At 44.2% G+C, this 69,454-nt stretch overlaps 1 protein-coding gene, 11 non-coding genes and 1 pseudogene across 13 annotated transcripts; 4 read left to right on the forward strand and 9 right to left on the reverse strand.

Annotated features, from left to right (window-relative positions):
- Positions 1-3,608: 3,608 nt before the first annotated feature.
- trnac-gca (transfer RNA cysteine (anticodon GCA)) lies at positions 3,609-3,680 on the reverse strand. The gene has a single exon. It is a non-coding gene; the product is annotated as a tRNA-Cys (tRNA).
- An 8,527-nt stretch (positions 3,681-12,207) lies between these two features.
- trnac-gca (transfer RNA cysteine (anticodon GCA)) lies at positions 12,208-12,279 on the forward strand. The gene has a single exon. It is a non-coding gene; the product is annotated as a tRNA-Cys (tRNA).
- A 5,077-nt stretch (positions 12,280-17,356) lies between these two features.
- trnac-gca (transfer RNA cysteine (anticodon GCA)) lies at positions 17,357-17,428 on the reverse strand. The gene has a single exon. It is a non-coding gene; the product is annotated as a tRNA-Cys (tRNA).
- Positions 17,429-19,485: 2,057 nt separating this feature from the next.
- trnac-gca (transfer RNA cysteine (anticodon GCA)) lies at positions 19,486-19,557 on the reverse strand. The gene has a single exon. It is a non-coding gene; the product is annotated as a tRNA-Cys (tRNA).
- A 956-nt stretch (positions 19,558-20,513) lies between these two features.
- On the reverse strand, positions 20,514-20,585 carry trnay-aua (transfer RNA tyrosine (anticodon AUA)). The gene has a single exon. It is a non-coding gene; the product is annotated as a tRNA-Tyr (tRNA).
- A 4,910-nt stretch (positions 20,586-25,495) lies between these two features.
- Positions 25,496-25,567, reverse strand: trnac-gca (transfer RNA cysteine (anticodon GCA)). Its single transcript has one exon. It is a non-coding gene; the product is annotated as a tRNA-Cys (tRNA).
- Positions 25,568-26,194: 627 nt separating this feature from the next.
- On the reverse strand, positions 26,195-26,266 carry trnac-gca (transfer RNA cysteine (anticodon GCA)). Its single transcript has one exon. It is a non-coding gene; the product is annotated as a tRNA-Cys (tRNA).
- A 2,486-nt stretch (positions 26,267-28,752) lies between these two features.
- On the reverse strand, positions 28,753-28,824 carry trnac-gca (transfer RNA cysteine (anticodon GCA)). Its single transcript has one exon. It is a non-coding gene; the product is annotated as a tRNA-Cys (tRNA).
- Positions 28,825-31,426: 2,602 nt separating this feature from the next.
- trnac-gca (transfer RNA cysteine (anticodon GCA)) lies at positions 31,427-31,498 on the reverse strand. The gene has a single exon. It is a non-coding gene; the product is annotated as a tRNA-Cys (tRNA).
- A 4,383-nt stretch (positions 31,499-35,881) lies between these two features.
- Positions 35,882-35,953, reverse strand: trnac-gca (transfer RNA cysteine (anticodon GCA)). The gene has a single exon. It is a non-coding gene; the product is annotated as a tRNA-Cys (tRNA).
- Positions 35,954-37,859: 1,906 nt separating this feature from the next.
- On the forward strand, positions 37,860-37,931 carry trnac-gca (transfer RNA cysteine (anticodon GCA)). Its single transcript has one exon. It is a non-coding gene; the product is annotated as a tRNA-Cys (tRNA).
- Positions 37,932-39,328: 1,397 nt separating this feature from the next.
- On the forward strand, positions 39,329-45,198 carry swi5 (SWI5 homologous recombination repair protein). Of its 2 annotated transcripts, none has more exons than XM_067968793.1 (5): positions 39,329-39,503; positions 41,313-41,361; positions 41,645-41,760; positions 43,271-43,365; positions 44,094-45,198. In XM_067968793.1, exons 1-5 carry the CDS (start codon positions 39,370-39,372, stop codon positions 44,156-44,158), a joined length of 459 nt encoding a protein of 152 aa, XP_067824894.1. In that variant the 5' UTR covers positions 39,329-39,369; the 3' UTR covers positions 44,159-45,198. The 2 variants fall into 2 exon arrangements, with proteins under 2 accessions (XP_067824894.1, XP_067824895.1); XM_067968794.1 differs by having other exon boundaries at positions 44,097-45,198.
- An 11,586-nt stretch (positions 45,199-56,784) lies between these two features.
- Positions 56,785-56,954, forward strand: LOC137300272 (U2 spliceosomal RNA; annotated as a pseudogene).
- Positions 56,955-69,454: the final 12,500 nt, after the last annotated feature.

A 69,454-nucleotide genomic window follows, 5' to 3' on the forward strand; every position in this document is an offset into this window, starting at 1 on the left:
GCACGTAGAACTTGGCAGTCTAATCGAAGTCCTTGGGGTAAATTTTCACCTTCACCGCAAAGGCAGTAATCTAGTGGCGAAGATCACTTGGCCGTTATAGAATCTACCCAATGGAACGAAAATCAGACAGGTTCTCTATCGGGCGTTTGATCCGCTCTGCCAGTTTACTGCTCGTATGGTGAAGATAAGAATCAACCCTGTAGTTTCGCAGACCCGGGTCTAACAATGTTAAGGAATGATGTGGAGATGCCGGTGATGGACTGGGGTTGAAAATGTAAACAATCTTACAACACCAAGTTATAGTCCAACAATTTTATTTGATAAATCACAAGCTTTCAGAGGCTTCCTCCTTCGTCAGGTGAATGTGACTTTTCCCTGACTCCGCACTTACTTAAAAGCTGTTCATCTCTTAACATCTTCCAGTTCTGATGAAAGGTCATCGACCTGAAACGTTAACTCTGTATCTCTCTCCACAGATGCTGCCTGACCTGCTGAGTGTTTCCAGCATTTTCAGTGAACATTCACCTGACGAAGGAGGAAGCCTCCGAAAGCTTGTGATTTTCAAATAAAATTGTTGGACTATAACTTGGTGTTGTAAGATTGTTTACAAATGTTAAGGAAGGCAAAGGAAAGAAGAATCGATCTTGGATGAATAATCCGGTCATAGAGATGAAAACAAAGCAGAAATATCTGTTGACAAGAGCTGACAAACCTCATCAATCAGAGGGTGCGATACGGCCTGACAAAGCATGTTGACTTGGCACCATGATTGGCAGCCGAGCGTTCGACCAAGGCCCCGTAACTCGCTCATACCCTCCAGTTTGCTCATCCACGAAACAGAGAAGAGACATTCAGAGCAAAATGAAAATTGTACAAGAAATACAAGTTGCACAAGTCGGAAATGAAAATGGATCAAACCCCAGGTACCAGCAGCAGCTCTTGCACACCGCAAGGGAGAGTGATTTCTATTGAAAGGAAAGTCAATACAGTGGAGATCAGAAGCATGACTTTTGAGGGCTGTTGTCGATAAGGTCTTTAGTGTCCAAAAAACATTTAATCTAATGGGTTCATCTGAATTGGAAACAGGAAAGGAATTGATTTTCTGTCAAATCCTCAGCACATTTTCATACTGTGGGCAATATTTTCCTTTATTTACAGAAATTGACTTCAATAGAAATGAAAATGGGGAGATGTAAAACGGAGAGATGTAAAACGGGCTGCCGACTCGCTATCACCCGGTTTACACTATCGCACAAAGCCAAGATCTACCCCTGTGTGAGTGTGTGAATGTTAGTGTGAGTGTGAGTGCATGTGACAATGTGTGTGTGAAAGTGCGTGATTATGTGTGAATGTCAGTGTGAGAATGTGTGTGTGTGTGTGTCTCAAACTCTACCCAGTATATTTATAATTTTACATTCTTTATTACTTTTCAAAGTAATTATTTGGCAACTGAAAGGAAAGAATCAATTTCATCTCCGTAACTCAGTTGTACAGGAGATTGACAGTGGCTGCAGTTGGTGAGTAATTTCAATCACATTATATCATCTCACTTGCAAAGGTGGGAGAGATGGATTTAGACTGACGACCACTTGAGCAGCAGTCAAATGTTCCGCAACTCAGCAATAGCATGTCAATGCCTGAATCAGCAGGGAGTTGTCAGCTCCCTGGACTGAAAGAATAATGGCAGAATAAAATAAGTTTTATAAGCATGAAACCTTCCATGGTTTAATTCTGGAGATGCCAGAAACTGTTATATTTCCAGATGGTTCATTTCGATACATTTTCTGCAGCTGATATCCCGGCAGATCTTTGAAGGTTTACTCCAGGCAGACTTTATTTTCGGTGAGTTTGCGCGAGTCCAGTTGAGAATTGCTGGAGCTGAGGAGGGGGGCACTTTGCATTTGGTTGTTAGCCTTTCTCCCCAGGTCTAGCACGATTGGATGCAAGGGGTCATTTTCTGATTTGGTGCTCCCCCCCCCCTGTGAACCTTACCCACCCAAGAACCCATATCAGAAACTCCAGAATGCACAGCACATGTCGAAGGTTTCTGATGTGCTCTTTCTAGGAGGTGGTGTGGTATCAGGAACGCAAAGACAGAAAATTTCCCCTGTAAAATAAAGCTCCCTCTACTCTGCGCCAACACTGCATCTCTGTCCCAGCCTCAGAAGACTGCCCTCTACTGCACTAGTATGACATTTTCCCCATTTTCTACATCAGCCATTCTCTGAGCCTTCCAAGTTAGTGTCAGTTCTGTGTTGCGGCCCATTAAGAACTGGAGGGACTGTCCAAACTCATTTCATATAAGATCCAGAATTTAAACTGAGCCCTGTCGTTTTAGATCTCACTCCCTTTAGGTTGTTTGTGGTGTCATTGACAGGGAGATCTTTATGGTGTCTTGGAATGGTGGCTTGATTCACTTTAAGCAGGGGGTGGGGGGCATCGAGTTCAAACGATCTGGGAATAAATCCTGACCCTGGGAAATATACTGCAGCGAAGTGTGCAGTAAACCGAGGCAGCACTGAAGACATGGAAACCCTGATTTTCCAAGCCCATCAAGAATGGGGTTGTGCTGGCTGAATTTTCTGATGGACACCCCTCCTCCCTTAATTTGAATACGCCACAGCTTCATGGAAAGATTGCCAGAGAGCTGCAGCATACTTGGCTGGCAATTGGAACATCCAGCCAGGGAGAAGCAGATAAAAGGGCTGAAAGTAGCCATTAAAGGGCAAATTGCAATGGGGCCATAAAAGTGGGCTAGGTGATCACCATGCCACAGTAGAGGCATGTGGGCAATGCTGCTCCCTTTCCTGCTGAAGAGTTGAAGCTCCTGGTGTAGGAGGGTAGCGCTATTGCATGGAGGGGGATTACCAATAAAGTTCATACAGTCCCTCGTACCTGGCTGAAAATGAGGAAGAAGTTTGCTGGTATCAGAAGGAAGATGGTGGTAATTTTGCACACATTTGAGCATATGAAATGCACTATACAAATGCAAGCTCTTTTATCCTCTGGTATTCGACTCTGTTACCACAGGAACAGTTTCCTAGTTCTTGTTTGGCCAAGGTTTTTTTTTGGGGGGGGTGGGGAGAACCACATGTTATTCGCTTTAAGATGACGTCACATTCCAATGGCTCTGTGAAATGCTCAATGCAACTGACGTCATTACATCATATGGAACCAAGGCGGATAAATGGAGTTAAGATACAGATCAGCCATAATCTAATTGAATGGTGGAACAGGCTCAAGGGGCTGAATGGCCTACTCCTGTTCTTATGTTCCAATGTGTTCATAAACAAACAAGAAACGGTTTGCTTTATTTCATGACGGTGGTGTCCTTTTAGGTGGTGTCCAGATAGGTGGTAGATTGGCTCCATAGTGCTGTGTCGGCAACCAGAGTGTGGGCCAGAATGGACCTTGGGGAGATGATTGGAGGGCAGTGGTGGAGAAAGGCTATGAGCCTGGCTGGTGAGCAACCAGCTGTGTTGAGGCGCAGTCAAATGCATCCTCGCTGAGCCATACTCTCTCATATCAACAGTTTCAAAATTTGTTAAACAGAAAGGACATCTAATTTCATGAACCTGGAAAATGGAATAACTGAAAAAAAAAAATATAGGGGGCACCTGGATTTGAACCAGAGACCTCTTGATCTGCAGTCAAATGCTCTACCACTGAGCTATACCCCCCTTCCATGTGGGATTGGTTGACAAGGAAAAGGCAATTACAATGGAATTCTGTTTCACTTAACTTCATATAGGAATCAATGACTTGCAATGATCAAAATCTGCTGCACAAAATCTCAACCCATCTAATACTATTTTATTGCAATCACTTATAATGGTCAGCACAAAACATACACTGATATGTCATATTCTATCTTATCTCTTTACTGACCTGCTCTATATTTCCAGCATCTCCTGGTTTTTGGATTTCCAGTATTTGGAGCTTTCCCTTTTTATATTAGTGTTCAGTGCAGTTTGGCTGAAGAGATTACTTTACTGACAGCTCCTCATTATTGAAAGACAATTGAGTCAGTCGTCAATCTGCTCGATCTAGCATATAAATTGGTAATGACATTATTAATGAACTGCTAATTGTACTTAACTAGTTAGCTGTAAAGATCCTATAGCATAAACACAATAACTACACTGGTAGCATCTTTGATTTAACTCAATGTCACAGAAATAAACCAAACACAAACAAATTCACCAGTTCTGGCCTCTTGCGCATCCCTGATTTTCATCGCTCTACCATTGGCGGCCGTGCCTTCGGCTGCCTAGGCTCTAAGCTCTGGAATTCCCTCCCTAAACCTCTCCACCTCTCTCTCTCGCCTCCTTTAAGATGACACCTAAAACTACTTCTTTGACCAAGCTTTTGGTCACTTGTCCTAATGTCTTCTTATGTGGCTTGGTGTCAAATTTTGTTTGATAATCGCTCCTGTGATGCACTTTGGGTGCTATATAAATGCAAATTGTTGATGTTGTCGTTGAAACCGACAAACTCAGACAAACTGGGGTTCCCCTGAACCGGCTGCCAATCTAAGGCTTAACCACAAGGAAATTATGGCTGGGATTTCCTTGGAGGTGCTCCCGATCTGCTGCTGTACCTTTGGCAGAAGTTTGGCGGCAACCCTGCTAACGTGGGTAAACAGGGCTTCCAAAGAACTTCTGGTGAAGCTACAAAGGCGGAACGAGGGTAGCTCAGTGGAAATTCCCGGCCTATGTCTTTATCATTAAAATATCAGCCGTGGCTCAGCAGGTAGCATTCTTGTCCCTAAATCAGAATGTTATAGGTTGCAATCCCACTTCATGAGACTTGAGCACAAAATCTAGACTAACACTGCAGTCAGAAGTGCCTCACACAAACATCGTTAAAGGTTCTGTCTTTCTGGTGATATGTTAAACCGAGGCCCTGTCTGCCCTCTCAGGTAGATGTAAACAATCCCATGGCTCTATTCAAAGAAGAGCAGCAAAGTTCTCCCTAGTGTCTTGGCTGATATTTATCCCTCAACCAACATCTCAGATTATCTCATTGCTGTTTGTGGGATCTTGCTGTGCTCAAATTGGCTGCTGTGTTTCCTACGTTACAACAGTGACTACACTTCAAAAGTACTTAATTGGCTATAAAGCGTTTTGGGATGTCCTGAGGTCGTGAATGATGCAATATAAGTGCAAGTCTTTCTCTTTTTTTTCTTTTATTTGTTGTAAACAGGATTATTTAACAATTGTAATTATTTTGTTAAAGATGAAAAGGTGCTAATGCGAAATGTTTAAGAAATATAAAGCCAATGGTAACTTTCGAGTACCGGCTCGGTTATATTGGTCGGGTTTATGTTTCCAAATTAGAGGATAGAGACTCATAATCTTCCCTCTAGATCTTAACTGCACGAGCTAGCTTGGCACATCAGTGCAGTGCTGACCGAGTACTGTGTTGTCAAAGAAGCTATACTTTGAATGAGAGATTAAGCCCTGTCTGCCTGATGGACATAATAAATGGTCCCATGTCACTATCTGAGCAAGAGCCAGGTATTGTCGCCAACATTCTTCCCTCAACCAACACCATCAGAAATAGATTAATTGGTTATTTGTCCTGTTTATTGTTTGTGTGACCTTGCTGTGTGCAAGTTTGCAGTCACATGCACCTATGCAATATTCAAAAGTTTTTTATTAGATGTGGATGTGAAATGCTTTGGGATATTCTGAAGATTTGCTAAGGTACTATATAAACACAAGTGTGGTTCTTTTCTCCTTCTTTCTAATGGCTTCTAAAGAGATATTAGAGGATGTTCATACAGTCATAGAATCTTACAGCACAGAAGGAGGCCATTCGGCCCATCGTGACTGTGTCAGCTCTTTGAAAGTCTATCCAATTAGTCCCACTCCTCTGCTCTTTCCCCATAGCCCTGCAAATATATCCTTTTCAAGTCTATATGCAATTTCAGATCATAACAACAACAATTTTCCCCCATCTCCTCTCTGGTTCTTTTGCCAATTATCTAAAATCTGGTTACCGACCCTCACATGGGCTCACAGCACAGAATGTTAATAACTGGAACTGAATTGGTCATCTCACTCAGACCGGCTACAGGATGGCTGTTGTGGGAGGAGGCGATTGCCCACTGATGCACTAAGGGTGCTTTACCCGAGGTCTGGGGAGAGCAGAGGAGATAAACGCAGTTCTCACATCCAATTTGCAAGCGGCCTGGGAGTGCTTGACGCTGACATTAGGTGGTAAACCTTTGTCCATCAGCGCTCCTGCATAGAGCTTCGCATGCCAGGAACACATAGTTGAGCATTCGCTAAAGATAAAAATTTGTCCCTAGGTGCCCGAAATGTGCCATTTCTAAGCATTTAAGATTCCTCATCCTAATATAGCGGAAAGTTCACACACACAAAAAAAAACAGCTGGCTCAGAATAAAAGAGCTCAGTTTCAGAGGAGCTGAAGATGCAGGTACAGACTGTACAGACGCACTGGGGAGATACCCTACATCGGCTCCTATTCATGGCAGAACCTGTGACAGTGCAACTAACAGGAATGTGCATGCCTTGACAGCTGCTAATTTTACCTCTGTACCATGTGACATTTAATGATTTCAAAGGTGACAAACCCTTTTTACAGATACTGAATTGATAGATTATGCTTGCTTTATGTGGAAGAGAACTGGTGTTTCTAGATAGTGACCAGGCCATTTTTTTGTGCACAACTTTTTGCTTTTGGACGCTTGGTCAAATTTTTAGCATTTTGTTTTTGTAAAAATGCACTGGGAGAGATACGAAAACAAATGAAGTTCCTGTAATGTTTTGCTAAATTGTAAAGCAATTTGTTAAATCTCTGCAAAATATTTAGGCACTTCATAATATTATTCAAGATGCTCAAAGATAATTGGCAAAAAAATCCAGGGGGAAAATGGGGAGTTTTTTTTAATGCAGCGAGTTATTATGATCTGGAATGCACTGCCTGAAAGGGTGGTGGAGGCAGAATCAATAATAACTTCTCAAATATATATCCAATTCTCTTTTAAAAGGACAAATTTGCAGAGCTATAGGAAAAGAGCAGAGGAGTGGGACCAATTGGATAGCTCTTTCAAAGAGCCAGCACAGGCACGATGGGCTGAATGACCTTTTGTGCTATATCATTCTATGATTCTACGCTACTTTGAGTTCTGGAAACTCAAAGCAGCCACACTGGAAGTGGGTGGAGTCCAAAACATAGTTCATTTCCTGTTTCTCTTCTTCATATTTTTTTCCTGTAAAACATAAGATTCCCTGAAGATATGAGAGAGCGTCAGGAACCCGCTCTGATAAATGCATTTTCTAGGCCCAAAACCTACAGATGCAAGTTGCTTAAACGTACTCTCTACTCAAGGACTGGAAGTTGGTGCAAGCTTGTCTCCATCACCCAGGGTTCAAAATGAAATGGGGTGTGGGGTGCGGGGCAAGCAACTGTTGAGCCATTGCTAAAAATGTACTTGTTCCACTTTCAAGATGGTGGCAAGTATGGTGCCAAAGCAGGGTAGCAGGTGGCAAATGGAATTAGCCAAATTATCTGTGGCTAACTGCGTGTGGGGGCACATTTAGGTTTGGGTGTTTATGTGGTGGCTGAAAGTCACGGTCGCAGGCCGTGAATTGTGAAACCCTGGTTGTGTTATTATCACAAATTCAAGAGTTGATACAATGGTTCCCCATATCAGCAAAGCCACAGCTTTCCTTTGTTCCTTCATCGCCGTTGGGTCAAAATCCTGGAACTCCCTACCTAACAGCACTGGGGGAGCACCTTCACCACAGGGACTGCAGCGGATCTAAAAGAAGGCCCACCACCACCTTCAAGGGCAGCCAGAGATGGACAATCAATACCGGCCTTGCCAGCGACACCCATATCCCGAGAATGAATTTTTTTTTAAAAGCAGGCTGCTTCCTCATAGGAAAGAAGAAAAAAAATCACAATGCCAAGCCAATTCAGCTGCAGATCTGCACCGTCAGATATAAATGGTAGGATCTGGAATGCACTGCCTGAGGGGGTGGTGGAGGCAGATTCAATCATGGTCTTCAAAAGGGAACTGGATAAGCACTTGAAAGGAAAAAATTTGCAGGGCTACGGAGAAAGCGCGGGGGAGTGGGACTAGCTGGATTGCTCTGGCATAGAGCTGACGCGGGCTCGATGGGCTGAATGGCCTCCTTCCGTGCTGTGACCTTTCTATGATTCTATGAAATGGGCGCTAATAGGCCCAAGAGCAAGGGGCCTGCCTGTACTCTCTGTCCGAGAGTACTGTACGGTGTGGAGCGAACAAAAAAGCAGAGAGAAGAATTATTCCAATATCTGGACGGGAAAAATTGAAAGGGGACTACAATGTAAAGGAGGAAAAATAAAATCAGATCCCAAAATACCTCACAGGAGAAGGCTTAATGTTGATTTCAGTGCAGTCGGAGATATGGGGGACGTTGTGATGGAGTATTGCATTGTAACTCTGACGAGCTGCGCCACCAAGTGGTAAGTCGCAGGTCTTGGACCGCGATCATCTACATGCTGAGCTCTTGATCTTGGTACTGTCAGTATAGGGAGACGGTGGGTACAGATTGGGCACTACTTCTCATGGAGGGGTGAGCTAACAATCCACACACCCCCCCCCCCAAACACTTCCATGCAAACAGTTAGAGAGGCACGGGAGGAGGCGATGGAGAAGTTTTACACCATCATCTCAGCTGGAGGCAGCATCTGGACAGGAAGTTCCATACCCAAGGTGAAAGGGGATAAAAAAAACCTTCAAAAGAGGAAGCCTCGTGGTTGAATATTCTGTCAACTGTGGAACTGAGCCGTACAGAGCAGGAATGTCCAAGATTTAATCAGTGATTTGTGCTGACTTAGAAGATCCCAACAGAGACAGTGTGATGGGCGGTTAAAATTGGGCTCAGTGTTCCTGGGTGAGACAGGGGCAACACATACAAACATACGAACTAAGAGCAGGAGTAGGCCATTCGGCCCCTCGAGCCTGCTCTGCCATTTGATAAGATCATGGTTGATCTGATTGTGACCTCAACCCTACTTTCCCCGTCTACCTGCTATAACCTTTGACTCCTTTGTTAATCAGGAATCTATCTAACTCAGCCTTAAAAATATTCAACGACCCTCCCTCCACCGCTCTCTGGGGAAGGAAGTTTCAAGACTCACGAACCTCAGAGAAAAAATTTCACCTCATCTCCGTCTTAAATGGGAGACCCCTTATTTTTAAACTGCGGCCCCTAGTTCTAGCTACAAGGGGAAACATCCCCTCAGCATCACCCCTAATAGCCAGCATTCCTACTTTTGATCACTAGACGGAGCTGGAAAGTGCATGTGTAGAGACTTTGGGTAAGGATAGGATCCGGCTTGGCAGTGATGTCCTCTCTCTTGCCCAGCACCCCCCTCCCACCCCCAGTTCAATACCTGCCCACAATCAATCACTATGTCCCCCTATCAAACACGGTCTCTTAGGGTATTGTATCATGGATGTTGGTGTGAACCGACCCCTTCATGATAGGAAGGGAGAGAAATGAACAACTAGAAAGGAAACCATAGTCGCTGGAAACCAGCTCAGACATGGGGCCAGGCTAAAGAGAAGGAAGGGAGCACGTATTGAGAACTAAGATGGTTAAATATGCCATAGGTAAAGGAGGCATCAGAATTTGAAGCAACAACTGCTTGACCTATAGTTAAAAGCTCTAACATTGAGCCATAACCCCTACAAACTCAAAGAAATTGAGTTTAGTAATGTGCCGCCATCAAAAGTTATTGTACCCACCTAGTAACTGTATAGTATCAGTGAGATAAGTACCTGTTGTATCAGTATAGTAAGTGACAGTTATGGGTATAGGCACGACTCATAACTAAATGTTTAAAGTCCTGTCACCAAGCTCCAGGGAAAGCATATTTAACAGAGAACTCCAAAGTGGGAGTATTACATGAGGCAAGGGGGCACCTGGAGTTAAACTAGGGACCTCGCAATCTGCAGTGAGATGCTTTGGGACCGAGCTCCATCCCCTATTCACATTTGATTGCCTGAGACACAAGGAAATTGAGTTGAGAAATGGGAAGTCGGGGAAGGCCAGGTCATGAGTGTTGTAGGTAATTGCTTTTTACTTGTGTTGTTTAATTCACTGCCACTTCTCCTCCAGACATGCCAACCTTGAAGATGTTCTAGTCCTCTCTTCATTGCGATTTCTGATTGTCTCCTTCTCCTGTTCACTTTCATTGTTATCCCTTCCTTGATTGTGTTTGATCGTGTATTTGTTAACATCCACTTTTACAGACACGTCAGCAAAACTGACGCAGCTTCTTCTCAGGTTGGCCCTATCAATGTTGATGACTGCCAGGTTACTGAGCTCCGTTACCTTGTGTGTGTGAGCATTCTGCACAGGTGTGGGGTATAGCTCAGTAGCAGAGCATTTGGCTGCAGCTCAAGAGGTTCTGGGTGCCCACTTACCTTAAGTACATCAAGGGGTATGGGGAGAGAGCAGGAATATGGTATTGAAATAAAGGATCAGCCATGATCATATTGTATGGCGGAACAGGCTCGAAGGGCCGTATGGCCTACTCCTGCTTCTATGTTTCTATAGCATCAATATAATAAAAAATGTGTCCATCATATAGTACCAGCACAGTAGACAATTGCAACCGAGGGGTGAAGTTTATGGCTATGGCACATAGTGGGTGATGCCTTTAGTTTGGAACCACTTCTCTTGCGCAAACTGCAACAAAATAAATTGAGTTGACGCGTATTACAGTTGCTTTGCACACTGGCACCCCTCGGTTGTAATTGTCTACTGTGCTGGTACTATATGATGGACACATTTTTTATTATATTGATGCTATAGAAACATAGAAAATAGGAGCAGGAGTAGGCCATTCGGCCCTTCGAGCCTGTTCCGCCATACAATATGATCATGGCTGATCCTTTATCTCAATACCATATTCCCGCTCTCTCCCCGTACCCCTTGATGCTTTTTGTGTCTAGAAACCTATCTAGCTCTTTCTTGAATATATTCAGTGACTTGGCCTCCACAGCCTTCTGTGGTAGAGAATTCCACAGGTTCGCCACCCTCTGAGTGAAGAAATTTCTTCTCATCTCAGTCCTAAATGTCCTACCCCATATCCTGAGACTGTGACCTATTGTTCTGGACCCCACCAGCCAGGGGAAACATCCTCCCTGCACCCAGTTTGTCCAGCCCTGTCAGAATTTTATGTTTCAATGAGATCCCCTCTCATTCTTCTAAACTCGAGTGAATACAGTCCGAGTCGACCCAGTCTCTCCTCATACGACAGGCCTGCCATCCCAGGAATCAGTCTGGTGAACCTTCGCTGCACTCCCTCTATGACAAGTATATCCTTTCTTCGGTAAGGAGACCAAAACTGCACACAATACTCCAGGTGTGGTCTCACCAAGGCCCTGTATAACTGCAGTAAGACATCTTTGCTCCTGTACTCAAATCGTCTTGCAATAAAGGCCAACATACCATTTGCTGTATTCTGTTCACTTACATATCTGGCACTGACGGCAAGATCTTGCAAAACTGCACATTGAACCTGGCATTGCTTGTGTTGACTGCAAGTATCTAAAGAGGTGGGGGATTGCACAGTGACAATGCTTTTGTCTTCAGGTTGGGAAATCTCTGGTTGAAATTCAGGTGTCATTTGGTTGATGCTTCTAGTTTGGCATTCTGTGGTGAGCATGTGTTCCTTGAAGCTTGGTGACAAGGCTTTCCATGTTGGGTTGTGCATCACATCTGTACACAATAGTGTTACTCATTCCATTCGTGCAATATTTCTGATAGCCGTAGTTATTTGTCTTCCAGAATAACTGATGCAGATTCATTTCAGGTTGGTCCTATCAAGATTGATGACTGCCAGGTACTGAGCTCTGTTAGCTTGTGTGTGCAAGCAGTGTGCACAGATGTGGGGGTGCAGCTAGCGTGTAGGGTATTTGATTGCAGATCAAAAAAAATCTCTGGTTCAAATCCAGGTGTCCCCTTTCCTGTTGGGAGTCACATAGTGAAGCTGCAGGACATTTGTTTAGTCGCTGATTATGTCTGTAGCCGATCATGGTGCAAACTACATTTATGCTGCATGTGATATCCATGCTGCTCCAGCTGGGAACGGTGGCTATTCATTTTACTGGGTCCTACAAAGATTGATCAGTACACCTTACCTGGGTCAGTTTCATTAATTCTATCTATAGCTGTGTGGGTATAGCTCAGTGGTAGAGCATTTGACTGCAGATCAAGAGGTCCCTGGTTCAAATCTAGGTGCCCACTTTGTCTCAGTGGCTTTTTACTGCTCTTGTGGTGCAGTTGATGGCTTAATCTCCCTGTTGTTTGGTAAAAAGACTGTATTAGCTTGACACATGTTACAGTTGCTTTGCTCACAAGCCTGCTGGTTGCTTATTGTTTTTATATTCTGTACACTTACAAATATGCCACTGATAGCACGATCTTGCAAAACTGCACATAGAACCTGGCGTTGCTTGTTTTGTCAACAAGTATCTAAAGAGGTGGGAGCATAGCACAGTGACAGAGCATTTGGCTTCAAATGGAGAAATTGACAGATTTTAAGTGCTTTCTGTTGGGAGTCATACAGTAAGTCTGCCTTCCCTGCAGCTGCAGGATTGTTGTTTAGTTGTTAGTTATATCTGTGGCCAATCCTGGTGAAAAATACCTTCATGCCGGATTCTTGGTTCTACACACATTGATAAGTACATATTAACCTGTTCACTTCCTTTTGATTCTGATCAGACTATATACAGCTGTGTGGGTATAGCTCAGTAGTCAAGCATTTGACTACTAATCAAGACTTCCCTGGTTCAAATCCAGATGCCCATTTTGCTTCAGTGCCATTTCACTGCTGTTGTGGTATGCTCTCTCTGTTGCATATTGTTTGATAGTTAAAAACCACTTCTGTTGTGCAACCAGTTACAGAATCTATTAATACATGTTACTTTGCACACTAGCTCCCTCTGCAGCTCTCGGTTGCTTATTTATTACATTGCTGAAATATTCTGTGCACTTGCATATAAAATCAGCCGTGATCTTATTGAATGGCGGAGCAGGCTCGAGGGGCATTATGGCCTACTCCTGCTCCTATTTCTTATGTTCTTATATATGGCAGTGATGGAGCAGGCCATTTAGCCCCTCGAGCCTGTTCCGCCATTCAATGAGATCATGGCTGATTTGTGACCTAACTCCATGTACCCGCCTTAACCCCATATCCCTTAATACCTTTGGTTAACAAAAATCTATCAATCTCAGATACAAATTAACAATTGAGCTAGTGTCAACTGCCGTTTACAAAAAACGTGAGTGAGAAAAGATTACAGATTGTCCTCGCTGGCTTGAAACAAATGCTGGAGAGAAAGGAAATCTCTAAAATTAAATGGGAGGATTCAAGCCATCAACTGTCGGATTGTTTTACTAAAAGAAATGCATGTACGAAGAAATGATTAGAGGTCCTGGAGAAAGGGTCACCTCACCGTATAATGCTTTGAATAGTATAAATTGTACAGAGTATGGAAGCTTTTGATTTTTGTAATTTTTTGTTTGTATTGTTTGTGTATGTGTGTGTGTGTATATATATATATATATATATATATAATGTTTAAATTTTTTTATTTAAAGAGAGAGAAGGGAATCTATTAATTGTATCTATGTGATTTATATCAATTAGTGTTAACTGTATTCAGGTGCTGAATTGGGAACTCTCTTGTATCCATTTATAAGAAAGCTGATGTCGAGTGTTGTGGTGGTAACATGGATCCCTGTGAATAAAAGGCTTGAAGCAACTGAAGACCAGGCTCTGGTGTTCTATCCTTAACCACCTGGCTATCCAGTTTATAACACGATGCTTCTGATATGTCTTCCTTTTTCCTCAAACGCAGATTGGACGATCGCTTTGCTGAACACCTTGACTCAGTCCGCAAACGTGACCCTGACCTGCCGGTCGCTTGCCGTTTTAATTCCTCCTCCCACTCTGTCTTGAGCCTCTATATTGTTCCAATGAGGCTTAATGGAAGCTCGAGGAACAGCTCCTCATCTTTCAATTAGGCACTTTACAACCTTCTGGACTCAACATCGATTTCAATAACTTTAGATCATAACCACTGCTCCCATTTTATCGGACAGCAAGTGCTGGTAATGGTTCTGATGTTGCCATTTACAGCTCCTCCAGACCCGTCTTCTGTTTCTTTACTTGTCCCATTACCACCCTCCTTGCCTTACACAATCATCTGTACTGTCATTTAATCACTCCTGCCCTCCTCCCTATGAGAGACCGAACCTTTTGTTCTTCCCTCTCCTCCCCTTCTCCCCTGCCTTTCCCTGGCTCTGTTCTTGCTTAAAAACTGTTTAATCTTCAACTTCTTCCAGTTCTGACGAAAGGTCATCGACCTGAAACATTAACTCTGTTTCTTTCTCCACAGTTACTGCCTGACTTGCTGAGTATTTCCAGCATTTTCTGTTTTTATTTCAGATGTCCAGCACCCGCAGTATTTTGCTTTTGAACTAAACAACAATGCTGCACTTCCAGGGGAGGCAGACTTACTGTACGATTCCCAATCGGAAGCACTTAAAAAAAGGAGAGGGGATACCTGCATTTGTACCGGCAATGTCTTGAGCTGTCGTCAAATGCTCTACCACTGCAAGATCATGCTATCAGTACCGTATATGTAAGTGTACAACATATAGTATCAATATAATAAATAAACTTCCAGCTGCGGTAGGGAGCGCCAGTGTAACATCAATACATGCATTTGCACATTATACAACTAAAGTGTCCAAACAATACACAACAGGGGTAACAAGCCATTAACTGCACCACAACAGCAGTGAAATTGTAATTAAGTAAAGTGGGCACCTGGAACCTCTTGACCTGCAGACAAAAGCTCCACCACTGAGCAATACCCACACAGTTGCTTGAATTACATCAGAATAAAAGAAATTGACCCAGGTAATGTTTACTTATCAACGTTTCTCGGACCCACTAAAACATATAGCCACCGCTCCCAGCTGGAGCAGAATGACTATCACATGTGACATGGATGGAGTTTGCACCATGAGTGGCTACAGACATAAATGACAATTAAACAACAATGCTGCACCTGAAGAGAAGGGTAACTGACTGTGTGACTCCCAACAGGAAGCACTCATAAAAGTGAGCATCTGGATTTGAACTAGCAACCTCTTAATCTGCAGTCAAATGCTCTGTCACTGTGCTCTGCCCCCACCCTCTTTACATACTTGCAGTCAACACAAGCAACGCCAGGTTCAATGTGCAGTCTTGCAAGATCATGCTATCAGTACCATATATGTAAGAATACAGAATATAGGATCAATATAATCAATAAGCAACCAGCAGCAAGAGCAGCAGGGGGAGCCAGTGTGCAAAGAATCTGTAACATGTGTCAAGTCAATTGCTGTTTGTACAACAGAATTGGTTCTTAACTAAAGTCACAAAACAAAGCATAAGCCATAAACAACAATCAAATGGTATTTAAGCAAAGTGAGCACCTTCATTTGAACCAAGGACTGCTTTTCTGCAGGAAAATTATCCAACACTGAGCTATACCCACATAGCTGTATGTAACCTGAACAGAATTAAAGAAATTGAGCCAGGTAAAAAAAGGCAAGGGGAATACCTGGATTGGAAACAGAGACTGCTTGATCTGCACTGAAATGCTCTACCACTGAGCTACACCATCACATTTGTGAGTATTTCATGGACACACAAGGTAACGGGGCTCAGTACCTCGCAGTCATCAATCTTGATAGGACCAACCTGAAAAGAAGCAGGATCAGTTATGCTGGGAGACAAATAATGACGACAATCAGTAATGTTGCATGATTGGAGTGAGCAACACTATTGTGTATAGATGCACTGTACTATCCAACATGGAAAGCCTTGTCACCAAGCTTCAAGGAACACATGCTCTAACAGAACTCTGAATGGAAGCATCACCCAAACGAGAGCTGAATTTCAACCAGTGATTTCCCCAGTTGCAGTCAAATGCTCTGTCACTGTGCAATCCCCCCAGCTCTTTAGATACTTGCAGTCAACCCAAGCAATGCCAGGTTCAATGTGCGGTCTTGCAAGATCATGCTCTCAGTAACATATATGTAAGTGTACAGAACATAGCATCAATATAATAAATAATCTTCCAGATGTGGTAGGGGGAAGCTAGAGTGCAAAGCAAGTGCAACACCAATACATGCATTTGCAGATTACACAACTAATGTCACCAAACAATACACAACAGTGAGTGTAAGCCATTAAAAGTATCACCATAGCAATTAAATTGTAATTAAGTAAAGTGGGCACTTGGATTTAGAACCAGCGACAACTTGATCTGCAATCAAATGCTCTACCACTGAGCAATACCCACACAATTGCTTGAACTATATCAGAATAAAAGAAATTGACCCAGGTAATGTTTACTTATCAACGTTTGTCGGATCCACCAAAACAAATAGCCACCACTCCGAGCTGGAGCAGCATGACTATCACATGTGGCATGAATGTAGTTTGCACCATGATTGGTAACAGACATAAATGACAATTAAACAACAATGCTGCACCTGAAGGGAAGGTAGATTTACTGTGTGACTCCCAACAGCAAGCACTCATTAAAGGAGAGGAGGCATCTGGATTTGAACCAAAAACCTCTTGATCTGTAGTTAAATACCCCACCACTAAGCTACACCCCCACATCTGGAGCTTCCTTGTAGACACATAAGGTGACAGAGCTCAGTACCTGACAGTCATCAACCTTGATCAGACCAACCTGAAACGAATCTGCAAAAGTTATTCTGGGAGACAAATAACTCGGACTATCAGAAATATTGCAGGAGTGGAGGCAGTAACACTATTGTGTACAGATGTGATGCACAACCCAACATGGAAAGCCTTGTCACCAATCTTCAAGGAACACATGCTTACCAAAGAACGCCGAACTAGAAGAATCTCCCAAATGATACCTGAATTTCAACAAGAGATTTCTTCAGCAGCAGTCAAATGCTCTGTCACTGTGCTCTGCCCCCACCCTCTTTACATACTTGCAGTCAACACAAGCAACGCCAGGTTCCATGTGGAGTTTTGCAAGATCATGCTGTCAGTGCCATAAACATAAGTGTACAGAATATAGGATCAATATAATAAATAATCATTCAGATAGCCATAGGCAAGTGTTGCAACTGCGCAAAGCAACTGTATGATGTGTCAGGTCAACAGACTGAGTTGCAGGTTGCACAACAGAAGTGGTTCTCAACAAAAGTCTCCAAACAATGTGTCACAAGGAGAATAAGCCATTAATTGGACCACAACAGCAGCAAAATAGCTTTTAAACTAAGTGGGCACCTGGATTTGAACCAGGGACCTCTTGATCTGCAGTCAAATGCTCTACCACTGAGCTATACCCACATGACTGCCCATAACCCCATCAGATTTAAAGAAATTGACCCAGGTAATGTTTACTTATCAATCCGTGTCGGACCCACCAAAACATATAGCCACCGCTCCCAGCTGGAGCAGCATGACCATCACATGTGGCATGAATGTAGTTTGCCCCATCAGTGGCTACAAACATAACTGACAATTAAACAACAATGCTGCACCTGCAGGGTAGGTAGACTTACTGTCTGACTGCCAACAGGAAGTACTTAAAAAAAAAGTTGAGGGGGGTAACTGGATTTAAACCAGAGACCTCTTGTTCTGCAGGCAAATGCTCCAACACTGAACTATACCCACATGGCTGCATACAACCTGAACAGAATTAAAGAAATTGAGCCATGTAAAAAAGGAGAGGGGAATGACTGGATTGGAAACAGAGACTGCTTGATCTGCACTGAAAAGCTCTACCACTGAGCTACACCATCACATTTGTGAGCATTTCATGGACACACAAGTTAATGGAGCTCAGTACCTGGCAGTCATCACCCTTGATCGGACCAACCTGAAACGAATCTGCAAAAGTTATTCTGGGAGACAAATAACTCGGACTATCAGAAATATTGCATGAGTGGATTGAGTAACACTATAATTTACAGATGTGATGCACAACACAACATGGAAAGCCTTGTCACCAATCTTCAAGGAACACATGCTCACCAAAGAAGGCGAACTAGAAGAATCTCCCAAATGATACCTGAATTACAACAAGAGATTTCTCCAGCTGCAGTCGAATGCTCTGTCACTGTGCTCTGTCCCACCTCTTTAGATACTTGCAGTCAACACTAGCAACGCCAGGATCAATGTGCAGTCTTGCAAGATCATGCTACCGGTAACATATACGTAAGTGTACAGAACATAGCATCAATATAATAAATAATCTTCCAGATGTGATGGGGGAGCTAGTGTACAAAGCAAGTGCAACACCAATGCGTGCATTTGCAGATTATACAACTAAAGTTGCCAAACAATATACAATGTGGAGTGTAAACCATTAACTATACTAACACGGCAGTGAAATTGTAATTAAGTCAAGAGGGCACTTGGATTTGAAACCAGGGACAACTTGATCTGCAATCAAATGCTCCACCACTGAGCAATACCCACACAATTGCTTGAACTATATCAGAATAAAAGAAATTGACCCAGGTAATGTTTACTTATCAACGTTTGTCGGACCCACCAAAACAAATCACCACCGCTCCTAGTTTGAATAGCATGACTATCACATGTGGCATGAATGTAGTTTGTACCATGAATGGCTACAGACACAACTGACAATTAAACAACAATGCTGCACCTGAAGGGAAGGCAGACTGACTGTGTGACTCCCAACAGAATGCACTCATAAAAGGAGAGGGGGCATCTGGATTTGAAGCAAAAACCACTTGATTAGCAAGCAAATGCTCTACCATTGAGCTACACCCCCACATCTGTAGCCTTGGCATGGACACACAAGGTAACGGAGCTCAGTACCTGGCAGGCATCAACCTTCATAGGACCAATCTGAAACGAATCTGCAAAAGTTATTCTGGGAGACAAATAACTCGGACCATCAGAAATATTGCATGAGTGGAGGCAGTAGCACTATTGTGTACAGATATGATGCACAACCCAACATGGAAAGCCTTGTCACCAAGCTTCAAGGAACATACGATTGCCAAAGAAGGCGAACTAGAAGCATCTCCCAAACGATACCTGAATTTCAACAAGAGATTTCTCCAGCTGCAGTCAAATGCTCTGTCACTGTGCTCTGCCCCCACCCTCTTTACATACTTGCAGTCAACACAAGCAACGCCAGGTTCAATGTGGAGTTCTGCAAGATCATGCTATCAGTGCCATAAACATAAGTGCACAGAATATAGGATCAATATAATAAATAATCACGCAGGTAGCCAAAGGCAAGAGTTGCAACTGTGCAATGGATCAAGTTCCAGGTTAAACCACAGAGTGGTTCTGAACTAAAGTCTCCAAATAATGTGCAACAAAGAGACAAAGCCATCAATTGGACCACAACAGCCTTTCAGCAAAGTGGGCACCTGGATTTGAACCAGGGACCTCTTGATCTGCAGTCAAATGCTCTACCACTGAGCTATACCCACATGCCTATACACAATTTCATCAGAATCAAATTGATCCAGTCATTGTTTACTTATCAACGTGTCCAGGACCCACCAAAATGTGTCGCCAACACTCCCAGCTGGAGCTGCATGACTATCACATGTGGCATTAATGTTGTTTGCCCCACGAGTGGCTGCAGACATAACTGACAATTAAACAACAATGCTGCACTTGCAGGGAAGGCCAACTTACTGTGTGATTTCCAACAGGAAGCACTTATAAATGGAGAAGGGTATCTGGATTTGAACCAGCGACCTCTTAATCTACAATCAAATGCTCCACCACAGCCACACCCGCACATCTGTGAACTTGTCGTGGACACACAAGGAAACGGACCTCAGCACCTGACAGTCATCAGCCTTGATCGGACCAACCTGAAATGAATCTGCAAAAGTTATTCTGGGAGACAAATAACTCGGACTATCAGAAATATTGTATGAGTGGAGGCAGTAACACTATTGTGTACAGATGTGATGCACAACCCAACATGGAAAGCCTTGTCACCAAGCTTCAAGGAACACATGCTCACCAAAGAACGCTGAACTCGAAGCATCTCCCAAACGATACCTGAATTTCAACAAGAGATTTCTCCAGCTGCAGTCAAATGCTCTGTCACTGTGCTCTGCCCACACCCTCTTTACATACTTGCAGTCAACACAAGCAACGCCAGGTTCAATGTGGAGTTCTGCAAGATCATGCTATCAGTGCCATAAACATACGTGTACAGAATATAGGATCAATATAATAAATAAGCATTCAGAGAGCCATAGGCAAGAGTTGCAACTGTGGAAAGCAACTGAATGATGGGTCAGGTCAACAGACTGAGTTGCAGGTTGCACAACAGAAGTGGTTCTTAACTCAAGTCTCCAAACAATGTGCAACAAGGAGAATAAGCCATTAATTGGACCACAACAGCAGCAAAATAGCATTTAAGCCAAGTGGGCACCTGGATTTGAACCAAGGAGTGCTTAATCTATAGTCAAATGCTCTACCACTGAGCTATACCCACATAACAGGCACAGACTCTCAACAGAATTAAAGAAATTGGCCCAGGTAATATTTACTTATCAACACATGTCGGACCCACCAAAACATGTAGCCACCACTCGCAGCTGGAGCAGCATGACAATCGCATGTGGCAAGAATGTAGTTTGCCCCATGAGTGGCTACAGACATAACCTCGTCATCAGGTGCGAGGTGCTCTCGGTGTTGCTGTACTTGGCACAGGTCTGGCCCATACCTCGCTCCTGCGCCGTGACAGTCACCCGAGCCATCTTCCGCTTTATCTGGAGATCAAAAATGGACCGTGTCCGCAGGGACACGATGTACAAATCTCTGGAGAAAGGGGGGAAAGGCGTGCCCAACGTGCCCCTCATCCTGATGGCCACCTTTGTGTGCGGCTGCATCAAGCTGTGCATAGACCCTCAGTACGCAAACACAGAGTGTCACTACGTGCTGAGGTTCTACCTATCCCGGGTGTTGCGAAGGATGGGCCTGGCCACGCTGCCACGGAACGCTCCGTCCAGTTGGACCGTTCCGCCCCACCTGTCCTTCGTGGAAAGGTTTGTGTAGAAAAACACCTTTGACCACAAGGCGATCAGCAAGTGGTCCGCACACAACGTCCTCGAGACCCTGCGGGAAAAAGAGACGATGGATCCTGTCGGTTGGTTCCCCGAGCAGACTGTCAATGTCATTTGGCAGAATGCCTCATCGCCAGAGCTTTCAAACAAGCACCAAGACCTAGCTTGGCTGGTGGTGAGAAGGGCCCTTCCCGTCAGATCCTTCATGCACTCCCGGACTCTCAGCGCCACCGCACGCTGTCCCAGAGGAGGCTGCGGTGGAGACGAGACCGTCAGCCATCTCCTTCTGGAATGTGCCTTTGGAAAGAAGGTCTGGAGAGAGATGCAATGGTATCTGTCCAGGTTCGTCCCGAGCAGTTCCGTAACACAGGATTCTGTGCTCTACGGGCTGTTCCCGGGGACGCACACCGAGACAGACATCAACTGCTGCTGGAAGACCATCAACTCGGTGAAAGACGCCCTTTGGTCTGCCCGAAACTTGCTGGTCTTTCAGTGCAAGGAACTGTCCTCGACCGAGTGTTGCAGACTGGCACATTCCAAAGTCCAGGACTACGTGCTCAGGGATGCACTGAGGCTGCGTGCGGCCGCCGCAAAGGCTCTGTGGGGAAAGGCAACAGTTTAGAGCCTTCCCGCCATTGTATACCGAGGGGCTGCAATCAGGGAAAACCCCCCTCGGGCAGAATGTAAAATTCAAATTGCTGTAATGTACCTGTAATGAATCTGTAAGCAATAATCTGTATTGAGTATAATGCAATGAGACACCCCAGAGTGTGACAAACTGTAATTATGCACAATGTATTCACTGAACTGTACTTGATGTAACCTGCAAATTGTATAATTTGTATTGTGTATGTTTGGAATGTGATATGACAACTGTATTGTATGTTTATTGCTACAAATTTTATTGAAAAAAACCTGACAATTAAACAACAATGCTGCACTTGCAGGGAACGCCGACTTGCTGTGTGACTCCCAACAGGAAGCACTCATAAAAGGGGAAGCGGGTATCTGGATTTGAACTAGAGACCTCTTAATATGCAATCAAATGCTCCACCACTGAACTACACCCCCACATCTGTGAACTGGTCATGGACACACAGAGTAACAGAGCTCAGTGCCTGGCAGGTTCAAAATGCAGTTTTGCAAGATCACGTTTTCAGTGCCATGTTTGTAAAGTTCAAATACTCTAATCAGAGATTCTGCACACAGGGCTATACTCGGCTCTGTCAGTCACAACACAACCAAGCTGAGTCATGTAATCTTTAATTCTGTTCGGAGGCTGAGCTGGGCTGTCACTGTTTTGGAGTGAGCTTCCAGCACCCCCTTGTGGGGACTGAATGCGAGTGCACAGTGAATCCAGAACATATCTGTCATATTTTCCAATTATTTACCATATTCCTCATTATTTCAGCTGAAAACAGTATAAAGATATTACCTCAAAGCAAGCCCCCTTGAGAATTAATCCATTGCTCATTAGTTTTCAATAAGCTTGCATTGAGAATTTCACGATTGTTAATCATCACTTGTCAATGACAGGGAGTGGAATGACGCTGGTATCTCCTTTGAAAGTTGCAATCTGGAGAAAAGTAAAGTGTACAAAGCTGAATAAATGCCTCGTGGTTCCCCAAGTGGCTCAGTGTGTAAATGCTCTCCTGGCCGGCCTCCAATCTCCCACCCTCTATAAACTTGAGTTCATCCAAAGCTCTGCTACCCATATCCTAACATGCACCAAGTCCCGTTCACCCATCACCCCTGTTCTCACTGACCTACATTGGTTCTCAATCCCAGGAACCCTCGATTTTAAAACTCTCTTCTTTGTTTTCAAATGCCTCCATGGCCTCGCCCCTCCCTATCTCTGTAACCTCCTCCAGCCCTACAACCCTCCGAGATCTCTGAGCTCCTCCAATTCTTGCCTTTTGCGCATCCCTGATTTTAATCACTCCACCATTGGCGACCATGCCTACAGCTGCCTAGGCCCTAAGCTCTGGAATTCCCTCCATATACCTCCTGTACAGAATACAGCATCAATATAATGAATAACCTTTCAGCTAGCTGCAGGAGGAGCTAGTGTGTGAAGCAACTGGAACATCTGTCAAGTTAACAGATTCAGTTACAGGTTGCACAACAAAAGCAGCTCTTAACTAAAGTCTCCAAACAATGCAAGTAAGGCATTAACTGTACCACAACAGCAGTGAAACGGCATTTCAGCAAAGTCAGCAAGTGGATTTGAACAAGAGATTGCTTGAAACTAGACTTATATGCTCCAACACTGAGCTACACCCACACAGCTGGAGCAATGTTGCAGACGCACAAGGTAACGGAGCTCAGTACCTGACAGTCATCAACCTTGATAGGACCAACCTGAAACGAAACTGCACCAGTTATTCTTGGAGACAAATAACTCGGACTATCAGAAATATTGCATGAGTGGATTGAGTAACACTATTATGTACAGATATGTTGTACAACCCAACATGGAAAGCTTTGTCACCAAGCACCAAGGATCACATGTTTACCACAGAACACCGAACTAGAAACATCACAAGGAATCTTCAAGGAACACATGCTTACCAAAGAAGGCGAACTGGAAGTATCACTCAAAAGATACCTGAAATTCAACAAGAGTTTTCTCCAGTTGCAGTCAAATGTGTCACTGTGATCTGTCCCCACCTCTTTAGACACTTGCAGTCAACACAAGCAATGCCAGGTTCAATGTTGAGTCTTGCAAGATCATGCTATCAGTACCATATATTTAAGAGTACAGAATATGGGATCAATATAATCAATAAGCAACCAGCAGCAAGGGGAGCTGGTGTGCAAAGCAAGTGCAACACCAATATCGTGCATTTCCAGATTATACAACTAAATTCTCCAAACAATACACAAAGCAAATGCAAACTATTAACGATACCAGCACAGCAGTGAAATTGTAATTATGTAAAGCGGGCACCTAGATTTGAACGAGGGACCACCTGATCTGCAATCAAATGCTCTACCACTGAGCCAAATCCACACAGTTGCTAATAGCACATCAGAATCAAAGAAATTGACCCAGGTAATGTTTACTTATCAATGCTTGTTGAACCCACAAATCAAATAGCCACCATTCCTAGCTGGAGTAACATGACAATCACATGTGTCATGAATGTAGTTTGCTCCAGGAGTGGCTACATACATAACTGACAATTAAACAACAATGCTGAGCTGCAGGGAAGGCAGACTGACTGTGATTCACAACAGGAAACACTTATGAAAGGGGAGGGGGCATCTGAATTTGAACCACAGACCGCTTCAGTCTATCAGGCAAATGCTCAACCACTGAGCTACACCCTACTTTTGTAACAATCTCTTAGACATGCAATGTAACGGAGCTCAGTACCTGACAGTTATCAACCTTGATCGGACCAACCTGAAACAAAACTGCAACAGTTATTCTGGGACCCAAATAACTCGGACTATCAGAAATATTGCATGAGTGGATTGAGTAACACTGTTATGTACAGATATGTTGTACAACCCAACATGGAAAGCTTTGTCACCAAGCACCAAGGATCACATGTGGAGCACAGAACACTGGACTAGAAACATCACGCAAACAACACCTGAATTTCAACCAGTGATTTCTCCATTTGCAGACAATGCTCTGTCACTGTGCAATTCCCCCACCTCTTTAGAAACTTGCAGTCAACACAAGCAATGCCAGGTTCAATGTGCAGTCTTGCAAAATTGTACTATCAGTGCCATATATGTAAGTGTACAGAATATAGCATTAGTATAACAAATAATCTTCCAGCTAGCCGTAGGCATGAGCTGCAGAGGGACCTAGTGTACGAAGTAACTGGAACATGTGTCAAGTCAATACATCCAGTTGCTGGTTGCAAAACAGAATTGGTTCTTAACTAAAGTCACCAAAGAGTGTGCAACAGAGGGAGTAAGCCATCAGCTTCACCACAACAACAGTGACATGGCGCTTCAGCAAAAGGGGCACGTGGATTTGAACAAGGAATCGCTTAACTATGTCGTCAAATACTCGACCACTCAGCCACACACACAGATGGTTAGCCACAGCCTCATCAGAATCAAACAAATTGATCCAGGTAATGTTTACTTATCAACATTTGTAGGACCTACCACTGAGCTACACCCTACTTTTGTAACAATCTCTTGGACATGCAAGGTACCGCTCTCAACGGGAGTAGCATGACTATCACATGTGGCATGAATGTAGTTTGCCCCATGATTGGTAACAGACATAACTGACAATTAAACAACAATGCTGCACCTGCAGGGAAGGCAGACTGACTGTGTGACTCCCAACAGGAAGTACTCATAAAAGGGGAGGGGGCATCTGGATTTGAACCAGAGACCTCTTGATCTGCAGTCAAATGCTCTACCGCTGAGCTACACCCCCACATCTATAGTTTTGTCATGGACACACAAGGTAACGGAGCTCAGTACCTGACAGCCATCAACCTTGACAGCACTAACCTGAAACGAATCTGCAAAGTTTATTCTCGGAGACAAATAACTCAGACTATCAGAAAAATTGCATGAGTGGATTGAGTAACACTATTGTGTACAGATGTGATGCACAACCCAACATGGAAAGCCTTGTCACCAAGCTTCAAGGAACACATGCTCACCAAAGAACGCCGGACGAGAAGCATCTCCCAAACAATATTTGAATTTCAACAAGAGATTTCTCCAGCTGCAGTCAAATGCTCTGTCACTGTGCTCTGCCCACACCCTCTTTACATACTTGCAGTCAACACAAGCAACGCCAGGTTCAATGCGCAGTTTTGCAAGATCATGCTGTCAGTGCCATAAACGTAAGTGTACAGAATATAGGATCAAGATAATAAATAATCATCCAGATAGCCATAGGCAAGTGTTGCAACTGTATGATGGGTCAGGTCAACAGACTGAGTTGCAGGTTGCACAACAGAAGTGGTTCTTAACGAAAGTCTCCAAACAATGTGCCACAAGGAGAATAAGCCATTAATTGGACCACAACAGGGGCAAAACAGCATTTCAACAAAGTGGGCACCTGGATTTGAACCAGGGACCTCTTGATCTGCAGTCAAATGCTCTACCACTGAGCTATACCCACATGCTTGCACAAAATTTCATCAGAAATAATTAAATTGACCCAGGTGATGTTTACTTATCAGCACGTGTGGGACCCACCAAAACATCTTGCCACCACTCCCAGCTGGAGCAGCATGACTATCACATGTGGCATGAATGTAGTTTGCCCCATGAGTGGCTACAGACATAACTGACAATTGAACAACAATGCTGCACCTGCAGGGTAGGTAGACTTACTGTGTGACTGCCAACAGGAAGAACTTTAAAAAAAAGTTGAGCAGAGGAACTGGACTTGACCCAGAGACCTCTTGGTATTATAATCAAATGTTCTACCACTGAGCTGCATCCCCACATTTGTAGCAGTTTTTTGGACACACAAGGTAACGGAGCTCAGTAGCTGACAGTCATCAACCTTCATAGGACCAACCTGAAAGGAAGATGCAACAGTTATTCTGGGAGACAAATAACTCGGACTATCAGAAATATTGCATGAGTGGAGGCAGTAACACTATTGTGTACAGATGTGATGCACAACTCAACATGGAAAGCCTTGTCACCAAGCTTCAAGGAACACATGCTCACCACAGAAGGCGAACTGGAAACATCAGTCAAACGATACCTGAATTTCAACAAGAGATTTCTCCAGCTGCAGTCAAATGCTCTGTCACTGTGCTCTGCCCTCTTTACATACTTGCAGTCAACACAAGCAACGCCAGGTTCAATGTGCAGTCTTGCAAGATCATGCTATCAGTACCATATATGTAAGAATACAGAATATAGGATCAATATAATCAATAAGCAACCAGCAGCAAGAGCTGCAGGGGGAGCCAGTGTGTGAAGAATCTGTAACATGTGTCAAGTCAATAGATTCAGTTGCTGTTTGCACAACAGAACTGGACCGACCGATCCTTTGTCCCCTTCACCGTCAGGTCGGATTACCTGAAGGTGCTGGGGATCTGGTTCAGGGGGGCCGGGGCGTGCACCAAAAACTGGGAGGAGCGTATCTCCAAGGTTAAGCAGAAACTGGGACTGTGGGATCAACGATCCCTCTCGATCGTGGGCAAGAACCTGGTCATCAGGTGCGAGGTGCTCTCGGTGTTGCTGTACGTGGCGCAGGTCTGGCCCATACCTCGCTCCTGCGCCGCGACAGTCACCCGAGCCATCTTCCACTTTGTCTGGAGATCCAAAATGGACCGTGTCCGCAGGGTCACGATGTACAAATCTCCAGAGAAAGGGGGGAAAGGCGTGCCCAACGTGGCCCTCATCCTGATGGCCACCTTTCTGTGCGGCTGCATCAAGCTGTGCGTAGACCCTCAGTACGCAAACACAAAGTGTCACTACGTGCTGAGGTTCTACCTGTCCCCGGTGTTGAGAAGGATGGGCCTGGCCACGCTGCCACGGAACGCTCCGTCCAGTTGGACCGTTCCGCCCCACCTGTCCTTCGTGGGAAGGTTTGTGCAGGAAAACACCTTTGACCACAAGGCGATCAGCAAGTGGTCCGCACGTAACGTCCTCGAGACCCTGCGGGAAAAGGAGATGGTGGATCCTGTCGGTTGGTTCCCCGAGCAGACTGTCAATGTCATTTGGCAGAACGCCTCATCGCCAGAGCTTTCAAACAAGCACCAAGACCTAGCTTGGCTGGTGGTGAGAAGGGCCCTTCCCGTCAGATCCTTCATGCACTCCCGGGCTCTCAGCGCCACCGCGCGCTGTCCCCGAGGAGGCTGCGGTGGAGACGAGACCGTCACCCATCTCCTTCTGGAATGTGCCTTTGCAAAGAAGGTCTGGAGAGAGATGCAGTGGTATCTGTCCAGGTTCGTCCCGAGCAGTTCCGTAACACAGGTTTCTGTGCTCTACGGGCTGTTCCCGGGGACGCACACTGAGACGAACATCGGCTGCTGCTGGAAGACCATCAACTCGGTGAAAGACGCCCTTTGGTCTGCCCGAAACTTGCTGGTCTTCCAGCACAAGGAGCTGTCCTCGACCGAGTGTTGCAGACTGGCACATTCCAAGGTCCAGGACTACGTGCTGAGGGACGCACTGAGGATGGGTGCGGCCGCTGCAAAGGCTCTGTGGGGAAAGGCAACCATTTAGAGCCTTCCCGCCATTGTATACCAAGGGGCTGCAATCAGGGAAAAACCCCCTCAGGCAGAAAGTAAAATTCAAATTGCTGTAATGTACCTGTAATGAATCTGAAATGGACCAGAAATGAATCTGTAAGCAATAATCCGTGTTGAGCATGATGCAATGAGACACCCTAGAGTGTCATGAACTGTAATTATGTCCAATGTGTTCATTGAGCTGTACTTGACGTAACCTGCAAATTGTATAATCTGTATTGTGTACATTTGGAAAGTGATATGACAACTGTATTGTATGTACTGCTGCAAATTTTATGAATAAAGTATATTTTTTGAAAAAAAAAATAACTGACATTAAACAACAATGCTGCACCTGCAGGGAAGGGAGACTGATTGTGTGATTCCCAACAGGAAGCAGTCATAAAAGAAGAGGGAGCATCCTGATTTGAACAAGAGACCTCTTGATCTGCAGTCAAATGCTCTACCACTGAGCTATACCCCCACAGTAGTAGCTTTGTTATGGACACACACAGTAACGGAGCTCAGTACCTGACAGTCATCACCCTTGATTGGACCAAACTGAAACGAATCTGCAAAAGTTATTCTGGGAGACAAATAACTCGGACTATCAGAAATATTGTATGAGTGGATTGAGTAACACTATTGTGTACAGATGTGATGCACAACCCAACATGGAAAGCCTTGTCACCAATCTTCAAGGAACACATGCTTACCACAGAAAACTGAACTCGAAGCATCAACCAAATGACCCCTTGAATTTCACCCAGAGATTTCTCCAGCTGCAGTCAAATGCTGTGTCACTGTGCTCTGCCCCCACCCTTTTTACATACTTGCAGTCAACACAAGCAACGCCAGGTTCAAAGTTTTGAAAAATCATGCTATCAGTGCCATATACATAAGTGTACTGAATATAGCTTCAATATAATAAATAATCATCCAGATAGCCGTAGGCAAAGCTAGTGCACAAAGCAACTTATGATGTGTCAAGTCAACAGATTCAGTTGCAGGTTGCATAACAGAAACAGTTCTTAACTAAAGTCGCCAAACAACAGGGAGAGTAAGCCATTAACTGTCCCACAGCAGTGAAATAGCATTTAAGCATCTAGATTTGAACCACATCTATCTTGATCTATAGTTTACCATTAACACCACCAGTGAGCTACACCCACATGACAACATGCATGCTCATCAGAACCAAAGAAATTGAGCAGGTAATGTGTACTTATCAAGATTTGTTGCACCCACCAAAACAATGGGTAAGATGGGTATAGAGGGATATGGGCCAAGTGCAGGCAATTGGGACTAGCTTAGTGGTATAAACTGGGCGACATGGACATGTTGGGCCGAAGGGCCTGTTTCCATGTTGTAACTTCTATGATTCTATGATTCTATGAAATGGCCACCAGCTGGAGCAGCATGACTATCACATGTGGCATGAATGCAGTTTGCACCACACTTGGCTGCAGATCGAACTAACAACTAAACAACAATGCTGCACTGCAGGCAAGGCAGACTTACTGTGTGACTTCCAACAGGGAAATTTTTAAAAAGGAGCGAGAAGCAGCTGATTTTAAACCAGAAATGTCTTATTCTGCAGTCAAATGCTCTGCCACTGAGCTACACCCCCACAGCTGGGAGGAGCTCTCAGACACACAGTGTAATGAAGCTTAGTACCTGGCAGGTCCAACAAGCACTTTTGCAAGATCACGTTTTCAGTGCCATGTTTGTAAAGTTCAAATACTCTAATCAGAGATTCTCCACACAGGGCTATACTCGGCTCTGTCAGTCACAACACAACCAAGCTGAGTCATGTAATCTTTAATTCTGTTTGGAGGCTGAGCTGGGCTGTCACTGTTTTGGAGTGAGCTTCCAGCTCTCCCTTGTGGGGACTGAATGCTAGTGCACAGTGAATCCAGAACATATCTGTCATATTTTCCAATTATTTACCATATTCCTCATTATTTCAGCTGAAAACAGTGTAAGATATTACCTCAAAGCAAGCCCCCTTGAGAATTAATCCATTGCTCATTAGTTTTCAATAAGCTTGCATTGAGAATTACACGATTGTTAATCATCACTTGTCAATGACAGGGAGTGGAATGACGCTGGTATCTCCTTTGAAAGTTGCAATCTGGAGAAAAGTAAAGTGTACAAAGCTGAATAAATGCCTCGTGGTTCCCCAAATGGCTCAGTGTGTAAATGCTCTCCTGGCCGGCCTCCAATCTCCCACCCTCTATAAACTTGAGCTCATCCAAATCTCTGCTACCCATATCCTAACTTGCACCAAGTCCCATTCACCCATCACCCCTGTTCTCGCTGACCGACATTGGTTTTCGGTCACTAAATGCCTCGATTTTAAAACTCTCATCTTTGTTTTCAAATGCCTCCATGGCCTCGGCCCTCCCTATCTCTGTAACCTCCTCCAGCCCTACAACCCTCCGAGATCTCTGTGCTCCTCCAATTCTTAACTTTTGCGCATCCCTGATTTTAATCGCTCCACCATTGGCGGCCGTGCCTTCAGCTGCCTAGGCCCTAAGCTCTGGAATTCCCTCCATATACCTCCTGAACAGAATACAGCATCAATATAACAAATAACCTTCCAGCTAGCTGCAGGAGGAGCTAGTGTGTGAAGCAACTGTAACATCTGTCAAGTTAACAGATTCAGTTAGAGGTTGCACAACAGAAGTGGTTCAAACAATGCACAACATGGAGAATAAGCCATTAATTGGACCACGACAGCAGCAAAATGGCATTTAAGCAAAGTAGACAACTGGATTTGAACGTGAGACCTTGTAATCTACAGTCAGATGCTCTGTTACAAAGCTATACCCAGACGGCTATAAAGAAATGCATCAGAATTAATGAAATTGATCCAAGTATTGTTTACCTATCTATGCTTGTAAGACCCATCAAAACAAATAGCCACTGCTCCCAGCTGGAGCAGCATGTCTATCACATGTGGCATGAATGTAGTTTTCCCCATGATTGGTAACAGGCATAACTGACATTAAACAACAATGCTGCACTTGCAGGGAAGGGAGACTGACTGTGTGATTCCCAACAGGAAGCACTCATAAAAGGAGAGAGGGTATCTGGATTTGAACCAGAGACCTCTTGATCTGCAGTCAAATGCTCTACCACTGAGCTATACCCCCACATTAGTAGCTTTGTCATGGACACACAAGGTAACGGAGCTCCGTACCTGACAGTCATCACCCTTGATTGGACCAAACTGAAACAAATCTGCAAAAGATATTCTGGGAGACAAATAACTCGGACTATCAGAAATATTGTATGAGTGGATTGAGTAACACTATTGTGTACAGATGTGATGCACAACCCAACATGGAAAGCCTTGTCACCAATCTTCATGGAACACATGCTTACCACAGAAAACTGTACTCGAAGCAGCAACCAAATGACCCCTTGAATTTCACCCAGAGATTTTTTCAGCTGCAGTCAAATGCTCTGTCACTGTGCTATGCCCCCACCCTTTTTACATACTTGCAGTCAACACAAGCAACGCCAGGTTTAAAGTTTTGAAAAATCATGCTATCAGTGCCATATACATAAGTATACTGAATATAGCATCAATATAATAAATAATCATCCAGATAGCCGTAGGCAAAGCTAGTGCACAAAGCAACTTATGATGTGTCAAGTCAACTGATTCAGTTGCAGGTTGCATAACAGAAAGAGTTCTTAACTAAAGTCACCAAACAACAGGGAGAGTAAGCCATTAACTGTCCCACAGTGGTGGGATAGCATTTAAGCAAAGTGGGCATCTAGATTTGAACCACATCTACCTTAATCTATAATCTACCACTACATCACCAGTGAGCTACACCCACATGACAACATGCATGCTCATCCGAACCAAAGAAATTGAGCAGGTAATGTGTACTTATCAAGATTTGTTGCACCCACCAAAACAAATGGCCACCACTCCCAGCTGGAGCAGTATGACTATCACATGTGGCATGAATGCAGTTTGCACCACACTTGGCTGCAGATAGAACTAACAAGTAAACAACAATGCTGTCCTGCAGGCATGGCAGACTTACTGTGTGACTTCCAACAGGGAAAATTTTAAAAAGGAGCGGGACACAGCTGATTTTAAACCAGAAATATCTTATTTTGCAATCAAATGCTCTGCCACTGAGCTACACCCCCTCAGCTGGGAGGAGCTCTCAGACACACAGTGTAATGGAGCTTAGTACCTGGCAGGTCCAACAAGCACTTTTGCAAGATCACGTTTTCAGTGCCATGTTTGTAAAGTTCAAATACTCTAATCAGAGATTCTCCACACAGGGCTATACTCGGCTCTGTCAGTCACAACACAACCAAGCTGAGTCATGTAATCTTTAATTCTGTTTGGAGGCTGAGCTGGGCTGTCACTGTTTTGGAGTGAGCTTCCAGCTCCCCCTTGTGGGGACTGAATGCGAGTGCACAGTGAATCCAGAACATATCTGTCATATTTTCCAATTATTTACCATATTCCTCATTATTTCAGCTGAAAACAGTGTAAGATATTACCTCAAAGCAAGCCCCCTTGAGAATGAATCCATTGCTCATTAGTTTTCAATAAGCTTGCATTGAGAATTACACGATTGTTAATCATCACTTGTCAATGACAGGGAGTGGAATGACGCTGGTATCTCCTTTGAAAGTTGCAACCTGGAGAAAGGTTAAGTGTACAAAGCTGAATAAATGCCTCGTGGTTCCCCAAGTGGCTCAGTGTGTAAATGCTCTCCTGACCGGCCTCCAATCTCCCACCCTCCATAAACTTGAGCTCATCCAAAACTCTGCCACCTGATTCCTAACTTGCACCAAGTCCCGTTCACCCATCACCCCTGTGCTCGCTGACCTGCATTGGCTCTCGGTCTGGGAACGCCTCAATTTTAAAACTCTCATCCTTGTTTTCAAATCCCTCCATGGCCTCGCCCCTCCCTATCTCTGTAACCTCCTCCAGCCCTACAACCCTCCAAGATCTCTGTGCTCCTCCAATTCTTGCCTTATGCACAGCCCTGATTTTAATCGCTCCACCATTGGCGGCCGTGCCTTCAGCTGCCGAGGCCCTAAGCTCTGGAATTCTCTTCATACACCTCTCCGCCTCTCTACCTCTCTCTCCTCGATAAGACGCTCCTTAAAACCTAACTCTTCGACCAAGCTTTTGGTCACCTGTCCGAATAACTCCTTATGTGGCTCGGTGTCAAATTTTGTTTGAAAATCGCTCCTGTGAAGCGAATGGAACGTTTCAGTACGTTAAAGGCTCTATATAAATGCGAGTTGTTGTTGTTGTTGTTCTTCTTCTTCTTCTTCTTCTTCTTCTTTATCTTGAAAGGAATGCTGCTTGGATTTGAGATTCCTCTGTCTGGAATGCAGCGTGAGCAGCTGGTTACAGAGGGATAATGGCCCCAGTCCTGTCACTGGAGACGTACGTAACACCTCACTGAATCTGGGAATCTCAGACTGCCTGGACAACATGTCGTCGTTAAAGGACAGAGTCTTCATGGAAAAGAATTTGCCAAAATTTGGCAAAAAAGAAAAGAAAGTCTTACATTTATATGGTGTCGTTTACGACCTCACGACGTCCCAAAGCGTTTTACAGCCGATAAAGTGGTTTTTGAAGTGCAGCCACTGATATAAAATGCGGCAGCCAATTTGTGCACAGCAAGATCCCACAAAGTGTTGTTAGTTGAGAGATAAATATTGGCCAAGACACTGAGCTGTGCACCTTCTACACCTGCTCTGTGAGAACTGAAGAAGGAATATTGCCATGGTTTGTGAATTATATATTTTTAATAACCGGTAAATACAGCTTTAGATGTATATGGTGAGGAATAGTCTCTGTTACACAGACTGTTCCAGTCATATGACACTGGTTCCTGCATAAACAATGGAGCGAATCAAGATAAAATAACGTGTCTGGTTCTGTCAAACTTTCTAAATGCTGGCAAAATTATTGGTCAGAATTTTTTTTAAGAATTAGGAATAACATGAATTCAAATAAGTGAATTTGTTTAATTTTTAGTTTTAAACGTACATAAAGTTGCTTTTGATCATTGCAAGTTTGATGAGATATTATCCTACCTTCCTCAGTTTATAGAATCATAGAAATTTATGGCACAGCAGGAGGCCATTCAGCCCATCGTGTCTGTGCCGGCTAAAAAAGAGCTATCCAGCCTAATCCCACTTTCCAGCACTTGGTCCGTAGCCCTGTAGGTTACGGCACTTCAAGTGCACATCCAAGTACTTTTTAAATGAGTTGAGGGTTTCTGCCTCTACCACCCTTTCAGGCAGTGAGTTCCAGACACCACCACCCTCTGGGTGAAAAAAATTCTCCTCAGCTCCCCTCTGATCCTACTACCAATTACTTTAAATCTATGCCCCCTGGTCACTGACCCCCCTGCTAAGGGAAATTGGTCCTCTCTATCTAGGCCCCTCATAATTTTATACACCTCGATTAAATCTCCCCTCAGCCTCCTCTGTTCCAAAGTAAACAACCCCAGCCTATCCAATCCTTCCTCATAGCTAAAATTTTCCAGTCCTGGCAACATCCTTGTAAATCTCCTCTGTACCCTCTCGAGTGCAATCACATCTTTCCTGTAATGTGGTGACCAGAACTGTACGCAGTACTCTAGCTGTGGCCTAACTAGTGTTTTATACAGTTCTAGCATGCTCTTATATTCTATGCCTCGGCTAATAAAGGAAAGTATCCAGTATGCCTTCTTAACCACCTTATCTACCTGTCCTGCTACCTTCGGGGATTTGTGGACATGAATTCCAAGGCCCTTCTGTTCCTCTACACTGCTCAGTATCCTCCCATTTATTGCCTTGCCTTGTTTGCCCTCCCCAAATGCATTACCTCACACTTCTCCAGATTGAATGCCATTTGCCACTTTTTCTGCCCATCTGACCAGTCCATTGATATCTTCCTGCAGTCTACAGCTTTCTCCCTCACTATCTTAGGTTGTTTAATCTCAGCACACACACCAGTCCATTCATAGATTGCTGGTGCAGACAGTCTTTACACCCAGGGCGAGGTGGTGGTATGGGGGAGGGGGCAGCCCGTTTCGGACCCTCTGGGGAGCTGTGGGAATATCTCTGAATCCCTCTGCTCTTGACAGGCAGCACACTGGGCAAGTGATTGTGTGGTGCACACTATCTGTGAGGAATCCCACACATGTCTACACTTGTCATGTGTAGTGTCAACTTTCTGCCAGAGTTATTGCAGCTTTGCAAAGCAGTCCAAAGGCCGTTGTAATACTGGTTTCTGAGAGGATCTGGGTGAAAGGCAAATTACTTCCGGCATCAAATCAAATGTTCTTTTCATGACTCACTGACCAAATAAGTATGTAAAAAGAAAAGGAAGTGAGGCATGAGTTAATCGTTAAGTGCTTAATTTTTCAAAGCTATTCACTTTACGGTTAATAACTATTTAATTCTTTCAGTCCTTCTAATAAAATCATAGGTTCTTCCAAACTATTTTTCTAATATAATTAGTGTGCGTACTTTGGAGAAATATAAAGTTGTCTAGGGGGCACCCGGATTTGAACCAGGGACCTCTTGATCTGCAGTCAAATGCTCTACCACTGAGCTATACCCCCTGAGATGAAAGGCAACATGCCATAAAGAGACTAATATCAGTTTATTCTTGTTGGCTATTACTATGCATGAAGATTAGTAAACTTAAAACTTCTATACAATAAATTATGAACAAAGAAATAGATTTATTTAAAGTTTCTCTTTTAGCTCTCTCTAGTGGGGGGAAACTTACACTGCATATTATAAACACAATGTACCAGCGATCATTTTCCATGGCCTGTATTTCCTGACCCTTAACACATGCTTGGAAGCTGGAGGAGAGGGGACATAGTTCAACAGATAGTTCATGATATATGTAGCCTTGGCCAGTGTCGGAAAAGCAGGGTGCAGGTAGGAGCAAAGGACTGGAAGAGGTAGGGTGGGGTGAGAGAACGGAAGGATTTGTAAATGAGGGCTGAAGATTTCTATATCAGATGCAGCCCTTGACTATACAGTGAGATATTAGCAATGAACACAAGTATGTTCATCGTCTCCACAAGTCACGATTCATCTACTTGTCTAAATGGATGTCCAATTTCTTGTTTCGCTGAATGCATTTGTATGAACTTCCTCTGTCCACTATTTCAATGAAGATTTTAACTCATTTAAAATTAACAGTTTAACACCTCCTCCAAAACACTAAACAAGGTAATTTCATGAAGACTTGGTAATACATCACCGTTCCTTCATCGTCGCTGGGTCAAAATCCTGGAACTCCCTTCCTGACAGCACTGTGGGAGAACCTTCACCACACGGACTGCAGCGGTTCAAGAAGGCGGCTCACCACCACCTTCTCAAGGGCAATTAGGGATGGGCGATAAATGCCGGCCTCGCCAGCGACGCCCACATCCCATGGATGAATAAAAAAAAGACCAGTTATTAATAACGCACAATGTCATTTTCGCCCATATGCAATCGAGCACAATTTGTGGAATTGCAGCTATCTTGGCCCTACACTCTGCAGCTTACTCCGAAAACCCCTCCATCCCATCTCCCTTATCAAAGCCTGTCTATTCGAGAATGCTTTGGGTCTCCTCTCCTAACAATGCAATTTTTAGAAGCACTGACTAAATGTACTCATTTAACTGTACATTGATATGATAAAACCATCCACAATAAAGTAGGCACCTGGATTGTGAATTTGAATTAGGAACCTCTTGATCTAGCAGACAAATAGCGCTACCCCTGAGCTGCACCCCAACCTATAGCTAATGTCTTCAATTTCACTTAAAATTTGATAGCAAGCGTGCTGCTTTTAACTGCCAATTACTATATTGGGGTAAAGTTCCACAGACACACCCACCCCAGTCCCCCACCCTGTCCACATTATACCTCAGTGATGGGAAAAATATAGTAACTTTTTGTTCATTCTGTATGAACTATTTTTTGCATTTTCTCTCAGCCGGTATGTCCTGTCACTGGGCGGTGGACAACTGATTTCTACACCATGTAATAAAGTCCGACTACTTTAAATTTCCTGCATTATAAAATTTTAATTTTCAATTGATAGTGAAGGCTTGTTTTTGAGTAGGAGGTTATAGCTCAATGATTGAGCATTTAATGGTTCCCTCCCCAACTCCAGGAGTTCCCTTTATTAGAATGAAGCATAGGTGCTTTATTGGCTGATATAAAGGAAATCTAATGTCTTCTACACATAAATCGAATACATTGCGAACAATCAAAAGTGGCTGACTTTTTTATCCCCAGAAGTATTGAGGCCAATTAAAGTGCCCTTGTTGAGATGAGGTAACTCAGCACACACTGGTCCATTCTTCCGGACCTCCACTTTCTTTAGAAAACTAAGTACTTAGACTTTCTGATTCAATCAATCAAAAAGTCTAAGTACTTAATATTCTGAAGAAAGTGCAGTTAAAAGCAGCACATTTACTATAAAATTTTAAGTGCCATTGAAAATACTAGCTATAGGATGGGGGTATAGCTCAGTGGTAGAGCATTTGACTGCAGATCAAGAGGTCCCTGGTTCAAATCCAGGTGCCCCCTTTCTTTTGCTGTCATAAAACAGATGTTTGGTATCGATTTTACAGGAAATACCATCACTTCTGTGTATGTCATTAAAATATAATTCTCAGGCTATGTACCTGATGTTATATATGCTCCCCATAAATCAGGTTCCAGAGGTCAGGCCTGTGAACTTTCCTAACTTTAGGGGAGCTCCTAGTTTCAACTTCTTCTCAATAGTCTTCAAGAAGAAAGACACAGTCTTGCATTATAATTTCTTTCCTGTCCTGCGGGCATTCCAAACTGGTTCACAGCTAATTATTTTTTTTAATATAGGCGAACACAGCAGCCAAATTTGTGTACAGCAAGATCCCACAAACAGCAAATGAGGCAAATAACCAGTTAATTTATTTTTGGTGGTACTGGTTAAAGGAGCAATGTTGCCCAGGATACTCATGGAACTCCCTGCTCTTCTTCCAATAGTGCCATGAGATTATTTTACATTGGACAACAACTTACATTTATCTAGCGCCTTTAACGTAGTAAAACGTCCCAAGGCGCTTCACAGGAGCGATTATCAAACAAAATTTGACACCGAGCCACATGTTAGGACAGGTGACCAAAAGCTTGATTTTAAGGAGCACCTTAAAGGAGGAGAGAGAGGTGGAGTGGTTCAGGGAGGGAATTCCAGAGCTTAAGGCCTTGGCAGCTGATGTGTTATGCTGATTTTTAGTGTTTCGCTTGCGATTTACTGGAAATTCTCTTGATGTTTTGGTTCAGGTGACAGTGCTAAACTGACAGCTTTCCACGTGTATTGCCAGCGGATAGGGAACTTCCGGAAAATGACAACATGCTGTTGACAATGCTGCAATTTAAAAATGTTACTTAGGTTTGACGCACCTCACTCTTCGACACGTGTTTAAGCAGATTTGGGACTTACAACGCAGAAACAGGCCTTTTGGCCCAATTGGTCTATGCCAGTGTTTATGTTCCACACGAGCCTCCTCCCTCCACTCTTCATCAAACCCTATCAGCGTAACTTCTATAGAATTACATAGAATGCACAGCACAGTAACAGGCCATAATACATAGACACTGATAAACTGTACAGCACAAAACTGGGAATTGAATGCAAAACTACGACAAAATTACATACACATTGCAACTCCTACAATGTTCATTAATTACCTCGATTTTTGATCATTTCCCTTAAGTGACAATTCTGGTTTGCAAATGAATTTTATCAGAATTTCATCCTTTGCATAGTTTTTGAAATTGACAAACCCACTCTGGTATAATTTGCACTTTATTGTCAGAGTAAATCTCTCTGCATGTGCTAGCTAAAAGAAGGGACGCAAATTTATAAATGAGTCCCAAAGTGGAGCGGAAAGATCAAACACTCATGTGGCAAAGCTCAGTGCGTGTCACGTGTGCGGAAGTTTTATTGCAGCGCGTAGAACGCGGCCCGGGAGCGGTCGCCATGGATGCGGATCCGGAGCCGCGAGCGGCGGGGCTGTGCTCGCCTCCCTCCAGGGGACCGGGACCCCCGGGACCCTGCACCCGGACCCCCGGGAGCAGCGAGGGCGGAGGGTCCGCAGACCGCTCCCTCAGGAGGTCTGTCAGTCTCCGGGCTCGGAAACAATCTGTGGGAGGGATTGTAGCAAAAAAAAATGGAGGCAACAGTTTGTAACAATAAAAATACATGTTATTGGCGTTAGGAAAATGCATTGAGAATCGGTGCAGAAGATAATAAATTTGGGTAATTCACTTAAAGGGGAAGTTAATTCTGACTGAAGTACCTTTTATCGTCAGGCAGCATCTGTGGAGGGAAGGGGCTAATTAGCGTTTTGCACCAGAAACATCAGTTGGTTGTTTCTTTCCATGAATTCTGCCTGACCTGCCGAGTCTTTCCCTTTTGTGTTTCAGATTTCCAGCATCTGCAGCTTTCTTCCCCTTTTTTTTTTGTACAACTGTATTGTCTATTGTTTGATTACAGTCACTAAGCTTTAAAGTAATTCAGTGCATGTGAAGTGCTTTGAGAAATGATCTGGGGCTACATTAATCCAAGCTTTTCTTGAAAAATATGTATTGGTGTGAAATTTTTCATTCTTCCAGCAGTTAGTGTGTTTTCCTGGGGCCTGGCACACCAGGTTAGACCCAAGTTGCAGCACCATTACAATCGAGCGGCTGTGGGGCAGTGTCCTGTCAGTGACATTACCAGAAAGGCCGAGCGGTGAAGAGAAAGAAAAAGGATTTGCATTTATATAGCGCCTTGACGTCCCAAAGCACTTTGCAACCAAAGTACTTTTGAAGTGTAGTCACCATTGTAATGTAGGGATACACGGCAGTGAATTTGCACACAGCAAGCTCCCACAAACAGCAATGTGATAAATGACCAGATAGTCTGTTTTAGTGATAAATATTGGCCAGGACACCAAGGAATCTTTTACATCGACCTGAGGGCAGACAGTTTATTGTCTCAGCTGAAAGACAGCACCTCCAACAGTGCCGCACTCCCTCAGTACTGCACTGAGGTGTCAGCCTGGCATTTGTACTCAAGTCTCCAGATTAGGGACTCTGAACCCACACTCTTCTGAGTCCGAGGCAAGAAGGATACCAATGAGCCAAGGTTGACACTGGTCTGATGAGACTGGTCTCTGCTGGGGTAAAATTCCAGTAGGAGATGCTGGATTGCAAGCAGAAGTCTTCCACTGATATTTATCCCCCACCACGGCCAGGATCAGCTCACTTAGCACTGGGCAGGGTTTGAAGCTGGGAATTTCTTGGTCTGTATAGCTCAGCAGTTCATTGGGAGCTGAGGTTTGTGTATAGATGAAGCATTCATGTAGCTGCCATAACTCGCTGATGCCTCAGATTCAAACTAGTAAAAGGCAAATTTAGGATTGTTATGAAGAAACTCTTCTCCCGGAGGTTAAAATCGTTTAAGAACCAATTGAATGCTACTTCGGAAGGACTTTATGGTCATTCTGGATAGAACAACTAAGATGAGCTGAATGACTTTCCTCATTCATAATTATCCTGAGGACTGCTTGAAGACACTGTATACATTGACTCTAAAGCCTTGAAATGAAGTGATTAAGAGGTGGTCTCTCAGGTGTAAATATGGTATAGAAAATATAAATCCATAACACTACAACCACGGCAGTGGGATAGGGGAATACAGGCTCAAAAGGACAAAACGGTGATCACCTTGGGATGGACCTTCAAGAATGGTTGTGGAGGCGGCAACCCTCAGTCACTTAAACAGTTGGCTGTTTTGATGGGGGCAGTATAAGATCTTTCTGGATGGATGGGCTGAATGGTTTATCATTTGGAAGTGTAAAGGAAAATATACTATGTGGATTAAGTTTAAATATTCAGGTGCAGTTTTTTTTAATATAATTCTTGCCTTTTTTCTCACAGGACACCAGTTGGACCATTCAGAAAATTAAATGCAAGCTTTAAGTCACCAGTAAGCAATTAAACAAGCTCTCTATGGTGTACATGTATGTGTGTGTGTGTGTGTGTATTTATTTATTTATATATTTTTATTTTTATATATATTAAAGTTTGCCTTTTAGATTGGCCATGCCAAGTCCGCGAGAAATTCATTGGTCTATATTCTTTTTTAAGAATACCAGATTTTTACATAAATAACTTTGTTCTTTTAATTTATAATGTGTCAGGTGTGTGACACCACACTTTGCTGTGAATACTATTTCTTTCTCTTACACTGACTTCTCTCCCACCTACAGTCACTAAGGACCTCCCAGAGCACAGAGCTCGATGCTGCTGTTCTTCAAACTGACCTTGAAGATCTGAGGAGGAAATGTGAAGATCTCGACCGACAGATTACAGGACTGATCTCTGAGTGAGTGTGCTGTTTGCCTTCATCACGCAAAGGCTTGACAAGCAGCCAACCAAAATCTTAATAAACGTAGAACCGACCTGCTAATTATTTATCATAGTAGGTGCAGCACAGGAGAAGGCCATTCGGTCCATCGTGCCTGTGCCGGCTCTTTGATAGAGCTGTCCGATTTGATTGTTGTTCGTAACGATACTTGCATTAATATCATGCCCGTCATCGAAGCACTTCACACTTCTGTCAGGCACCTTTTAAAAGAGAAGTTCATTCTTGGGGTCAGGACTGTGAATGTCGACTGCTTATCCTTAGATGTGGAATATTTTATTATTTGTTTTGCTTCAGTGAGTGAATGCATTGCCCAGTGTAGTACTGAGCCTTCCAGACCAGGGAGTTCCCAGATTTAATTGCGAGGCATAGGAGGCTCTGCATTTGGCCTTAGCACTCATAGACTTGAGCGAAGGGATAAATCAGCTAGGGTTGCTGCTTCTGATCAACCCTGCTGGAAGTTGCATGCTTGTGGATATTGGATGAGGACAGACTCATGCTTGGCTTTAATGCCCTCCACATTCAAATCGTCTGATATTGACCGCTTAGCCTCACACATGAAATAATTTGGGAGAAGAGTATCACAGGGCAGGCAGTGAATGTGAAATTGTACCTTAGTCTGAGTTAGGAGAGGAGAAAATTGAGAATTTGTTTCAAATTGTCATCTTGGCTCAGTTGGTAGCATTCTGGCCTCTGAGTCTAGAAGGTAATGAGTCAAGCCCCGCTTCAGAACTTGAGTGTGTAATCTAGGCTGACACCGGTAACAATAAAAGGTTTTGTGGTGCTATTTGAAGAAGAGCAGGGTGGTGTCCTAACCAAAATTCTATTCCCCAAGTAACACTGCCACAATCAGATTGATTGGTTGTTCATCTCACTTGCCTTTTATGGGATCCTGCTGTGTGTCTGCCATGTTTACTCACCTAACAATTGACTGTATTTTAATAGTAATTTGTTGGATTAGCTTCATCGGCATCAAAACCCTTGCTGTCCACAACCCCCCCAATCTTGAATGTGTCTATTGGCATCCTGCCTATGTGAAACCTGGCTAATGAATCGAGTTGCTATGATCTGGAAAACACTGCTTGAAAGGGCGGAGGAAGAAGATTCAATTGTAACTTTCAAAAGGGAATTGGATATATACTTGAAAAAGAAAAATTTGCAGGGCTAAGGGGAAAAAGTGGATAGTTCTTTCAAAGAGCTGGCACAGGCACAATGGGCCAAATGGCCTCCTGTGCTGTAAGATTCTGTGCTTCTAATCCTCCCCTCGCTACCACACTGGACAGTACATTGATCCACCAAGCTAGCAGGGACTGCAAGCAAACCTGATTGCGATTTCTTTCATTACAAATCTCTCTGTGACAGTATTATAAAATATGTTAGCCTTCTTCTACCTCCATTTATGGAGGAGATCAGCTCTGCAGTAAGGTTTGCTTAAGCTGTGTAGATCATTCCTGTATTTCCTTTGCCACAGAGGGTATTCTCTGGAAGAGCTGGACCAGCACATTGACCAGCTCCACGAGTACAATGACATCAAGGACGTGGGCCAGATACTTTTGGGAAAACTGGGTAAGAACTCCTGGTAAAAGCAAAGGAAAGGCCCTGCATTTATATAGCGCCTTTCAGGAGCTCAGGACGTCCCAAAGCGCTTTACAGCCAATTAAGTACTTATGAATTGTAGTCACTTTTGTAATGTAGGCAAACCCGGCAGCTAATTTGCGCACAGCAAGGTCCCACAATCAGATATGTGATAATGACTAGATAATCTGTTTTAGTGATGTTGGTTGAGTGGTAAATATTGGCCAGGACACGAGGGAGAACTCCACTGTTCTTCTTCGAATAGTGCCATGGGATCATTTACATCCACCTGAGAAGGCAGACTGGGCCCCGATTTAACGTCTCATCCGAAAGACGGCACCTCCGACAGTGCAGCATTCCCTCAGTACTGCACAGATATGTCAGACTGGATTGTGTGCTGATGTCTTTGGAGTGGGGTTTGAACCCACAATCTTCTGACTCAGAGTCGAGAGTGTTAAATCACGGGCAAGATTTTATGGGACCGTAGAAATTACAGCACAGGCCATTTGGCCCAGCATGCTAATGGTAGCTCTTCAACTGAAGCTAGCCACCCTAATTCCATTTCCCTGCTCTGTGACAAATATGCTCCTTTAAAGTAAATATTTTACAAACAGTAAGAGTAAGTTAACAAGAATCATAATTCAGGAGTAGTTACTGCTGGTGAAATCTCCCTTTAATGTGCCTGCACTGTAATGACCCTTTTCCCTCATTTGTTACAGCAGTGATCAGAGGGGTCACCACCAGAGACCTATACAGCGAATTCGGGCTGGACTTGGAGGATTAGACCGGAAACCGCTAAGTGCAGCTGCATCCAGGCAGAGCCCCACGTGATTCAAAGGAGGGGGGATCTTTACTTGTGTTGACGTGATCTCCATAGTGTTTCCATTGGCAAAAATATTGGGGGCAGGGGAGGAACAACTAGCCTTGGCCAAAAGGCCACCAAAACACCTGGAAGTGAAGCCTGGTGTAATGGCAGATGTGCTATCCAAAAAAACCAGTTGTGTCGGTGATGTGGTGTACAGGCAATTGCTGATTTTTTTTTTGTAGACTTGCCGCCATAGCGCCCACGATGTTTATATTTCCTGTTCACCTCTGACCCCCCCCGACCCCCCCCCCCCGGGTTTTGTTTGATTTTCCTTTTGAGGTACTCCCCGTTTTGTAATTGGGAGGACACTCTTGGTTCAGTGCTTTCTATGCTGCCCATCCATTGAGCAAGAAGGATGAGAGAGAGTGTGATGAAATTACAGCCAGTTTATTGAGAAATAACTTCCAGTTGACTACCTAGGAACTCTCCAGTTAGTTTACAATGGGTTGCTCCAGAAACAGGCGTTACTGTCAGTTTAGAAATGTACTGATTTTCACTTGAATTTTCAAGTTCCTTCCTCCCTCTGCCAGAGGTGATAGCTGCCTTCATTACTGCTGTGTGGACAGTGAGTGTCAGCAGGCTATTCGATTATTGGGGCATCACGGGTGAGTCCGGTCCTGTTCTCACCCGACATCCACCCAGGCCATTTCTGCAACAGGGGTCACTGGATGGTGATCAGGAGCCGAAACCCTGGCAACATTCGCCCTCCACCCTGGTTTGTGGGTGCCGAGGCCAGTCGCACTTGCTGTCATCTCTGGGCGAGATTACCGAGCTCGGCACACGCCAAGGATTCAACCTGGGACCGTTCTGGTCCATGTGGCTCAATCCCACGCTTGGTGCTTCATTGAGAGGTTACCGGGAGGAACAAATGTGTCAGTTTCTGAGCTGTTGCTTTATAACTGTTATTGTTTGAATGCAAAGGGTGAAAAATGTTCAATTAAAAGAATGCGTTTTGTTCAGTTCTGTTTGTGGTTTGGCTCTTTTATAACATGAGATTTGAGAAAGAGATCATTTGCCCGGGAACCACCTGCTCTGCGGGCGTCACTTCGCCAAACGTGCGTCAGAAACCCCGTTTGCACACGGACGTACTCTTCCACTAAAACCAACGTTTCCCAAACTGCGGGAGTGCCTCCCACACACACACACACACCGTGAGCGACGTCATGGCCATTTCGTGGGACATTCCCAGTCACGTGAGTGGAATATCGCAACCTAAGGCCATGCCCCAAGCCGCTACACGTGGAGGGAGCACGGCAAAAGTGTTCACTCTGGGACACACCTCAGCATCGTTTTATCTGAAAATATTTTATTCTTCCGACCTCTTTGCGCTGGGCAGTTTGGGCAATGCTGCTTTACAGTAAAGACCTCTAGTGTAGGAAGCAGTACCACTGGGTGAAAACAAGATGTTTTATTCTTGTGATTTATTGAACTTTTTTATATCTTGTAAGTTATCAACAAATATCTAATGTTTACGGTTATGGGGTGGTGTGAGTGCTCGCCTCCACTACTGGGGAGCAGGATCCAAAATAGTTTGGGAAACGCTGCACTAACAGACTAACAAAGCCTGTTTGCCGGAAGCTTGAATTTAAAAAAAATGTTTTCGAAAAGTCAAAAGGGGGTTGTTTTCTGATTAAATATGGATAAATATAATAAAATTTTAGGGCAGTCGCAGTACGTTGACTGAGGGCAGCTTTTATTTTGTGCTGCTGTAATATGGAGTATCAATAATCCCCACCAGGGGGAGCACCACACAAACCTTTTTAATATAAGTGAAGGCTCAGAAAGTCCATTCACTCGACCCAAGTTCATCCTGGGTCTGAGAGTGATCTTATGAAAGAAAGAACTTGCATTTATACAGCGCCTTTCATGACCTCAGGACATCCCAAAGTGCTTTACAGCCAATTAAGTACTTTTGAAGCGTAATTACAGTTGTAAAGTAGGAAACGCAGCAAACTCCCACAAACAGCAATGTGATCATAACCAGATTATTTGTTTTAATGATGTTGGTTGAGGGATAAATGTTGGACAGGATGCCAACGAGAACGACCCTGCTCTTCAAATAATGCCATGGGATCTTTTACACCCAGCTGAGTTGGCACTCAGCCTCAGCTTAACGTCTCATCTGAAAGACGGCATCTCCGACAGTGCAGCTCTCCCTCAGTACTCCAACGGTGCAGCGTCCCCTCACAACTAGCATTAAAGAGTCAGCCTAGCTTTTGCACTCAAGCTTCTGGAGGGGGACTTGAACCCACAACCAAGGTGAGAGTGCTGCCCACTGAGCCATGGCAGGGGTTCACGGGTAGCACGTGTACGCCATGAATGATGGTGGAATTAAAAGCTGGTGCACAGCTACAAAAAGCAATCAAAAAGGCAAGTGGAATGTTGGCCTTTATCTCAAGGGTGCTTGAATGTAAAGGGGAGGCAGTGATGCTCCAGTTGTTCAGAGTCTTGGTCGGACCCCATCTGGAGTATTGCGTTCAGTTTTGGGCACAGAGCAGCTGGGACATAATGGTGGAGAGCCTCACTCAGCTAAGGCGGCGTGAGACAGCGAAGGGATTTGAAAAACGAGGACTAGGATCTTGAACTCGATGTGCCGCTGAAATCGGCAATTGACAAATGAATCCTTGAGGCGATGGAGTCGTGGATTGGGGCTACAGGGGTGGAGGGAGAGGGTTAAAGGGAGAGAGGTGCATTGCGAATGGGACATATTCCAGAGCTGAATAAATGGTGCCTTGGTCACCAACCGGATTCACAATGAAATGACGGGTTCAGGGTCAAGCAGGGTCAAGGCCCTGTACGAAATGGTTCAGCCCAACTGGGCAGAGGGAAGTGCGATGGAGCTGGAGCCAGAGGCAGGAAGCTGCTGGTGGGTTTGGATTTGCTGGCGTTGAGCTAAAGGAAATTTCAACTCATCCGTGAACTGATGTGGGACAGGCAATTGGATAGTGCGGCAACAGTCTTCGAATCGATGGTCTTGGTCGAGTCGGGCGATGACGAGCTTTTAAAAACTGAGCCTGTGATTTCAGATAATGACATCGACGGGAATGTGGAGCATGAGTCAGAGACAGGAAACTGACATCAGTTCGGTAAAATGTTGCAGGTCTTGTTGCTGTGGGCAGCTGTCAGAGGCACATCCTGTGCCTGGGGGTATAGCTCAGTGGCACAGCATTCGCTTTGCAGAGTAGAGAGGTTCTCCCTTCAAATCTGACGTTTATGTTATCACAAAGAGTAAAAGTTACACACACATCTCTCTGCACCCTGTCAATAATAATAACTCTGCATAAACTGTTGGTGCCGTTTTTGAAAGATAGGAGAGCTTTTAAAACAATGTCTAGCATTGTCTGCTAATTTCTTGAATTGACTCCATCTTTGCTCCTATGTTTTTTTATCCCTGATGGTGGCCTGTGCGATGGACCACTTTGTTCTGAAACACATAAGATGTGTGGATTTGCCTGAGGGGTGTAGCTCAGTGGTACAGCATTTGATTGTAGATCGTAGAGGTCCCCAGTTTAAATTTGGATGCCCCCTCAATGCTTTTTATGTTATCACAAAGAGTGGGAGTTACACACACATCCCTCCACACCATGTCTATAATCATGATGTAAGGAATCTTACAACACCAGGTTATAGTCCAACAATTTTATTTTAAAATCACAAGCTTTCGGAGATTATCCCCTTCGTCAGGTTCACCAGAGGCAGTAGTAGAGGCGGGTACAATTTTGTCTTTTAAAAAGCATTTGGACAGTTACATGGGTAAGATGGGTATAGAGGGATATGGGCCAAGTGCAGGCAATTGGGACTAGCTTAGTGGTATAAACTGGGCGACATGGACATGTTGGGCCGAAGGGCCTGTTTCCATGTTGTAAACTTCTATGATTCTATGATTCCTTACATTTGTCCACCCCAGTCCATCACCGGCATCTCCACATTATAATCATGATAATCAATAATAATAACTCTGTATAAACAACTTGGCGCCATTTTTAAAAGATCAGAGACTTTCTAAAGCAGTTTAGCATTGTCTAACAATTTGTTGAAATGACACCACTTTTTAACTTTTTTTTTAATCCCTGATGGTGTCCTGTGCTATGCACCATTTTATTCTAATGCACATCAAATATGAGTAAGTGTCTGGGGGTATAGCTCAGTGGTAGAGCATTTACCGACAAATCACGTGGTCCCTAATTGTAATCTGGGTGCCCCCTCAATGACCTTTATCCTTCATAAATAAGGATTTGTGAGGTAGCCCTCCCTCCTCACCAGCTCTGTGATCATTACAATCTGGAATAATAACTCCCCTTAACCACTTTTCACAACAAGCAATCCTTGAGGCGATGAAGGTGTGGATTGGGGTTTCGATGGTGGAGGCAGAGATTAAGAGGTTACTGGTTCCAAGCCAGGTGTCCACTCAGTGATGTTCATGTTGAGCATAAAAGTAAAAGTGGAGCAAGATTCACAAACCCCTTTACCAGCACTGAGTCAGAAATGGCTATAATCACATCAGTATAACCGAATCAGAGGTCTGCTTGTGTCTGTGAGTTCTCCTGTTGCTGAGAGTATTTGATTTAAACACAGCAGCAACTGGGTCAGAGAGCATATTTAAAGGATGTTAGTGTGGCCGCAAACTGAGAAGAGGGAAGGTGAAACAACAGTTCACGTCTAACCACTTCACACAGAGGCTGGTGAATGTGTGGAATGGACGGCAAGTGGAGTTACTGAGGGCTGATTGTATCAGAAGTTCAGGAGAGAGTTGGATAAACACCTGGAGAAATATTTGATAGAGGGGCATGAGAGGTATCGTGCGATATGACATTTCCCAGACACTGGGACTGGCCACAAGGGTCTCTCCAGGTCCTTTTCGGATCTGAAACACATTCATTCAGATGGAAAGTTTTTCCAGAAAACGGGTCTTTCTTCTCACTCTTTCCATCTGAATAAAATTATTCAGATCCGACACTGATATAGTCTCAGCAGCAGGTACGGTATTTATCCCATCCCAGAATTTTACACTGAGGAACAGAGGAACGTACAGGGCCTGAAAAGACCCTGTCTATCTCGCCAATCCCAATGTCTGGGAAATATAATTTCCACTCTTTGTTTTTTCTTTGGATCCTAGGAACATAGGAACAGGAGTAGGCCATTCAGCCCCTCGTGCCTGCTCCGCCATTTGATAAGATCATGGCTGATCTGTGATCTAACTCCATATCCCTGCCTTTGGCCCATATCCCTTAATACCTTTGGTTGCCAAAAAGCTATCTATCTCAGATTTAAAATTTAGCAATTGAGCTAGTATCAATTGCCGTTTGCGGAAGAGAGTTCCAAACTTCTACCCTTTGTGTGTAGAAATGTTTTCTAATCTCGCTCCTGAAAGGTCTGGCTCTAATTTTTAGACTGTGCCCCCTACTCCTAGAATCCCCAACCAGCGGAAATAGTTTCTCTCTATCCACCCTATCTGTTCCCCTTAATATCTTATAAACTTCGATCTGATCACCCCTTAACCTTCGAAACTCCAGAGAATATAACCCCAATTTGTGTAATCTCTCCTTGTAACTTAACCCTTGAAGTCCGGGTATCATTCTAGTAAACCTACGCTGCACTCCCTCCAAGGCCAATATGTCCTTCCGAAGGTGCGGTGCCCAGAACTGCTCACAGTACTCCAGGTGCGGTCTAACCAGGGTTTTGTACGTCACACACCATTCTCCAGTAATCAAGTAGGTAAATTGCTCCCACGCCTCTGCCAGTGGTCACGACGTGGACGGCCCCACTGAGATGCGTGACAGACATCCCCTCTCCACCTCCCACCAACAGGTGGGGAAGTATCTGAAGTTTGCGCGGCTCTGCTCTTTGTGGCACAGCTGAGCTCAGGACACCGCTGGGGTGGTGAGGTGCAAGTGCGCACTCTGACCGGCTGCACTGACCTCCTTCGCCTGCTCATTCAATACTTTACTCAGTTTGACTCTCTGGTAAATTATTCTTCAGGTTAACTGTGGATAAATGGAATAAAATATTAGTACAAAGAATGTACAGCACAGAAACAGGCCATTAGGCCCAACAGGTCCATGCCGGTGTTTATGCTCCATGTTAACCTCCTCCCATCCCTCTTCATCTAACCCTATCGACATATCCTTTGTGTGTTTCTCTAGCTTCCCCTTAAATGCATCTATGCTATTCACCTCAACTACCCCTTGTGGTAGCGAGTTCCACATTCTTACCGCTCTCTGGATGAAGTCGTTTCTCCTGAATTCCCTATTGGATTTATTAGTGACTATCTTATATTTATGGCCTCAAGTTCTGGTCTCCCCCGTAAGTGGAAACATCTTCTCTATGTCTACCCTATCAAACCCTTTCATAATCTTAAAGACCTCTATCAGGTCACCCCTCAGTCTTTTTTTCGAGAGTAAAGAGCCCCAGCCTATTCAATCTTTCCTGATAGGTATTACCTCTCATTTCTGGTATAATCCTCATAAATCTTTTTTGCACCTTCTCCGGTGCCTCCATATCCTAACACATTTACAGAGGGCAACTTTGATTTTGTGCTGCTGCAACATGGGGCCACAAGGGGGAAGCCACACTCAAACCTTTTTAAATGCAAGTAAGTGAAGGTTCAGAAAAATCCATTAACCCAACCCAAGTTCACTCATTTGGTTTGCTGACTCTCCCATTATGGAATCCAGCTGCATTTGGGAGTTTGAAAGTACACTTACTGAGTATGGGGATCCTCATTGAACTTCTTCCTCACATTAGTTGTCTGACTGTCCACCACCATTCTCAACTTGCTATGGTAGGCCTACAGAGCTTTGTACTAATCCGTTGTTTGTGGGACTGCTTAGCTTTATCTATAGCATGTTGCTTTCATTGTTTCGCATGCAGGTCGCCCTGTGTTGTAGCAACGCTATGTTGGTACCTCACTCTCAGATGTGCCTGCAACTCCTCCTGACCCGCTCTTCTACATTAAGAACATAAGAACGTAAGAAATAGGAGCAGGAGTAGGCCATACGGCCCCTCGAGCCTGCTCCGCCATTAAATAAGATCATTGCTGATCTTCGCCCTCAACTCCACTTTCCCGCCCGATCTCCGTATCCCTTGATTCCTCTAGAGTCCAAAAATCTATCGATCTCAGCCTTGAATATACTCAGCGACTGAGAATCCACAGCCCATTGAACAAGGATTGGTATCCTAATCATCTCCATTCTGGCCGGGAATAGTGGTGTCTCTATATGCAGCCAGTTAAATGACCCCATACTCTGGCAGTATGCATAGGATGCCACACGACTCTGAAAGCGCCCGATCCTAGGGGTTAAACAGAGTCAGGCCTGATTAGTACTTGCTTTGAAGACCACCTAGGAATGCCAGGTGCCGTAGGCTTTTGTGACCGCTGGATACTGCAGGGCATAAACCGTTTAGTCGATAATTATATTATGATTTCATTTTAATGTAAGCTTCTTTAGTTTAGATTGGACTTCACGTTCAGAATATTATATTAGTGGTGTCTCCTGAGATGGGGGGCACTTGTAGAGTTGTTTTTCCACTTAGTGACGCCCAGTGTCACCTTTAATCTGTTATTTGTTGTTTGTGGAAGTACTCCCTGTTCTCCAAATAGTAGCATAGGATTTTTTTGTGCACTAGGATGGGCAGACAGGGTCTAACTTAACATGTCATGGGAAAGACGGCATCTCCAACACTGCAGCACTCCCTCGGTACTGCACTGAAGTATTAGCCTCAATTATGTGCCCAAGACTATATTAAGGCCGGGAACCTTCTGACTCACTCAAACTGGCACATAAACTGACAGACTTGGTATAGTGGAACTGAGCATCGATGAGGCACTGAGGGCCATCAGCAGCAGTGGTATTGTCTAGCTCCACAAGCTGTAACATCATGGCCTGGAATATCCTTCACTCCTCCATCACAATCAAGCTGGATACCAGTAGCATAGGATTTTTGTGTGCAAATTGGCTGCAGAGTTTGCCAACATAACAAGGGTGACTGCACTTCAGAAGTGATGTATTGAGTGTAAAGCACCGTTGGGCATCCTGAGGATGTGATATAAAGTGCTGTCTGACCAAAGTCTCCACGGATCACGTGTGGGGGAAAGACTGGTTGGGTCAAACGGCCTTTTTCTTTCACTTGGCAGCTGGTTCTCCAATTCTTGCTGAGACCTGGATAGGAATTGGTGGCTCCTGCAATGATCTGGTGCCAATGTGATGTTAGATTGACAGCGAAGGCGAGACTTCACTCGGCCTGTGCCTTAGCATTAGATCCAAACTTTCCCAAGATTTTTTTTAGCCTATTTACTTCCTCAGTGATGGATCAATTCTTCCTTTTGGGACATTTCATCTTCCTGATTTTTGAGAAATGTTAAATAGAAATAAAAACGATTGATCCAAGCACAAAGTCAGGCGTGAGTCCAGTCGTTAGCTGATTATTAAAGAAAGACTTGCATTTATATAGCTCCTTTCACGATGCCAGGACACCACAAAACACTTTACAGCCGATGAACTACTTTTGAAGTGTAGGAAACACGGCAGCCAATTTGCGCACAGCAAGGTCCCACAAATAGCAATGTGACACAGACCAGATAATCTGTTTTACTGATGTTGGTTGAGGGATAAATATTGGTCAGAACACCAGGGAGAACTCCCCTGCTCTTCTTTGAAATAGTGTCATGGGATCTTTTACATCCACCTGAGAGGGCAGACAGTTTAATGTCTCATCCGACGGGACAATTTAACGCCGAGGGGTTAAGAAGCAAAAGGGTTCTGAAAATCAAAATTGGCACCAACGTGAATCCCTATAATGAGTATATTGGAAAAAGCTGCAGTTCCTCCCTCCGGGCAATTCACGGAGCTGAGTAAAAAGCAAAATACTGGACAAAAATAGAAAAATAAGAAACACTCAGCAGGTCCTGCATCATTGGAGAAAAGAACAGGGAGTCGATGTTTCAGGTATAAACCCTCCCTCGACTCAGCTACTGGCTGCTGATGGGTCTGGGAGTACAGAGTGTCTATTGACACCACTGGGAGTTGGAGGCGGGTTGGGACTTACGGCAGGACTTACAACAAACAGGGTCTATTTTACAGCAAACAAAGCAAACATACAAATTATGTGGATAAACTCAATCCCGGTCACTTACGGCAGTGCGGTCTCCAGATGTAATTGACGGGGCAATTACCTAATCATCTCCATTCTGGCCGGGAATAGTGGTGTCACTATATGCAGCCAGTTAAATGACCCCATACTCTGGCAGTTGCAAAGACTATCTGTAATCACCATGTATTGTTCTGTGATTTATAAATGCGTAGGCTTCGAGGAGTTCCTGACATTTACCTGAGGAAGGAGGAAGCCTCCGAAAGCTTGTAAATTTCAAATAAAATCGTTGGACTATTACTTGATGTTGTAAAATTGTTTACAATTGTCAACCCCAGTCCATCACCGGCATCTCCACATCCTGACTTTTGTTGGTAGAGGAAGATTCAGGGACACAGAAAACTTCCTTTTTTTCAAGTAGTGCCATGGGATTCTTTTTTTGCACCAGGGAGGGAATTAGTTTCAGCACGTCATGGGGAAGGTGGCATCAGCAACAGTGCAGCACTCCCTCAGTAATGCACTGACGTATTGGGGTAAATTGTGTGCTCCAGTCTATAGTAGTGCCTTCGATCTGACTCCTGCAAAGTGGCACATAAACCGATGGGTTGTATATTTGGTGATTTTTCAATAAGTGTATTGCTGATATTAAGGCCAAAGTGTGATTATGAAAAGTAAATTTCCTCAAATAAATCCTCATTCTGGACGTTTTACTGATGATGACAACCCAGAACCACCCTGTTTCTGGCCTGTACATGAGTCTGCTGGATTTCGAAACCAAAATCACCCAAAGTTTTAATGTTGAGTTTCCTCACCTTCTCCTGCCGCTGATTGGCCAACAGTAATTGGGATGCTATTGGCCAGCCTCTTGTTTCCGGGTTGGAAATTCAAACATAGAAATACACAGAAATGACAACGCGGAAATAGACCAACAAAATACAATAGGGTAAAGATCCCGCGGGACGATAAAATGAGATTTTTATTCTGAAATAAGGGTTGACGTGGATCAGTTAAACAGTAAGAGCGTAAAGGAGGACATTCTGTGAGAGAGAGTTTGAGGAGGATCAGTTAAATAGAGAGAGTTTGACGATGTTTAGTAATATTTTAACCTTCGGGAAGAGTAAGACTCCCGGAAGCGACGGCTTACCGGTGGAGTTGTACTCGGCTCTGTGGGACTGGATAGGCCCAGACCTGCTGGAAGTGTACGGGGGTATGCTTCTGGCAGGCAGCATGTCAGACTCCATGAGGAAAGGCATCATCACCCTCATCTACAAGCAGAAGGGGGAGAGGGAAGAAATCAAAAATTGGCGACCCATCTCACTACTTAACGTGGACTACAAAATTCTGTCCGAGGTCATCGCCAATCGGGTCAAGTCAGCCCTGGAGGTGGTGATCCACCCCGATCAGACCTGCGCTGTACCCGGCAGGAAGATCTCTGATAGCCTGGCGCTACTCAGGGACACGATTGCCAATGTACAGAACAGGGGATGAACACCTGCCTGATCAGCCTGGACCAGGAGAAGGCCTTTGACAGAATATCCCACATGTACATGATGGACGTGCTCTCCAAAATGGGATTTGGGGAGGGAATCCGCAATTGGATCCAACTGCTCTACACAAACATCAGTAGCGCAGTTTCAATCAATGGGTGGGAATCAGAAAGCTTTCCGATCAAATCTGGAGTCAGGCAGGGCTGTCCTCTCTCCTCTGTCTTGTTCGTGTGTTGCATCGAACCCTATGCCGGGTCCATCAGGAGGGATGCGGGCATAAGATGGGTGACGATCCCAGGCAGCAGAGGCACTCAGGTCAAGGCCTCCCTGTACATGGACGACGTCGCTGTCTTTTGCTCGGATCAGCTGTCAGTCTGCAGATTGATGAGCATCTGCGACCAGTTCAAACTGGCCTCGGGGGCCAGGGTAAATCGTAGCAAGAGCCAGGCCATGTTCTTTGGGAACTGGACTGACCAATCCTTTGTCCCCTTCACCATCAGGTCGGATTACCTGAAGGTGCTGGGGATCTGGTTCGGGGGGGCCGGGGCATGCACCAAAAACTGGGAGGAGCGTATTGCCAAGATGAAGCAGAAACTGGGACTGTGGGATCGATGATCTCTCTCATTCGTGGGCAAGAACCTGGTCATCAGGTGCGAGGTGCTCTCGTTGTTGCGGTACGTGGCGCAGGTCTGGCCCATGCCTCGTTCCTGCGCTGCGACAGTCACCCGAGCCATCTTCCACTTTATCTGGAGATCAAAAATGGATCGTGTCTGCAGGGACACAATGTACAAATCTCCAGCGAAAGGGGGAAAGGCATGCCCAACGTGGCCCTCATCCTGATGGCCACCTTTGAGTGCGGCTGCATCAAGCTGTGCATAGACCCTCGGTACGCAAACACAAAGTGTCACTACGTGCTGAGGTTCTACATGTCCCCGGTGTTGCGATGGATGGGCCTGGCCACGCTGCCATGGAATGCTCCGTCCAGTTGGACTGTTCCGCCCCACCTGTCCTTCGTGGAAAGGTTTGAGTAGAAAAACACCTTTGACCACAAGGCGATCAGCAAGTGGTCCGCACACAACGTCCTCGAGACCCTGCGGGAAAAGGAGATGGTGGATCCCGTTGGTTGGTTCCCCGAGCAGAATGTCAATGTCATTTGGCAGAACGCCTCATCGCCAGAACTTTCAAACAAGCACCAAGACCTAGCTTGGCTGGTGGTGAGAAGGGCCCTTCCCGTCAGATCCTTCATGCAGTCCCGGAGTCTCAGCGCCACCGCACATTGTCCCCGAGGAGGCTGCGGTGAAGACGAGACCGTCACCCATCTCCTTCTGGAATGTGCCTTTGCAAAGAAGGTCTGGAGAGAGATGCAGTGGTATCTGTCCAGGTTCGTCCCGAGCAGTTCCGTAACACAGGACTCTGTGCTCTACGGGCTGTTCCCGGGGACGCACACCGAGACAGACATCAACTGCTGCTGGAAGACCATCAACTCGGTGAAAGACGCCCTTCGGTCTGCCCGAAACCTGCTGGTCTTCTAGTGCAAGGAGCTGTCCTCGACCGAGTGTTGCAGACTGACACATTCCAAGGTCCAGGACTATGTGCTCAGGGATGCACTGAGGCTGCGTGCGGCCGCCGCAAAGGCTCTGTGGGGAAAAGCAACCATTTGGAGCCTTCCCGCCATTGTATACCGAGGGGCTGCAATTGGGAAGACCCCCCTCGGCCAGAATGTAAAATTCTAATTGATGTACTGTACCTGTAATGAATCTGTAATGTACCTGTAATGAATCTGTAATAAATAATCATTATTGAGGTAATGCAATGAGGCACCCTGGAGTGTCATGAACTGTAATTATGTACAATGTGTTCATTGAACTGTACTTGATGTAACCTGCAAATTGTAGAATCTGTATTGTGTATGTTTGGAATGTGATATGATGACGGTGTAGTATGTATTGCTGCAAATTTTGTGAATAAAGTATATTTTGTGGAAAAAAATCTGTTCTTATCAGTTTAATATCTGATACGTCTCTTATCTGGGGACCATATATTAAACTGATTTTGGAACAGAGAGATGGAATAGGGTCTTCCTCCGTCTACTCCACGCATCGACCCAGTATTGCAGTATCTCTGGAAACCATGCACCTCCCTGTGGGGAGATATTCAACAGGTCTTTCCCAGCGTCTCTGTGCGTGTGTATGTATTATTACTGAGAATAAAGCTGATATATTACACTTTTTAAAAAATCCCTCCAGAGAGACGTATACTTCTATTGTCGCACTCCCTCTAGAGACACGTATAATGGTGTTATAGCAATCCGTCCAGAGTCACTTATACGTGTATTAAGGCACTCCCTCCAGAGAGGTGTGCACATCTATGACAACGCTCCCTCTATGGACACGTACAATTGTATTATAGAAAACCATCTACAGGCACGTACACTTGCATTGTCGCACTACTACTAGAGACACATGCTGGTATTATAGCACTCCCACCTGGAACATGTATTCTTTAATCATAGTTTTTTTTTCCAAAAATACACTTTATTCATAAAATTTGCAGCAATACATACAATACAGTTGTCATATCACATTCCAAACATACACAATATAGATTATGCAATTTGCAGGTTACATCAAGTACAGTTCAATGAACACATTGGATATAATTAAGTTCATGACATTCTTGGGTGCCTCATTGCATTACCTCAATACAGATTATTGATACCAGGTACGTTACAGATTCTTTACAGGTTCATTACAGATACATTACATTCTTTAATACTCTCTCCAGAGTCACGTACACTTGTATTATAGCGCTCTGTCGAGAGACATGTATACTTGTATCATGGAATTCACTCCAGAGACTTTCAGTGGGAGTCAGATTGAGGACAGACAGTAAGAGAGAGTATGATGTAATTAATTAAGGAAGAATTTGATTATGTTTAAAATGAGTAGAGAGATTAACGATGTTAAGTAATAGAGACAGATTGATAGAGTTCCGTAGGTGAGAGATTGACGATGTGAAGTAACAGAGTTTGATGATGTTTAGAACGAGAGAGGTTTGTCTACGTTCAGTAAAAAGTTGTCGAACATCTACAAAGCAGGAACGGAGGGCGTATATGACGAGGATCAGTAACATGTATTTATTTTAAACAGGGCAATAATACATCATGTGTCAGTTTGACTGATCTGTTCAATCTGATGTACAAAAAAGATCGAATGCCATTCTTTGAACGTGGGGAGTTTCCCCTATAACGGATGTGAGTCATCCGCAACCAACAAAAATCAGATTCTGGGGACATTTTGTTGGGGTCTTGCTGTGCGCAATTTGACTGCGGTGGAAAGACTGATTGGGCCGAATGGCCTGTTTCTCTCCCGTGGTGTCTAATTCTCTAATTCTTGCTGAGCCCTGGACTGGAAATGGTGGCGCCTGTAATGATCTGGTGAAAATGCGAAGTTAGATTGGTCGCGGGGGAAGAGACTTCACTCGGTCGCCCTGCCCGCACTTCAAAGTTAGATCCGAACTTTCCCCAAGATTTGTTTTAATCTTTTATCTCCTAAATGATGGATAATCTTTTCAGTGTATTTCTTCTTCCTGATATTTCTGCAATGTTAATAGAAATGAAAATGATTGAAGAACATCCGCCTACTAGCTAAGCGCAACGTTACACGCGAAATTGGCCAAATTTAACACAATGGAATTAATTATTAACGATATGTTGATTAATATTAAGAATGAAATCTCCACCAGGCGCTATAACCAGCCCATGGTCTGTATTGGAAAAAGCCGCGTTGCCATCTCCCTGGATGATGAGGTGGGACAGATCCCGCACATTCTCGGGGCTGCCAGCCCTGCTCTCTCCCTGAGCTTGTCTCAATTTCCGAATGACCGACAACAGGTCTGAAATCCAGGCCAGGACTGAGGTTAAATATCGCAGCATTGTCGGGTGGCTGTGCGCTACACGTTAAATTAAAGATACGACCAGAACCGTGATAAGCGCTTCACCCACTGGCGCGACAACCCAGGGAGGGCGATATATATTGAGAGAGACAAAGTTGCGGAAGAGAAGGAGACTGACGGGATCATATGATACATTGAGGTATTAACCAATCAACGACCGACATTCACCTACCTGCTGCTGATTGGCCAGCAGTAATTGGGACGCTGTCGACGAAGCGGCGTCTTGTTTCCGGGTTTTAAATTCCAACAAAGAAAGACACAGAACTGACAACACGGAAATAGACCAATAAAATACAAGAGCAAAGATCCCGCGGGACGACAAAATGCGATTTTATTCTGAAATAAGGGTTGACGTGGATCAGTTAAACAATGAGAGGGTGAAGGAGGAACTTCTGTGAGAGAGAGTTTGATGATGTTTAGAACGAGAGAGAGAGACAACGTTGTGCAAGAGAGGGAGACTGACGGGATCATATAATAGAGAGGGCGATTGACAACGTTCAGTCAGAGAGTTTAATGTTGTTTAGAATAACAGAGATTGACAACGTTGTGTAAGAGAGGGAGACTGAAGAGATCATATGATAGAGAGGGCGATTGACAACGTTCAGTAAGAGAGCTAAATGTTGTTCAGAACGAGAGAGATTGACAACATTGTGTGAGAGAGGGAGACTGATGAAATCATATGATAGAGAGGGCGATTGACAACGTTCAGTGAGACAGTTTAATGTTGTTGAGAACCAGAGAGTTTGACAACGTTGTGTGAGAGGGAGACTGACGGGATCATATGATAGAGAGGGCGATTGATAACGTTCAGTGAGAGAGTTTAATGTTGTTTCGAACAACAGAGATTGACGGTGTTAATTACTGGAGAGAGTTTGGTAACCTTCCCTACGAGGGTGAGATTGACGAAGTTAAGTGGGAGATTGTCAGGTTAAGTAAGAGAGACAGTTTGGCCTCATTCAGTGAGAAATTGACGACATTCAGTAGGAGGGAGAGCTGGGACATTCTGTTAGTGAGAGTTTGATGAATTTAATTAAGGGAGAGTTTGGTGATGTTTAGAACGAGTGAGATTAAACACGTTCAGTCAGAGTGTTTCATGATATTTAGAACGAGAAAGAGATGGAGGGCGATCCGTCAGAGAGGGAAATTGACAAAGTTAATTGGGGAATTGACAGGGTAAGTAGGAGAGAGTTCGGATCGGCATAACAAAGAGAAAGATTATTTCAACCCAGACATTGACAACATTCAGTAAGAGAGAGTTTGGTGCTGTTTAGAACGAGAGAGATTGACGATGTTAAGTAAGAGAGTTTGGCGACATTCAGTAAGAGTGGGTTTGATGATGTTCAGAACGAGAGAGGTTTGTCTACGTTCAGGAAAGGTTTGTCGAACATCCACAAAGCAGGAACAGAGGGCGTGTATGACGAGGATCAGTAACATGTATTTATTTTAAACAGGGCAATAATACATTGTGTGTCAGTTTGACTGATCTGTTCAATCTGATGTACAAAAAAGATCGAATGCCATTCGTTGAACGTGGGGAGTTTCCCCTGTACCGGATGTGAATCATCCGCAACCAACAAAAATCAGATTCTGGGGACATTTTGTTGGGGTCTTGCTGTGCGCAATTTGACTGCGGTGGAAAGACTGATTGGGCCGAATGGCCTGTTTCTCTCCCGTGGTGTCTAATTCTCTAATTCTTGCTGAGCCCTGGACTGGAAATGTTGGCGCCTGTAATGATCTGGTGCCAATGCGAAGTTGGATTGGTCGCGGGGGAAGAGACTTCACTCGGTCGCCCTGCCCGCACTTCAAAGTTAGGCCGAACTTTCCCAAGACCGACATTCACCTTCCTGCTGCTGATTGGCCAGCAGTAATTGGGATGATGTCGGCTAAGTAGCCTCTTGTTTCCGGGTTGGAAATTCACAAATAAAAATACACAGAACTGACAACACGGAAATAGACCAACAAAATACAACAGAGTAAAGATCCCACGGGACAATAAAATGAGATTTTATTCTGAAATAAGGGTTGACGTGGATCAGTTAAACAGTGAGAGGGTGAAGGAGGAACTTCAGTGAGAGAGAGTTTGAGGAGGATCAGATAAATAGGGAAAGTTTGATGGCGTTTAGTAAAATTTTAATGTTCACATTAAGTACGAGAGAAATTGATGACGTTAACAAAGAAAGTCAGATGCTGTTTAGAACGAGAGAGAGATTGACCATTTTAAGAGAGAGAGATTTGCAGATTTCACAGAATTTAACGAAGTTCAGCACTCCCTCTATAGACACGTACGTTTCTATTAAAGAACTCCCTCCAGACACACGTACACTTGTGTATTAAGGCACTCCCTCCAGAGAGGTGTACCCTTCTATAACACTCCCTCTACAGACACGTATAATTGTACTATAGAAAGCCATCTACAGACACATACACTTGTATTGTAGAACTCCTTCCAGAGACACACACACTGGCATTATAGCACTCCCACCAGAGACATGTATACTTTATCTTAGTACTCTCTCCAGAGACATGTGCATTTGTATTATAGCATTCTGCCGAGAGACACGTATTCTTGGATTACAGTACTCCCTCCACAGACAGGTACACTTGTATCATTTTTTTTTTCAAAAAATATACTTTATTCATAAAATTTGCAGCAGTACATACAAAAACAGTTGTCATATCACTTTCCAAACGTACACAATACAGATTATACAATTTGCAGGTTACGTTAAGTGCAGTACAATGAACACATTGGACATCATTGCAGTTCATGACACTCTAGGGTGTCTCATTGCATCATACGTCAACACGGATTATTGCTTACAGATTCATTTCTGGTCCATTTCAGATTCATTACAGGTACATTACAGCAATTTGAATTTTACATTCTGCCCGAGGGGGTTTTTCCCTGATTGCAGCCCCTCGGTTTACAATGGCGGGAAGGCTCTAAACGGTTGCCTTTCCCCACAGGGCCTTTGCGGCGGCCGCACCCATCCTCAGTGCATCCCTCAGCACGTAGTCCTGGACCTTGGAATGTGCCAGTCTGCAACACTCGGTCGAGGACAGCTCCTTGTGCTGGAAGACCAGCAAGTTTCGGGCAGACCAAAGGGCGTCTTTCACCGAGTTGATGGTCTTCCAGCAGCAGCTGATGTCCGTCTCAGTGTGCGTCCCCGGGAACAGCCCGTAGAGCACAGAAACCTGTGTTACGGAACTGCTCGGGACGAACCTGGACAGATACCACTGCATCTCTCTCCAGACCTTCTTTGCAAAGGCACATTCCAGAAGGAGATGGGTGACGGTCTCGTCTCCACCGCAGCCTCCTCTGGGACAGTGTGCGGTGGCGCTGAGAGTCCAGGAGTGCATGAAGGATCTGACGGGAAGGGCCCTTCTCAACACCAGCCAAGCTCGGTCTTGGTGCTTGTTTGACAGCTCTGGCGATGAGGCGTTCTGCCAAATGACATTGACAGTCTGCTCGGGGAACCAACCGACAGGATCCACCATCTCCTTTTCCCGCAGGGTCTCGAGGACGTTACGTGCGGACCACTTGTGGTCAAAGGTGTTTTCCTGCACAAACCTTTCCACGAAGGACAGGTGGGGCGGAACGGTCCAACTGGACGGAGCGTTCCGTGGCAGCGTGGCCAGGCCCATCCTTCTCAACACCGGGGACAGGTAGAACCTCAGCACGTAGTGACACTTTGTGTTTGCGTACTGAGGGTCTATGCACAGCATTTCCTCCAGAGACACGTACACTTGTATAATAACGCTCCCTGCAGAGACACACACATTTGTATCATGGCACTCTCTCCACACATACGTACACTTACACTATAGCGCTCCCTGCAGAGACACGTAAATTTGTATTACAGCACGTTCTCCAGAGACAGGTACACCTGTAGCATTCCCTCTCGACGCACCTATATTTGCATTATGGCATCCGTCGAGAGGCACGTATACTTGTATTCTGGCCTTCCCTCCACAGACACGGACACTTCTATTACAGCATTCCCTCCAGAGACACGTGCACTTGTATTTTATACCACTCGCTCCAGAGACACGTCCGTTTGTATTATAGCACTCCAGCCAGAGACACGTATTGTTGTGGAAAAGCACTCTCCCCAGAGACACCTGTACTTGTATTGTAGCTCTCTCTGCAGAGACACATATACTCGTGTTATAGCACTCCCACCGGAGCCACGTACACTTGTATTATAGCTCTTGTACGTACACTGATATAGCACGTACACTTGTATTATAGCACTACATATAGCACAGAAAATAAATGCGTCTGCCTAAAAATATGAAAATATTTTTCTGCCTAAAATTTTAAAAACAATTCTGAAAATAATTTTTATTTTTTGACCTGCCCAAAATTTTTGAAAACCCGTGTGAAAACCAGTCGAGACTAAATTTCGCAGCATTGTCGGGCGGCTCCGCGCTATTCCTCAAATGAATTTTGCGGCTACAAAGCACACGGGCGGCAGAGAGTGAAATATGTGCCTAAAATAATTCTGAAACCAATTTTGAACATACGAAGTTGGAAACATTTGTCTTGTTTCGCGCTGGCCGCTGTGTCTCTGGGAGATATTCAACAGGACTTTCCCAGCGTCTCTGTGCGTGTGTATGTATTATTACTGAGAATAAAGCTGATGTATTAGACTTTTAAAAAATCCCTCCAGAGATACGTATACTTCTATTATAGCACTCCCTCTAGAGACACGTATAATGATATTATAGCAATCAGTCCAGAGTCACTTATACGTGTATTAAGGCACTCCCTCCAGAGAGGTGTGCACATCTATGACAACGCTCCCTCTATAGACACATACAATTGTATTATAGAAAACCATCTACAGGCACGTACACTTGCATTGTCGCACTACTACTAGAGACACATACTGGTATTATAGCACTCCCACCTGGAACATGTATTCTTTAATCATAGTTTTTTTTTCAAAAAATACACTTTGTTCATAAAATTTGCAGCAGTACATACAATACAGTTGTCATATCACATTCCAAACATACACGATACAGATTATGCAATTTTCAGGTTCCATCAAGTGTAGTTCAATGAACACATTGGACATAATTACAGTTCATGATACTCTTGGGTGCCTCATTGCATTACACTCAATACAGATTATTGATAACAGGTACGTTACAGATTCTTTCCAGGTTCATTACAGATTCATTACATTCTTTAATCATAGTACTCTCTCCAGAAACATGTACACTTGTATTATAGCGCTCTGTCGAGAGACACTTTCTCTTGTATTATGGCACTCCCTCCAGAGTCACGTACACTTGTATTATAGCACTCCGTCGAGAGACATGTATACTTGTATCATGGAATTCACTCCAGAGACTTTCAGTGGGAGAGAGATTGAGGACAGACAGTAAGAGAGAGTATGATGTAATTAATTAAGAGAGAAATTGATTATGTTTAAAATGAGTACAGAGATTAACGATATTAAGTAATAGAGACAGATTGATAGAGTTCCGTCGGTGAGAGATTGACGATGTGAAGTAACAGAGTTTGATGATGTTAAGAACGACAGAGATTGACGATGTTAAGTGAGAGAGTTTGGCGACATTCAGTAAGAGTGGGTTTGATGATGTTCAGAACGAGAGAGGATTGTCCACATTCAGTAAAAGTTTGTCGAAGATCTACAAAGCAGGAACAGAGGGCGTGTATGACGAGGATCAGTAACATGTATTTATTTTAAACAGGGCAATAATACATTGTGTGTCAGTTTGACTGATCTGTTCAATCTGATGTACAAAAAAGATCGAATGCCATTCTTTGAACGTGGGGAGTTTCCCCTGTACCGGATGTGAGTCATCCACAACCAACAAAAATCAGATTCTGGGGACATTTTGTTGGGGTCTTGCTGTGCGCAATTTGACTGCGGTGGAAAGACTGATTGGGCCGAATGGCCTGTTTCTCTCCCGTGGTGTCTAATTCTCTAATTCTTGCTGAGCCCTGGACTGGAAATGGTGGCGCCTGTAATGATCTGGTGAAAATGCGAAGTTAGATTGGTCGCGGGGGAAGAGACTTCACTCGGTCGCCCTGCCCGCACTTCAAAGTTAGATCCGAACTTTCCCCAAGATTTGTTTTAATCTTTTATCTCCTAAATGATGGATAATCTTTTCAGTGTATTTCTTCTTCCTGATATTTCTGCAATGTTAATAGAAATGAAAATGATTGAAGAACATCCGCCTACTAGCTAAGCGCAACGTTACACGCGAAATTGGCCAAATTTAACTCAATGGAATTAATTATGAACGATATGTTGATGAATATTAAGAATGAAATCTCCACCAGGCGCTATAACCGCGTTGCCATCTCCCTGGATGATGAGGTGGGACAGATCCCGCACATTCTCGGGGCTGCCAGCCCTGCTCTCTCCCTGAGCTTGTCTCAATTTCCGAATGACCGACAACAGGTCTGAAATCCAGGCCAGGACTGAGGTTAAATATCGCAGCATTGTCGGGTGGCTGTGCGCTACACGTTAAATTAAAGATACGACCAGAACCGTGATAAGCGCTTCACCCACTGGCGCGACAACCCAGGGAGGGCGATATATATTGAGAGAGACAAAGTTGCGGAAGAGAAGGAGACTGACGGGATCATATGATACATTGAGGTATTAACCAATCAACGACCGACATTCACCTACCTGCTGCTGATTGGCCAGCAGTAATTGGGACGCTGTCGACGAAGCGGCGTCTTGTTTCCGGGTTTTAAATTCCAACAAAGAAAGACACAGAACTGACAACACGGAAATAGACCAATAAAATACAAGAGTAAAGATCCCGCGGGACGACAAAATGCGATTTTATTCTGAAATAAGGGTTGACGTGGATCAGTTAAACAATGAGAGGGTGAAGGAGGAACTTCTGTGAGAGAGAGTTTGATGATGTTTAGAACGAGAGCGAGAGACAACGTTGTGTAAGAGAGAGAGACTGACGTGATCATATGATAGAGAGGGCGATTGACAACGTTCAGTAAGAGAGTTTAATGTTGTTTAGGAGAGAGATTGACCACGTTGTGTAAGAGCGGGAGACTGACGAATTCATATAATAGAGAGCGATTGACAACGTTCAGTGAGAGAGTTTAATGTTGTTTAGAACAACAGAGATTGACAACATTGTGTAACAGAGGGAGACTGACGGGATCATATGATTGAGAGGGCGATTGACAATGTTCAGTAACCGAGTTTAATTTTGTTTAGATCGAGAGAGATTGACCAGGTTGTGTAAGAGAGGGGGACTGACGGGATCATATGATACAGAGGGAGATTGACAACGTTCAGTCAGTGAGTTTAATGTTGTTTCGAAGGAGAGAGATTGACAACGTTGTGTAAGAGAGGGAGACTGACGGGATCATAAGATAGAGAGGGCGATTGACAACGTTGAGTCAGAGAGTTTAGTGTTGTTTAGAACAACAGAGATTGACAACGTTGTGTAAGAGAGGGAGACTGAAGAGATGATATGATGGAGAGGGCGATTGACAACGTTGAGTGAGAGAGTTTAATGTTGTTTAGAACAACAGAGATTGACAACATTGTGTAAGAGAGTGATACTGATGAAATCATATGATAGAGAGGGCGATTGACAACGTTGAGTAAGGGAGTTTAATGTTGTTTAGAAGGAGAGAGATTGACAACGTTGTGTAAGAGCGGGAGACTGACGAAATCATATGATAGAGAGAGCGATTGACAACGTTCAGTGAGACAGTTTAATGTTGTTGAGAACCAGAGAGTTTGACAACGTTGTGTGAGAGGGAGACTGACGGGATCATATGATAGAGAGGGAGATTGACAACGTTCAGTCAGAGAGTTTAATGTTGTTTAGATCGTGAGAGATTGACCACGTTGTGTAAGAGAGGGAGACTGACGGGATCATATGATGGAGAGGGCGATTGACAACGTTCAGTAAGAGAGTTTAATGTTGTTTAGAACAACAGAGATTGACAACATTGTGTAAGAGAGTGAGACTGACGAATTCATATAATAGAGAGCGATTGACAACGTTTAGTAAGAGAGTTTAATGTTGTTTAGAACATCAGAGATTGACAACATTGTGTAAGAGAGGGAGACTGACGAAATCATATGATAGAGAGAGCGATTGACAACGTTCAGTGAGAGAGTTTAATGTTGTTTAGAACAACAGAGATTGACAACATTGTGTAACAGAGGGAGACTGACGGGATCATAAGAAAGAGAGGGCGATTGACAACGTTCAGTAAAAGAGTTTAATGTTGTTAAGAACAACAGAGATTGACAACGTTTTGTAAGAGAGGGAGACTGAAGAGATGATATGATAGAGAGGGCGATTGACAACGTTGAGTCAGAGAGTTTAGTGTTGTTTAGAACAACAGAGATTGACAACATTGTGTAAGAGAGTGATACTGATGAAATCATATGATAGAGAGGGCGATTGACAACGTTGAGTAAGAGCGGGAGACTGACGAAATCATATGATAGAGAGAGCGATTGACAACGTTCAGTTTGACAATTTAATGTTGTTGAGAACCAGAGAGTTTGACAACGTTGTGTGAGAGGGAGACTGACGGGATCATATGATAGAGAGGGAGATTGACAACGTTCAGTCAGAGAGTTTAATGTTGTTTAGATCGTGAGAGATTGACCATGTTGTGAAAGAGAGGGAGACTGACGGGATCATATGATGGAGAGGGCGATTGACAACGTTCAGTCAGAGAGTTTAATGTTGTTAAGAACAACAGAGATTGACAACATTGTGTAACAGAGGGAGACTGACGGGATCATATGATTTAGAGGGCGATTGACAATGTTCAGTAACAGAGTTTAATTTTGTTTAGATCGAGAGAGATTGACCAGGTTGTGTAAGAGAGGGGGACTGACGGGATCATATGATACAGAGGGAGATTGACAACGTTCAGTCAGAGAGTTTAATGTTGTTTCGAAGGAGAGAGATTGACAACGTTGTGTAAGAGAGGGAGACTGACGAAATCATATGATGGAGAGAGCGATTGACAACGTTCAGTGAGACAGTTTAATGTTGTTGAGAACCAGAGAGTTTGACAACGTTGTGTGAGAGGGAGACTGACGGGATCATATGATGGAGAGGGCGATTGACAACGTTCAGTGAGACAGTTTAATGTTGTTGAGAACCAGAGAGTTTGACAACGTTGTGTGAGAGGGAGACTGACGGGATCATATGATGGAGAGGGCGATTGACAACGTTCAGTCAGAGAGTTTAATGTTGTTAAGAACAACAGATATTGACCACGTTGTGTAAGAGAGGGAGACTGAAGAGATCATATGATGGAGAGGGCGATTGACAACGTTCAGTAAGAGACTTTAATATTGTTTAGAACGAGAAAGATTGACAACGTTGTGTAAGAGAGGGAGACTGACGAAATCATATGATAGAGAGAGCGATTGACAACGTTCAGTGAGACAGTTTAATGTTGTTGAGAACCAGAGAGTTTGACAACGTTGTGTGAGAGGGAGACTGACGGGATCATATGATGGAGAGGGCGATTGACAACGTTCAGTCAGAGAGTTTAATGTTGTTTAGAACAACAGATATTGACCACGTTGTGTAAGAGAGGGAGACTGACGGGATCATATGATGGAGAGGGCGATTGACAACGTTCAGTAAGAGACTTTAATATTGTTTAGAACGAGAAAGATTGACAACGTTGTGTTAGAGAGGGCGACTGACGAGATCATATGATAGAGAGGGCGATTGACAACGTTCAGAAAGAATGTTTGATGTTGTTTCGAACAACAGAGATTGACGGTGTTAATTACTGGAGAGAGTTTGGTAACCTTCCCTACGAGGGTGAGATTGACGAAGTTAAGTGGGAGATTGTCAGGTTAAGTAAGAGAGACAGTTTGGCCTCATTCAGTGAGAAATTGACGACATTCAGTAGGAGGGAGAGCTGGGACATTCTGTTAGTGAGAGTTTGATGAATTTAATTGAGGGAGAGTTTGATGATGTTTAGAACGAGTGAGATTAAACACGTTCAGTCAGAGTGTTTCATGATATTTAGAACGAGAAAGAGATGGAGGGCGATCCGTCAGAGAGGGAAATTGACAAAGTTAATTGGGGAATTGACAGGGTAAGTAGGAGAGAGTTCGGATCGGCATAACAAAGAGAAAGATTATTTCAACCCAGACATTGACAACATTCAGTAAGAGAGAGTTTGGTGCTGTTTAGAACGAGATAGATTGACGATGTTAAGTAAGAGAGTTTGGCGACATTCAGTAAGAGTGGGTTTGATGATGTTCAGAACGAGAGAGGTTTGTCTACGTTCAGGAAAGGTTTGTCGAACATCCACAAAGCAGGAACAGAGGGCGTGTATGACGAGGATCAGTAACATGTATTTATTTTAAACAGGGCAATAATACATTGTGTGTCAGTTTGACTGATCTGTTCAATCTGATGTACAAAAAAGATCGAATGCCATTCTTTGAACGTGGGGAGTTTCCCCTGTACCGGATGTGAATCATCCGCAACCAACAAAAATCAGATTCTGGGGACATTTTGTTGGGGTCTTGCTGTGCGCAATTTGACTGCGGTGGAAAGACTGATTGGGCCGAATGGCCTGTTTCTCTCCCGTGGTGTCTAATTCTCTAATTCTTGCTGAGCCCTGGACTGGAAATGTTGGCGCCTGTAATGATCTGGTGCCAATGCG

The sequence above is a fragment of the Heptranchias perlo genome, chromosome 30 (assembly GCF_035084215.1).
Source record: "Heptranchias perlo isolate sHepPer1 chromosome 30, sHepPer1.hap1, whole genome shotgun sequence".
NCBI classification, from domain to species: domain Eukaryota; kingdom Metazoa; phylum Chordata; class Chondrichthyes; order Hexanchiformes; family Hexanchidae; genus Heptranchias; species Heptranchias perlo.

Coding starts and splice junctions, on each gene's coding strand:
- swi5 (XM_067968793.1), top strand. CDS start 39,370: ATGGATGCGGATCCGGAGCCGCGAGCGGCGGGGCTGTGCTCGCCTCCC. Junction 39,504..41,312: donor GCAGACCGCTCCCTCAGGAG/GTCTGTCAGTCT, acceptor TTTTTCTCACAG/GACACCAGTTGGACCATTCA. Junction 41,362..41,644: donor ATGCAAGCTTTAAGTCACCA/GTAAGCAATTAA, acceptor TCCCACCTACAG/TCACTAAGGACCTCCCAGAG.